Source organism: Clupea harengus, chromosome 15 (genome assembly GCF_900700415.2).
Source record: "Clupea harengus chromosome 15, Ch_v2.0.2, whole genome shotgun sequence".
Classification (NCBI taxonomy): Eukaryota; Metazoa; Chordata; class Actinopteri; order Clupeiformes; family Clupeidae; genus Clupea; species Clupea harengus.
This window is the reverse complement of record NC_045166.1, coordinates 1,774,752-1,846,840: the sequence shown is the minus strand read 5'-3', so window position 1 is coordinate 1,846,840 and position 72,089 is coordinate 1,774,752. Positions and strand designations below refer to the sequence as shown.

The 72,089-nt window shown below is 43.3% G+C and overlaps 2 protein-coding genes across 4 annotated transcripts in view; one reads left to right on the top strand and one right to left on the bottom strand.

The window, feature by feature from the left end:
- Positions 1-20,557: 20,557 nt before the first annotated feature.
- On the bottom strand, positions 20,558-60,173 carry mei4 (meiosis-specific, MEI4 homolog (S. cerevisiae)). 3 transcript variants are annotated; one of them, XM_012823852.3, is made up of 5 exons: positions 59,969-60,173; positions 59,021-59,263; positions 57,222-57,781; positions 50,692-50,823; positions 20,558-21,546 (listed from the first exon to the last, which is right to left on the bottom strand). In XM_012823852.3, exons 1-5 carry the CDS (start codon positions 60,024-60,026, stop codon positions 21,295-21,297), a joined length of 1,245 nt encoding a protein of 414 aa, XP_012679306.2. In that variant the 5' UTR covers positions 60,027-60,173; the 3' UTR covers positions 20,558-21,294. The 3 variants fall into 3 exon arrangements, with proteins under 3 accessions (XP_012679306.2, XP_031437935.1, XP_031437934.1); XM_031582075.2 differs by lacking the exons at positions 59,021-59,263; positions 59,969-60,173 and adding an exon at positions 58,485-58,555 and having other exon boundaries at positions 20,560-21,546; XM_031582074.2 differs by lacking the exons at positions 59,021-59,263; positions 59,969-60,173 and adding an exon at positions 57,915-58,041 and having other exon boundaries at positions 20,560-21,546.
- A 9,346-nt stretch (positions 60,174-69,519) lies between these two features.
- Positions 69,520-72,089, top strand: part of LOC105897009 (5-hydroxytryptamine receptor 1B) — a 4,745-nt gene continuing 2,175 nt past the window's right edge. Inside the window, exon 1 of the mRNA XM_031581920.2 lies at positions 69,520-72,089. This exon is cut by the window's right edge and continues 2,175 nt beyond it. Coding sequence (XP_031437780.1) covers positions 70,048-71,199 — 1,152 coding nt within the window. The 5' untranslated portion in view covers positions 69,520-70,047 and the 3' untranslated portion in view covers positions 71,200-72,089.

The window sequence follows — 72,089 nt, the reverse complement described above, 5'->3', positions numbered from 1 at the left end:
CACTAGCAAGAGTGGTAAAAGCACTTACTTATTTACAGTGTGAATCCTACATAACAGAAAATAGTGTCTTCACTTCTGCCAAAGGAGGTCATGTCACGTTTTCATAAAACTTTCAGAATGTTGGCTGAGAAAATTATATAAGACTACAAAAACGTACTTACGTAATTTGTGTGCCTGTTATGTGTGTGCTGACACAGGCATTCAAACAACATAAGAACAAGGCTAAATACATGGAAGTCAGGAAACCCAGAAAATGTAATTATTTATGTAAATGACATGGTAGTATGTTGGGTCTTGGCGGACTAGATCTACTTAAGCTGCTGCTGTTGCCAACCTTGTGACGGGCGCTGCAGAATTGTGTCTGCTACTGCTGTTTGGGCTGTTTGGGCTGTTTGGGCTGCTGATACAGAACACAATGAGAAGACATGCATAATCAGCCATTAGTGTGAAGACCCTCCTCATAGACAGATGGACCTGGGGAGGACGGAGCATGAAAACGTTCATAACACAGAACAGCTGCGTGGCGTCTACCTAGCAGGGCTTCATTTAACAAATTGCATTTGCTGGGGTGGAGAAGCTGATTGGCTCAAAAGCCAAAAGTAGACTGAAATGATTTAAAGGACAAGCACATTTCCACTGTCTAGTCAAAGTTCATCCCATACCATCTAGCGACTTAAAGTCCTTGATTAAAAATTCTACATTAAGGTCTGTCTTAATTTAAACCCTGCCTAGCAAACCACTCTCACGTTATTTTAGTCTTCACATAACCTTCACTGTGTTGAACAAATGTGCACTTCAGAGGTTCCGAGTTCCAAACAGGGCGACCTTGTAGGGAATAAGGAGGGAAAGTGAGTTGCTCAAGCCTTTTTGCCAATGGTCTGTTTTGGTTCAAGCTGCCTGCTCAAAGAGCACCTCTGGCGTTCTTGAGGAAGGGCATGTGAGGCGGCCACATGGCATTGACATGGCTCCAGTGTTCTGACACCTGCCCTGGCTTACCAATGCCGGCATGAGCGGGAGTAACCCTACTCAACTCGGAGATTAAGCTGCCAATACTTGAGGAGACAGTCGATAAAAGGAACCTTCTTCAGCACAATGACTTCCACCTCTTGGCCTGTGGATTTGAACATGCCCACTTTACATCTCGTTATAGCCCCTCACAGTGATTGATGGGAGGAAGACAGTCATGTCAGTCCCTTCAAGAGCTATACACTCACGTGTGTCTGTGAACAGGCAAACTCCATCTCACAAACACCAGTGAAATCTAACCACAGTGGCTCTCGTATACAGCTCCTCTTTATAACAGATCGTTATCACTAAATCACCACTAGTTTTCATTTCACCGTCACCTCACAAAAAACACCACATGAACAAAACGCTTTCTTGTGTAATGGCGCCATTAAACACAGACGCCACAGACGTCACTTTCTTTTCCTTCCATTCAACTCTGCAGCAGTGACACCGGCATCATTTTGTGCTCAGTCGGTCAGAATTGATTGGTCCACACTAATGAGGTCTGGGCTGCTCTAATCTACATTAGAGGCTAGATTGGCTGTTGACAGAGTGCTTGACAATACAAATGCAATGCATTTTAACAACGATTATTTCTCCTTAACACCCCTATCCTGGAAAGTGACACAACTGACACAGACAACTCAGATTAATGTTCACAGTACCATTACAGCAGTCAGGAGAGGAAAGGAGTCTGCTGTAAAAATACAGTCAGGAGAGGAAAGGAGTCTGCTGTAAAAAAAAAAAAAGTCAATGTTCTTTCAATTCAAAATATGATTACATATACTATATGCGCATATATAGTGACAAACTAGATGAGGTTCCATTATTAACTGTTGTATAGAATTCTGCCTGGTTGCCCTTCAGTGACGATCTGCTGCTGTGCACCAACAGTGTCTGGAAGCAAGAATTGATCCACCAGTGGAAATGAATTCTGAAGAATAGAAGCTTTAGCGCTTCTCCCTGGTGTCCTTCCTTCAGCACAGTCTCAGATCAAACAAGTGCTCTCTGTGGTGGCAGGGCCTCAAAAGAGCCAGCGGGATGGTATTTTGCCATATCGAATAAACCTCATTAAAGGGCCGGATGGACTGTCGCACATCAAGTGTTCGCAGTGTTCCTCCAATCAAGTGCGGAGTGCTTGCTTTTTCGCCCTGAAACAGCATTATCAACACAGCGCGCCGACATAGGACCGGGCCGGTCTGGGCTCTGACTTTGACAGAAGCATTGGGCATGCAGAGGCAGTTCCCAGGGGCAACAGCGCTGCTTTTGAGAGATGACAAAATCAATAGGCTCAGGCGTTGGGCTCAGACACAGGTGGTGGCGTGCTCAATGCCGCAGCATCCCATTGTCTCCTCTCCTGCCAAGGCTCACCCTGGCGTCTCCATTGGTGTGCTCTATGAGGCCCGGCCTCCTCTTTGCCAGTTTTAAGATGGCGACAGTGGTACAGGAGGTAAAGAAGTCGTTTAGTAAGCAGAAGGTTGCTAGTTAGATTCCCTGTCGAAGCGTCCTTGAGCAAGACACTGAACCCCTAATTGCTCCTGATGTGCAGTGTGCCATCAGTGTAAATGTAAAATGTGTATACATTGTAAGTCTCACATATGTAAGTCGCTTTGGATAAAAGCGTCTGCTAAATGACTAAAATGTAAAAATGTAAAGATCAGGCTTCGTCCACAAGACTGCATCTTACTCCTGTCAGGGTTGTGCCACTAATCAGTTTCCCTTTAGGCAGACACACACAAAATAAAACTTTGTATCTGGGGTTGTGCTCCTTGCATATTTTGTTCAAGTTGCTAAAAGGATCTAATTTCTCAGTGTCTATAGTTTAGCCTTTCACCATCGCCGTGAGCTTCTTGCCAATTTGTCTACGTTTCCTATAGAATTAGGCAGCAAGAGTGCTGATCAATGTGTTACCGTGTTTTCTTTATTATATGGTTTCAGTTTTCATTGATATTTCATATTAATATATATGAAGAGCTATGTGAATAGGAGTTCATTGTGATTTGTAAAATAAAGATGTGTGAGAACTTATTATAAAAAGTCCATCTTATGGTTCATTTAATTTGCATTATCATTTACATCTGCAACTGCAACTTTCAACTTTGACTGTGTTGCAGAACTTCTTCCTTTCCTCCTCTCAAGGTGTATGTTGAGCTTTAATACAGTAGTCGAGTTAAGTTGAATAGAGTTGACTGTGTAGACATGAGTCCAGTCCACCCCAGACCTGTTATCCCTCCCTCCATCTTGCCTCATTAATGCTGCTGCTCCTCACTGACGGACTCCTCCTCTGAAGTCTCACTACTTGTCCACCACTACCGGCCCTACAGACCTCGGCACTCCTCCTCTGAAATCACTACCAGCCCTACAGACCTCTGCTTCCTCCTCTGAAGTCTCACTACTTGTCCATCACTACCAGCCCTACAGACCTCTGCTTCCTCCTTCGCCTTTCCCTTCTAGGTCCCCCGGGTTACTTTTACACTGGGGGATTTCTTTAGCAATTTCTTTCCCTTTCTGTCTTTGTGAATCTGTTTTTCTCTATTATGATGGAGACTGGATGAAGAGCTACAGAGTGACCCTGAATTTCTTGTAGTGAATATAAATACTATTGTGATTTGTCAGCAAACGTGTCTTCTGCATCATTAAAAGCTCATTTAAAGTCTCAAGATGCCCTATAGGTGATGCCACAAATACAAACGTATTTATTCAATTAATTAATTCAAACTAGAGTCAAGAATTGGTGTCATAGTTACGGTGACAGAGAATGCTTGGAAACACAGAAGTTGTATGGTTGGCCACAGTGATCACTGCTGTCACTGACAGTTGAAAGCGTGCTGACGGGGGCTTCTTAAGCCGTGCCAAGATCACAGTGTGCACAGAGACTCCAACCCCCTGTGATACCACTTCACGCTCCTCTGATCAGCATTGTTTCTGAAGTAGCAATCATTAATGAGTGATGAAGAATTCAGATTTGAGGGCAATTGAATGCGAGTCAAATGAATCCCGTCCTGAAGTTCATTGCCACAGATCCACCAGGGACCTCGTCCACTTGATGCAGTGACACACATTCTCTGATTCAAAAGCCACTCTTTCCTCTGTGACAACAAACAGTTTTGATGGCAAAGAGAGATGCTCTTCAGATGAGAGATGCTCTCAACTCACTGTGCCACAGAGCATACCACAAATCAAACTATCTGTTCTAATAGTGCTGGGATGAATCATTCAAAGCACTTCTGCTCCTTGCTTTGTTCTCTGTAGAAAGCAAAGGTTAGAGGCGTGCAGACTTCTTCTGTCTGATTAGTGTGCGCATTATTCAGATCTCCTTCTCTTGCAGTTAGTGTTAGACCTTTACACAAATGAGTGCGGCAGTATTTGCTGTGACGTAAGGCCTTTCTCTTCCCTCCTCAAACACAACCGTACGCCTCGTGAGTGCACTGTGCTCAGAAGCAATCGCAACCACTGCAGCTGACGCACAGAAGACCAAAGAACACACACACACACACACACACACACACACAGTGACTCAGAGACTACGGCTGGCTGTCCCTACCCACAATGGACCATAAGGAGTGAAATGAGGTCTCCTTGCGCTCAAGTGCATTCGAGCTTCATATATATCGATCGCCCCACCTGTGATTGACAGTCTTGTTCATGATGTTTTCGGGAGGCCATCATCCAGGGACTCGAGTGTAGTCATCATCAGGCAGAGCCTCACTGAGAAGGCACACGGCTTTCCTCATACAGCTGCCAACTAACCGAGATAAAGGACTTCAATACACAGAAGCAATATCTTAAGGACAAAATGTACACCGAGTCAGTTAATTAGGTGCCTGTTATGGCAGACCAGGGCACTGACAAATCACAAACCTTGTTCTCATTTTCTAACGTGATGAGGCTTCGCAAAAATAAATGCCATTGCTTCAAGAGCGAACTGATGAAATCTCATCTGAGCACACTGGCTTTGTGTGAGTCAGTAACCCCTGAGCAGAGAGCATCATAATGAGAATGCTGGGAAGAATCAGCATCGCCACTTCCCATGACTCCTCCTATTTGTGTCTGAGTAGTACCTCATTAAGGCTGCTGCTGTCGCCCACTCTACAGGCTACCAGACTGATGGACACACAGGACTGATGGACACACAGGCCCTGCAGGCTTGGTAATGGTGGGTACGCACTACGCTCTGTGCAATTTTGGGGTTGTCCCAGATGAAAGATGACCAAGAAACGCGGGGATATCTTTGGTCGTGACTCCAAAACAGTGGCCCCATGTCGCACTGTGAGAGAGGTTCAAAGATGGCTGTTGTCATGGTCTTGTGACCTCTCAAAGTGTCATACATTTCGGATGACCATCTCACAATTTGACTGCTGCTATGACCTATAGGTAAATTACATACATCATGCTCATTTAAAGTGCTTCAAAGCTCATCAGAAAGAAGTGGGCAGACAGAGAAGGAGAGAGAGAAAGAGAGACAGAAAGAGAAAGAGAGAGAGAAAGAGAGATTGAGAGACAGAAAGAGAGTGAGTGAGAGACAGACAAGGGCAGATAAGTACATCAAAACATTATTAAGCATGTTTAGCCTCACTAAATGATATAAAGCCCTAAGGCTTAGGATGCATTATTATTTCAAAGATCTGTAAGCAAACAGTGAACATTCCCTGACATACCCTACCCTACTCCACAAGGACATCTCTCTCTGTCTCTCTCTGAAAAACACCTTGAGTTAGAAACGCTGAGGAGTGACTTTGATCGTGCTGCTGAGGTTCATTGACAGATTTCATTGATGACACAGATGTGCAACCTTGAAAGAGTGAGAGGGAGAAGAGACGTGCCTCGCCAGGGAGACTAAAGAAAAAGACAGGCGAACCAAAAACTTTGCTTTTAGAACGTAAGAGTGCCTATTTATTTATATTTTTGAATCAATACTTTCAATTTGGGGCTTCAAGTAACACTTTATTCCACCAGCAAAATACATCTCATCATAGAAGACAGTCAAACAGGCCAGAGACAATCAGCCCTCTCCAAGTGCATTCAGCATCATTAGCTTGATCAAACACATTTTCTGCACAAAAGGGAGCAATCTACTGTTATCAGGGGCAATCAGAAGGCTCTTTAAAATGCAAAACGTTCTACAGGTGCCTAAGCAAACTTAAACCTTTTGGCAGAAATGCATTCATCTTTAATGTACTTGCCATCTTTTATATTACCCCGCTCAGATTAATTAAACATTTAAACCATTTGGTTGTCTCTGCAACTTTAGAAATGCCCCCTCTCCTGTTTGCTGACCTACCTGGTAGGGTGAGTATACTTCTTTGACTACCATTTATTTATCTTTCCACAAAACTCTTTGATGGAGATAATTACCAAGCACTGTTAATGACTTAAGAATATAATAATCAAGTGCTTTGTATTGATATATTTCTTGTATGAATCATGTGCTTATGTAAGCAGGAACATGGCTTTTCTGTGTACGTGTGTAACTTAGATTATTAGGTGCCACTTAGTCTGCATATGTACAAGAGCATGTTTAGACCAGAGGTGATAAGAAGGGTCGAACTGTGCTTCTTCCGACCTTGTGCAAAACTGCCATCCTTGCAAGACAGGGAGCCTCGTACGTCAGAAATCCACCACGTGGTTTTCCCTGCTGAACGCTCAACTTCTGTCTATATAAACCTTGTGCAATGTGTTTAATATGGCTTCACTTTCAGCCTTGTGCTGGGAGTGAGCCCGATTGCAATTGTTGTTTGTCTAATAAATATACTTATATGCAGCTACGGAGTCCTGAGGTAACTAGGGTGAATTTCCACCTATCACTCTTGATGTGTGCTTGGTTTAGAAAATCTTATATTACAGTTATTCACTGTATAGAAGAGAATACAGAATGGCCCTGTTGTTTAGGATGAACATCTGAGGTACTTGTTTAAAGGACACACTTACCGGTAATCAAGTTTTTAATGACAACAGCATACCATGATTTAGGGTGTAAAAGACAACATTTTACAGAAGGTGGAAAACACAAGGCTGGAAGGTTTATACGTGTCTGAACATTATGGGAGGGTAGAATGCATCAGAGCGGTAAATATTGGAGAAATACAAATAATCTGTCTCCATTAAATTATTACCAATATTACCAAGCAGTATATAAGCTAGCGGCACAATGTAATGGCACACGAGGAGTTATATGAATGGTTAATGAATGAAGTGTATTAATACAACAACCGGTAAGCTTGACTGTTACAAGTATCAGTTACAACAGAATGTAAGGTAAAACCCAAATGAATAAGTACAACTGGTAATACTAAGAATTGAATAAAGCAGGCCACGGTGTGCCTGATAGCACCCAATGCATGGGGGTTGCACTGATCTGAGATCAGAGCGAAGTCCTCTTTCACATTGACACTTGTCCCTCTGGTCAGACTTCTGGGTGTCCATGTTGTAGTGTCCACCTTACAACCTTTTCTAGCCTTAAACAATAAAGCTTCAACAATATTACAAACCATGGAACCTTCATGTTGTTGTTTGTTGATGGCGGAGAGCATATGCATATCACTTCATATTCAGGCAGGCGTGTACTGCCTCAACAGAAATTAAAAACAGTTAATGGCTCATGTAGCCTAGGACACTGTGGCCTTCACTACCTGGAGTTAAAGGCGATAAAGCACCTCCTATCTGCAGGCTTTACTCAGTTTGTCTTCTCACCCAGTATGTCTAATGCTAACCAATTCACCATGAGAAAGACCTTTATCTTCCTGGAGTGTCCACTTTCCTCTTAGTGCTAAATAAATCTGAAAAGCATCTCTACAGCCACACATCAAGGGCACCCTCAAGTGTCACTTCACAAGACACCCGGCATAACTCCAGCACTGTGGTGACATCCACTGTCAGGCCGTCCCTTTCCCATGACACTAACTTACACACACACACACACACACACACACACACACAGAATAAGAAAGACAGTAAAGTAAAGGACCGAGAACAGGGCAGTAACCCCTCTCTCTTCACCCCACCCCACCCCGCACACATGGACTGGCCTGCGGCTGTCATGACCTCAGACAGAGACAGCGATGCGCCTCTTCCTCGACCCAGACGGCAGTGGTGGACGGGGCCGGCCATCCCTCATGTTTCAGACCCTATCATGGCTGTCCAAACGGAGACTATCCCCTGGAGCTACTGTCAGCACCACTGTGGCAGAGCTACTGTCCTCCTGAAAGCTCCAGAAGAGAGATTGCAGTCTCTGTAAAATGCTGATGAAATGTGAAGCAAGGTGACGGAATTTCTCAGTAAATAAGACATTCCGATACGAATATCCACATGGGCTATGGCGCAGTACAATTCAGGGATGATCACAGAGTGACATGATACGTTTTAATACGGAACGATTTGGTGGGATTTGATTCAGTGCAATTTGATGTGATGATGCAATCTGATAAAGTTCTTAACATTTGTTTGATGTAGACACGATGTTTTTCCATTGCAAATTAAAATAAGCCAATTCTATAAAAGTGGCATTGCTTACCTTCAAATATTTCATAAAAGAAAGTAAAAATATAAAATAAAAGAAGAAGTATGAAATAAAAGAATCCCAAGTATTTTTGTTACTTTATGGCAAGAGAAGAGACAAATGAAGCCTATCATTTCAGAACTACATGCCATCGTGTTTATTACTGTTCCAATAGACACAGTTAGACCAAAATGACTAACTGTATGATCAAGCATTTTGACATAACATAACACCTAGGTGCCTACTTCGGCAGTTAGTTAAGGGGAGAAATTTGAAAGAATATTATAAAAAACACAGAAGTCTTAGCCCTGCAGTACGTTGCATTCTAAGAGCTCCCTTCTAACACTGAAAAACTAAATGAATATTAATATCCAATGACAACAATAGATTAGTGTCGCCTCTCTACTCAGCTGCTGAGCTAAAGCCGATCAAAACAGTCCATAGTTATACGTGGCCACGGCCTCTGCTGTGTGTGCTCACTACACCTGAAGACATTTGGATAGGTTCACAGTGACAAACGATTGACAGGACGAGAGGAATCACAACACCTGAAGACATTTGGATGGGTTCACAGCGTGACAAACGATTGACAGGACCAGAGGAATCACAACACCTGAAGACATTTGGATGGGTTCACAGCGTGACAAACGATTGACAGGACGAGAGGAATCACAACACCTGAAGACATTTGGATGGGTTCACAGCGTGACAAACGATTGACAGGACGAGAGGAATCACAACACCTGAAGACATTTGGATGGGTTCACAGCGTGACAAACGATTGACAGGACGAGAGGAATGCCTGGTGAACACCCCCAGCAACAGGCTAAACACACTGCTGTTGGTTTACCATAAGAGCAGCAGATGTTACACAGCACACACATATAATCTTACTCTGCGGTCTTATGTCTGTACTCAACACAGTACGGACATCACCGTACAACATGTTTGGGTCTCAGGACCAAGCCTGTGATGAAGACCACACATACATTCCACATGAGAGAACACCCACTGGTTCCATCAACTGAAGCAATTACCACTCTACTCAACAGAGATGGCTCAAATGCCAAAAAGGAGAAATATAGCCATGTTGATGGTAAGTATGTCCACTGCCCGTAACTTACTCCCTCTCACCCCACACACGGTGAACGTCACAGCTGAGCTTAAACCCAACCCCTTGTGGAAGTTCTTTTCTAGGACAGTTGCCAGATATCCAACGCCAGTGATGGTTGGCATTAGTCATCTCTGTGTCACCTCCTGTCCTACTTAAGCAGGTGGATGCAGACACACTGAGAGAGAATGTCCTGTTTGAGACGGGCAGGGGGTCTTCACGCACGAGGAAGGGTGCCAGACACGCTCCTGCTGTGTTCGCCTTGACAGCATGATTAATGCCGCATGTAATGTATCACCTCAAATGAGTTTCGGGTTATTGGGTAATACTGGAGTTCACAGCTATGGCTATCAATTTTAGACTGTGAGCGTTGGGATTGCTGTTTGCTGCTGAGATGATACAGCTTGTCTTAATATAGCCCGTAGTCTGCTCGTGTATATCACTGTTTTTATGGCTGCTTTTTGTAGTTTAAAAATGTCCTCACTAATAACTCTGAGAGGCTGACTTGATTTATGGCTTTTTAATAATGGCAGAGGATAAGTTACAGGTTTTATGGTGTGATTTCCAAAGCAGCTGGCAATAGCCGAGTTGTGCTTATCCTAGAGTAATCTGGCATAGTCCATTACTTTCTTCAGGTTCTTGCATGGTATACTGAGACGCAGCCATAGGATTCATCTGTGCTATGACAGCAGAGATAAAGTCTCCATTGCCACTCACAGACAGGACAGGACAGAGGGCCCTCCCTCAGCTCCACAGCATGCACACAAAAGAGAGGCGCTTTGTGTCCGACCTTCACATAAGATCACAGTTTGTGGGGCAACACAATGAGGTGAGGCTGATCGGAGTTGTGGAGAAGGTCAATGTTTGGCCCAAACCTGCTGATCCCTCCAAACCGCTGTGTTGTCGGAGGAATGTCAGCTCATCTATCCTCTGACACCACCAGTCCTTGTGTTGGTAACAGACACGTCAGCAGGGACCAACGGTGTAGGGATCAAAGAAAATGATGTTTTTAAAGAACAAAAATTAGAATCACTTTATTGACCAAGTATTAGGGGTGTGCATCTGTACCTCATAAGATGATCCGATATGGATCTAGATATATGGGCTACGACACGATTCAGGAGCTGTGAATAGGGATGTGACGATGCAATACGATACAGTTCTTAACTTGTGTAGGTATAGATTCTATAAAAGTGGTATTACTTACCTTCAAATAAATACAACGACAGTGGTACAGAAGGTAGAAAAGTCGTTTAGTAATCAGAAGGTTGCTAGTTCGATTCCCTGTCGAAGCGTCCTTGAGCAAGACACTGAACCCCTAATTGCTCCTGATGTGCTGTATGCCATCAGTGTAAAAAATGTGTATACATCCTTGTAAGTCGCTTTGGATAAAAGCGTCTGCTAAATGACGAAATGTAAATATCTTTCATAAAAGATCATGTAATCCCAAGTATTTTTGTTATTTCATGGCACGGAAAAAAAAGAAAGACAAATCTTGTGACAGAGCTACTGAATGCCAGAGAAGAGAGATTGTGGTCTCTGTAAAATGCTGGTGAAATGTGAAGCAAGGTGACTGAATAGAGGTGAGGGCAACAGGTAGTGGTGTGCATTTGTCCAATCCAATACGTATATAGGACACGGGCTACGATACAATTCAGGGGCGACACATTTAAATATGGAACTATTTGGTGCGATTCGAAGTAATGATGCAAACTGGTTAGTTTGGTTAAGCCTTTGTATTCCTCTCGGAACATAGGCCATTGATGAATTGTTTCCACCCTCGTCTGTCCTGAGCCATCCTCTCCAGCTGTTTCCACGTCAGCCCCTTCTTCTTGAATTCCTGCTCTGTGCTCCTTCTTCAGGTGTTCTTGGGTCGTCCTCTACCCCGTTTGCCTTGTGGGTTCCATGTCAGTGCCTGTTTTGTTATTGCTGTTGTGTTTCTTCGTAGTGTGTGTCCAATCCAGCTCCATTTTCTCCTTAACAGCTGTATATCTACTGTTTCTTGTTTTGTGCATTCCCATAGGTTGATGTTGCTTATTGTGTTTGGCCAGAAGACTCCAAGGATGCGTCTTAGACAGTGGTTTATGAAGGTTTGTAGTTTGTTTGTGATGTTAGTGGTAGTTCTCCAGGTTTCGGAGCCATAGAGCAGCACAGTTTTGACGTTGGAGTTGAAGATTTGGAGCTTCGTCTTGAGGGAGATGTTTTTACTTTTCCAAATTTTGTTTAAGATGTTGAATGCTGTTCTTGCTTTCCCAATTCTTGTCTTCACGTCATCCTCTGTCCCACCATCAACAGCTATCACACTTCCCAGGTAGGTGAATTTGTCGACATCTTCCAGCGTCTGGTCCCCGATGGTTATTGGGTCCGTGTTCTTGGTGTTTATCCGCATTACTTTGGTTTTTGGACCATTTATTTTGAGTCCAAGTCCAGCTGCTGTTTTTTCTAGCAGTTCGGATTTGTCCTGCATCTGTTGGTGGCTATGGGAGAGTAGTGCGATGTCATCCGCAAAGTCGAGGTCCTCCAGATGTTCTGTTAGACTCCACTGGATGCCAGTCTTTTTATTGTGGGTTGATTGTACCATGATCCAGTCAATGCACAGAAGGAGGAGGAAAGGGGAAAGCAGGCAGCCCTGTTTCACACCAGTGAGTACTTTGAATTTTTCTTGTGCGCATCCCTGGAAGAGTACGTTGCATTGCATGTCCCAGTACATGTTCTTAATGATGTTGGTTTCCTTTGTGGGGATTCCATAGTGTGCCATGAGTTTCCATAGCATTTCACGGTCTACACTGTCAAATGCCTTTGCAAAGTCTATGAAATTGACATGAACAGGTGTTCGCCATTCTATAGACTGCTCAATGATGATCCTGAGGCTAGCAATTTGGTCGGTGCACGATCTTTTGTTTCTGAAACCAGCTTGGTTTTCTCTCAGTTCATCATCAACCCCCTTACGCAGTCTCTCCAAGATGATGCGGCTGAACACTTTGCCTGGTGTTGATAGCAACATGATCCCTCGGTAGCTGTTGCAATCCCTGAGGTTTCCTTTCTTTGGTATGACAGCAATGAGCCCGTCCTTCCAGTCTGTTGGTATGTTTTCTTCTTCCAACCATATGGTCTTTATTAGCTGGTGGAGCATGGTGGTTGAGGTGTCGAGATCTGCTTGTAGAGCCTCTGATGGGATGTCATCTGGCCCTGCTGCTTTACCACGTCGCAATTCCTTGATGGCCTTCCTCACCTCAGATCTTGTTGGGGGGCCACAGTTGATGTCCAGCGTGTGTGTGGCTGGTGGGATCTCTACCTTTTGGGTAGGGGGCTGTCTGTTGAGCAGCTCCTTAAAGTGTTCTGTCCACCTTCGATGTTGTTCTTCTTTGGTGGTGAGGAGTCGTCCCTGTTTATCCCTGATCTGGGTGTTTGTCTGTCTAAACTTACCAGCTAGTTTCTTGGTGGTCATGTAGAGTTCTTTGATGTTGTTTTTTCCAGCTGCTTCCTCTGCTTCCCGTGCCAAATTCTCAATGTAATTCCGCTTGTCACATTTTGCACTTTTCTTCACTTCTTTATTTGCTGTTTCATATTCTTTGTGAGCTGCTGCCTTTTTTGCTCGGGTTTTGCTTTTGTTTAGTGTGTCTTTTTTTGTCCTCCTTTCTTCAATTTTCTTCAGTGTGTTTGTTGACAACCAGGGTTTATGGTTTGTTGCTTTTCTCCCCACTACTTCTAGGCACGCCTCCTTCCATATGTTTTTCAGGTTGCTCCAGTGCTCTTCCACTGATTTGTGCTGTTCTTCTTGCAGGGCTTGGAACCTTTTCTGTAAGGTGGTTTGGTACAGTTCAGTTGTTCCTATGTCCTGGAAGAGCTGGGTGTTGAACTTTGTTCTTGTGTTGGTGGGGTTGTTGCATCGCTTCAGCTTGAGTTTTGCAGCCAGTAGGTGGTGGTCTGACCCAGCGTCTGCCCCCCTCTTCACACGGACATCTAGGAGAGAGCGCCTGAACTTCTTGTTTATGCATATGTGGTCGATTTGATTTTCGGTAGTGTGATCAGGTGACATCCAGGTGGCTTTGTGGATGGGTTTATGTGGAAAGACTGTCCCTCCTATGACCAGATTGTAGTCAGCACAGGTGTCTGCAAATCTCTCGCCGTTTTCATTCATGCAGCCGATTCCATGTTTCCCCATCACCAGTTGGTATCCACTGTTGTCGTTTCCCACCTTTGCGTTCATGTCGCCCATGAGTATAGTGATGTCTTTTTCTTTCCTGGCCTGGAGTAGCTGTTGTAGTTGGTTATAGAAAATGTCTTTCGTTTCCTCCTCTGTGTTGTTGGTGGGTGCATAACACTGTATGAGTTGTAGGTTGATTCTTTTATGGGTAGTTTTGAATCTTGCTGTAATAAGCCTGGAATTAATGGGTTCCCAGCTGATGAGGGCCCTCTGTGCTTCTTTGGAGATACCTAAATGCTATTGTAAGGGCAAATGTTACACCCAGGATGCTGCGCTCGTCTAGTGAGCATCGTTTGGCACTGCCGTCTGTGCAAGCACGGCAATCCAGACTATTCTCATTTGTAGTTCCACGTTGGTGGAACGAGCTGCCTAGCACTACCAGAGCAGGGGCGTCCCTCTCTACCTTTAAGAAGCTTTTGAAGACCCAACTCTTCAGAAAGCACCTCCCTTCCTAACTGGCACTTCGACTAGTGCTTAACTTGCACTTACAGCAGTTACATTCCTGCACTTCTTTTTTTCTATTTCTTATGTAAAGTAGTATTTATTGTTACACTAGGTCTCTATTGCTCGTAGCTTGACTGTTCTCTCCCTTGTACGTCGCTTTCGACAAAAGTGTCTGCTAAATGACTAAATGTAAATGTAAATGATCAATCTAAGCTATTGTACATAAGGTATATTTCAAAAACAAGTATTTTGGCACATGACTGATATTAGTCTCTATGTTACTCAGTTGGTTTGCTTTGATGTCATCCACTCCAATGGTTAAAGTGAATCATAGGTTTGTATTTTGAATGCAAAATGAAAGTTGAAAATTAAACTAACTTTACCCAGGTGTGAGACAACTCCATGTTGGTAGTGGGTTTCTGTCACATCAACAATGAGAGGTATGTAATATTGTCAAAATAATATAAAAAGGCTACTATAGGTAGAAACCTCTGGGTGCCTGTGCAGCTTCATATTAACACAAGTTCATATTCACTTCATGTTAACATGAGTTCATATTACACACGCTAGCAACTATACCAACTGCTAAATTGGTCCCCTAAGCTAAAGATGGCTGGGGCAGTTCATAGCTAGGTTAAAGGAGCAGTATGTAATCATTTTACAGGACGAAATCATACAGTTAACATGATACGTCATCGGAGATTAAGGAAACATGCTTAACTGGAATACTGGCTTCTCCAACAAAAATGGACTCAAATGTGATTACTACTGAATGAATACTGACATCCAAATTGAGTAACACTACTCATGCCCATCCCTACCTAGCTATTTCATTTTGTGACAATTAATGAATGTGGTGACACTCTCTCCTCTCTCTGTCGTCCCTCCTCGGGATCTTCTTCTCTGTACTCGGAGTCTTGGTCCAAGACCATACCTGTCAAGTCTCGTTTTATCCGTGAGACTCATGAATTTTCAACATTTCTCATGTCTCACCTACATGACACTGAATCTCAAACATTTTCACTCCCAACAGCATAGAATAATAATTACTAGTCCATCAGACTGCTGTGCGGTGCGGGTGAGAGACGGCCATGTGTGCACTGTGTGGCTCACTATGTCTGTTTAGCCGGTTTAGGCCACTAGTCAACATAGCTTGAATATTCAGCACCACTGACCAACAGATCACTTATCTCGAGGCAAACCAGACCTGTTAACAAAATGCCTCTCAAGTGTAACAGTACACATGCACATGTTGTCTTTTGTGTGTATGTGTGGGGGGTGGGGATGGCTCACGAATTTTCACGGATTTCAGTCATCTTAACTTTCTCTTCACCTACTCTTCCTCTAGCTCCTCTGCCTCTTGTACCACTAGGACCTGTACTCCCTTCTCCTCCTCCTTTTCCTCTCTCTAGCTCATTCTCTCCGCCCTCTGCCTCTGACCAGCCCTTACTGGCTTCCCTTGACCCTGCTGAGGGCACTTCATAACGGAGATCTGCATCAGGCTGCAACAAGGAAGATTAGTAGGCTACTACTCCCAAATAGATGTGAAATGATTTATGCATTATCTGTTCAAATGAGCAATGTGTTATCATTATCAGGGGCTTGGAAAGAAGTAACTACAACCCACACTAACGTACATAGCCAGCCATGCATCTAGCTGGTAAAACAATCCATATGAGCTGGTTTATAATTTGTAAATAATAGAAATATTTCCACTGGTACATTAATGGGATTCGTATTCGAAAGAGGAAGCTAGAGACACATTCATGTTTTACCTGGCAGAGTTACTAACGTATGAAAAAATAATTAATAATAAACTGTGGTTAATAGTCTGAAAATTGCGGTATCTGGCCCTTGACAAACTACAAATGATCGATTTGATTTTGCTTCATGTTTATTGTGGATGGATTTAATTTGAGCTTTGAAGTATATATCAGTGACATAACGCTAATGTTAAGGTCAATGCAAGGCGCTGTGCAGATCTACTAGCTAATGAGAGATAGTCATTATTATTTTGAAACATGACTAGTAACATTAGGTCTTCCACAGCATCTTAATTTATATGCTACTCAAGTAAAATTAGCAGCAAAACTTCAGCCAACTTTAGAATAAGGCCATCGACCGGTTCATGGTTCATTTAGATCGATCCATCTGTGCAGCTGCATCTTTAACGTGAAAGATGTTAAATCTTTAAATCTACGGCACTTGGGGGGAAGAGTTCCAATAAGGACAGACTGCACTGAATGCCTTTGAGATTGCTGAAGTGCACTCTGTGTGCCATCTTTGCTATATTACAATCCTGTCTGTCTATTTTCAGAGAAGCAAAAAAAAAAAGGAATACAAATGTTAAAATGGAACTATGATGTATATGGTCTAACTAAAGACAATGTGTGGATGACATTGAGTTAATTGAGCTTAGTTTTCTTCCTAGGTTTTAGCACCATTCTCACAGGCTTATTACTGGAGACCAGAGGTGGACATTAGTTTTCATGTTGTAATATTAATACCAGACATCGCTACTGCAATATACAATATGTCTAAAATATATGTATGTGGGCATGTGTTATGTGCCTAGTGCACTGGCAATTGAAGTTCATCATTCGTCCAAAACATTTTTTTTTCATAAAAAAGTTACAAATATATAAAAAATTAAAAAGTTACTGAACTGCAACTATGCCAAAAAGGCTAATTTGCCCAACTTGTGAGTCATCTTAAAAGCCAGGTGGCACAGTGTGTGCTATTCTGATTACAAATACGCCTTGATTGCATTAACTGGCATTTACCAAGACCTGACCTGCGACGTGCTCAAATCTCCTAGTGAATGGAACTCGTCCTCTTCTCGTACATCTTTTCTTCAACTGAATTGGCATTTCAGAATGATCCCACGGGTGGCAATGTTGTATATTAGACTTAATCAAACATCCACATAAACAGACCCTCGCCCTACACGACTGCCCTCAACAAACAGAACCCATCCTCAGGCACACGAGAGAGAAGACCTGGGGGTCATCCAGCCGTAGCCATACCACTGATGGCGTCTTTGGTGTTAATTAAACTTCACAGAGCTTTCTTTCTAATGAGGTGAACATCAACAACTCAAACTGCTTCCCAAAATCATCTAATGGTGACCATACGGCTTATTTACCCATACAGTCCATTGAAAGTCCTGCAGCATATATTTAATTACCACCCGTCCACGGCGCACAGGGAGCGAGAGCAATGAGTGGACAGACACACATTAGCCCTAATTAGAGTGTCTGATGCAATGATCTGTTAAACAGTGTGAGTGTAATATAAATGCTTGAATTTGGGGAGAGAACAAACCTTTTCACAGAAAAGTGTTTATTTTTACACTCACATAGCCACGGCTCAAAGGCTTTGACCACCTGCGGAAAATCCTTTTATTCCTCCCCTGCCCTCCCAAGCGAGACTTGATTTTTGTTGCCCTTAGAAGAAAAACTCAATAAATGTTAGGAATAATTTTCCACAAGAATGGACCCTGCATGAAACACTCTGAGACTGCTCAACTGTGCCGTCTCCAACATTTGGCTTAAATTCTATCTATTTTTTTATACGTCTAAGCTGAGCTGAGCTGGTGATGATAGAAGTCATTGTAGCATGTAGGCCTATAACACTGTCTAGCCTACAGTACTGTGTCTAATATGCCCATAGCCAAGTCTTTCAATACTTATGGCCCATAAAATAATGCATAGATAGGAAATAAGCGCCCTTCTTCTGTACATTCAGCATACCTTGCTGAGATCTGATATCTAATCCAATCATTTCTTTTCTACCTAAAAATAACTCTTCTGTTGGCTAAGTTGACTCAAAATGAATGTCTGTATTTTTGACCATATTGAAAATCATACGTTCAGGATTTCTAAATACCCCGGCATACTGTAATATTGTCATACCACCCACGTATACTTAAAGGTCATGGACACCATGTAGTCCACATTCAGTCTTTAAGACTCCCACTGTGGAGGCTCTCTCAAGCATGTTAGGGGGACATGTAGTCCACATTCAGTCTTTAAGACTACCACTGTGGAGGCTCTCTCAAGCATGTTAGGGGGACATGTAGTCCACATTCAGTCTTTAAGACTACCACTGTGGAGGCTCTCTCAAGCATGTTAGGGGGACATGTAGTCCACATTCAGTCTTTAAGACTACCACTGTGGAGGCTCTCTCAAGCATGTTAGGGGGACATGTAGTCCACCTTCAGTCTTTAAGACTCCCACTGTGGAGGCTCTCTCAAGCATGTTAGGGGGACATGCATCCCCCTTCGTCTCCCCCCCACACACACACACAACCTCCTTCTCCACACAAAAGAGATCCACAGCGCATCGTGATGTCTGAGCACGCAGCATAATGTCTACCCCCGCCCCACCCCCCCCTTCTGTTTGCTCTCTGCCCTGCCTCTGATTCCCCTTCTGTGGGCTCCTCTCACTCTCCCCCTCGCAGCAACAGGATATGAAAGATGAAAAGATGCCAAAGGAGAGAGGGAGGAGAGGGAGGAGAGGCGGGCTCCCCGGGCTGAGGCGGCACGAGCGCGATGGCTATCAGCGGCGCAGGCGGAACGGAGGAGTGAAAAGAGGTCGGGGGGTGGTGGTGCCGAGGGTGACGGAGGGAGGGAGGGGTGGTGGGACTCGTCAGTAATTCATGACGCACACCCGCACTCAGATCCATGGCCGTCCCGAGGGACCCTCACTCGCTGCTGTTACCATGGCAGAAAAAAGCTTCGGCGCGCTGGACGCCACTCACATCATCACAGCTTGCTTGTTCTATCATTTTTGTGTGGAGTTTTTTCTGAGGAGCTAGGGGGTGGAGAGGGGAGAGAGAGAGGGTGGTATCTCTGTGCTCTGTCTGGTCCCCAACCCCCTCCACCCCCTGGAGGCAGTTGTGAGAGCATGAGCAGCAGGCGGTGCTGAGTGGGGGTGGGGGGGTCGAGGTGATGGTGCAGCTGCACGCCGGACTTGTCCAGGCGACATGGCACCTCAGGAGCTCTTCTGACAGGAGGTGATAAGCGAACATGTCATGACGCGCTAAATAATAGAGAGTGACCTCCCTGCTAAAAGTGAGAAAAGCAGCGAGGGGGAGAACGCGAGCGAGAGCAAACACCTACAGATGAGCTACATATGCTCTACTTTAAATGTGCAAATGTCAGCCCCACATGCCAAAACCTACCACCGGGGGCAAAAGAATGAAGGCAGAAGCTACTGGACCGGGATGCTGCAAAACAAGTTGCTCTATCACTAACTGCTGGCCCATTGGCTTGGCTTGTTGCTCAACTCTGTGCTGGTACACCAACACTGCTACCTGTTTGCCAACTTGGGAGAGAAATAACACTGTTAAGGTACGGATCAAGTGTCTTCTGGTAATGTGTCATATTTATTAACATACTTTGTCAACTCAATTGTAGAGAAGGGCTGTGCGATCTAGGCTATTCATGACAAGGTAGTCTTAAAGTGCATATACATCTTATTTGATTTGGCGTGAATTGGACAGTCAAAGACAGAAACAGTTCCAGATGGTGCATCTCCACACCCTTAATGTTGACAGCTTTTTGAATTTTCAGAGCAGTTGCGGGTGTGACTAAACAATGTAATACATGGTAATCCTATGGGGAAAGCAGCCACCTTAAAGTAAACCTCTTGTTTTTGCAACTGTCAGGCTCATAATGTCATTATAAGTGACTGACGTGGAAAGGATCCCTAAAGAGATGTACAGAGTGCGACCTGTGTTTTTTTATGCCTACGACAAGGAAAAATGAATAGGTTGTAGAAAGGTTCCTTTTTGGGGAAAAAAGATCCATCCCACATGAAATATTCCAATATTCAAAATTAAATATCAATTTTAGTTTTTGTTTCTAAAATACTTCTTTTGTAATCAATAAAGCTCCATAAATACCTGATGTATCAGATATGATACAAAAAAAGTAATATAGGTTCAATAAACCTAGAATTTTCTGGCTAACATTGGATGTTTCAGTCTTTACAGTACTAAATTATAAATGTTTAAACATACATTATTTGTATTTCCTAGTTTTACTTCATTCTTGCTCATTCTCTCACTTCATGTGGCGGTCATATTACACACCGCTATGCAGTACGTCTAGTTTGTCTACAGTTCTGAAATCTGGATGGTTTGCCAAATCTCTACAATAAAGAAATAGACACATTTTTTTTATGACAAAAATTGTGTATGTTTGCCAAGATACAGGTGGTGTGTCAACTTACCCATATTACCGCACTCTTCCTGACCCGGGAGTTATGCTGTGTTTAATATTTCCTGCTGCCACAGATAGGCTAGTCAAGTACAAATTGTATTGTTCCAGTAGCATTTGAAAAATTAGAAATGATATTTGGCCAGGTGATTTTACTGATTGAACCATAATATTACTTTTAATGGATGAAGGCTAGTGCAAATAACAAAGTTAAGTGTGTGTATCTCTGTGGAAAAATATACTTGCAAATGAAGGGTTGATAACACACATTCAGATGAATGACTCAGTAGTGATTTTGACAAAAACTAATACATCTAAAACAAAATATGTAAAAGGGAGAATTTATTCCAAAGGAATTGCCATTTCAAATAAAGATAAAATCTCTGAAAGAGCCCAACATATTTTGTGTGATTTTTGTCTGATTGTCTGGATTACTGATTTGACAAATCAAAAACAAGTATCAGGCCAAAATTGATCTAGGATTACTTACGTATGACAATCACTGCAAATGTATTCTCTGACAAACCAGACTGAGTGCTTAACATTAGTTGACATTAGTTTCCTACATCTGTCTTGACACACAAGCACTGTTAACATACCTGTAGGAAAGCCTGGAATGCTTCAAAGGTCAATACATCCCCAGCTTCCCAATCTGATTGGGTCTCATTAACAAACTGCATCAAAATGTACAGTCTGTCATGCCAATCGGTCCTCTTGCTTGCTTATCTTGTCGTGTCAACAACCCCGGTCCCACACCAGAGTCCTGGAGTTTCTGGAGAGAAATGGAACGTGGGTGGTACCTGAAATCAGTCCACAGCGTTTGGCGACACAGCGGTGGAGACATCTGGCTTCAGCAGGGCTCCGATCCTCCACAAGTAGAGGCTGAAGAGCGGGTACTCGTCCGCCAGACGCACAACCTGCCTCTCCAGCTGCCCCTGGGCCTCGCTGAGCTCTGAGGCGCCCCCATCTCGCAGGACCTGCTCTAGGACCCAGAAGAGGTAGAAGGAGTTCTCGTAGCGTTCCACCTCCAACGGTGCCACACTCGTGCTGGCCGTCTCCTGAAAGAGAGAGACCACACACACACACACACACACACACACACACACACACACACACACACGGCGTGAGGGGAGGCTCTCTTGGTTACTACCGACCCTGCTGAGGGCACCTGGTGGCTCTTTCTTTAATATTTGATCAGTCAGCCTGTGCTGGGAAACAACAGAGAGGCGTCTAACAGTGGCGGTGATCTATTTTACAAGCACCTTCAGAGATAATTAATAACCTGGTGAGCGACAGGTAGAAGCTACATCCTCTGCATTTTTAATAAGCCCTAGACACACAGGCCTGCTGTGCTGTACACTGTACCTGCAGCAATAGCTCTGTCCTTAAACAAGTACACATCAATTTACAGCACGACACCTTCATTTTGTAGGAAAGGGTAATGAATGTCAGGTATAAATCTTAAATCCCTGGTGAGGTTGTCTAGAGACAAGTCCAAATAGGGAGGTCTGAGAGACCATTGAGATGTAGCTCACTAAAAGTACTTTTTTGGGTGATTTCATTTTGGGTGTGTGGTTTACAGTTTGTGTATATGTGTGTATTTGTGTGTGTGTGTGTGTGTGTGTGTGTGTTTGTGAGTGTGTGGACAAGCAGGTGGCTGTCAGATGTGCATCTCCCTCCCACAGTGCTCTACAGAGCGGAGTGACATGATGTGACATATCCGTCGCCCCACTCCGCTCCCGTCTGTGGGAGATCACTCATACTCTCTCCGGGGTGCAGCCATGTCCCCCGTATCGACTGCCACGACTCGCTGCTAGCAGATGCTAGAAAAGGTGCTTTATGCTGAGCATGTTATTTTTAGCACATATTTCAAGCATGTTCTAGATGCTGTATCAAATAAAGTAACACAGCGATAACTTGTGTTGCAATGCAGACTGTGCTTGACTGCTAATCTAACCATGAGAAGAGCAATGTTTTCTGAGGAAAGATCCAGATGCTTGGCATTAAGGGTCTATTGAGGTTGATAAGGGATGAAGCCAGAGCGACACTACTATAAGGTCCAGTGTACAACTGTGCTTTGGTGAGATCTTAGATATTGATCAATGGCGGGGCTCTGTACCTTTACAAACATTTATCTTAATTTTTAAAGATGATAGCATGGTCATCTCACGGAATTAGTCTGTGTAACATGGCCATCGATTTCAATGAGCCTGAGGAGACGGTTCCACCACAGCAACACAGTTCCAGAGCAGTTTCACTACAGCAATACAGAGCCACTGAACCATGAAAATCTCACAATTATGGGAAAAATCTGAATGAATCCTGATGGAAGTGGATTTAATAAAAAAAAAAACATTGGGGGCCTGATGATTTACAATCTGCTGAAACATATTTCAATGCGTACCAGGCTGATTTTATATCATGCAGATACTTGCCCGGCTTCCTTAGTTCTGGCCAGGGGATCCCTAGTTACATTTAAAATTCAAAGTGGGGGGGGCGGGCAGGTCAATATTTCCGCGTATTTGTTAATTCCTATGACTGGTGTGATACATTTTACCGGGGTGATAAATTATTGGGTGTTTCTGCTCAGCAGCTTGTCTCTGACGGTAGAAGGATCGTGCTCGCACACGCCTACTGTTGTTTGTTCCTGAGAGCTACCATCTAGCAGCTGAAAAAAAATCCAGTGAGAAGCCTGTGTGAATCGCCTACCCTAATATCAAGCTTTCGACTCTAAATTATTAATAACAGAGAGGAAGTAAAACAAATGTCAAAGCTAAGATGCTGCATGGACAGCAGATCCCCTCTTCAGCCTGGTTTTCTGGCAGTCATGTCAACACATTGTTTCCTTTATGTTCAACACTAATAGTGATAGTAATCTTTCTATGCTTATTGTTTGTGGTTATGGTGGGTGGCATGTTTGTTCAATAGATGTGGCTAACAGTGAGACGTTTACTGCTGTTGAAGATGCAGTGCGCGATTCGGTTTCGCTAAAGGCTGTTAGATATTTGTGCTGAACAGCCAATCAAATGACACCCCTCTTCCATGTTCCTGAAGCACTGTGTTGATTGGCTGGGATTATTTAAGGCTCATTGCAAACCACTATGTTTGTTTCCTATTTAAAAGGCCAGGACTGTGAACGAACAATTTTTTTTATGGCAAACACTGAACATACAGGACTGTGAGGAGCAATTTGCTGAATTTGACAAAAAGTGTATGGGTATAGGGCTACACAAAAGATAGGGCCAATGATTTTCCGCGATAACGGAAAACGGACGGAATTCGCGGAATGTACCCTTTGAAACGGAATTGCAACTTTCAGACGGAAACATCATTTTGTGCATCAAAATCGCCCAAATTCCCCTGTATTTTGCCCTGCAAGACTGTATTTATTTCAAATAAGCACAACAACGATCGCAAGGATGAACAAACATTCATTAAAAAACAAAACCACTGAGAAAATGTCACGTCTTCTGTTCTGTTGCTGGCTGGCAAACAACAATCTTAAACGGAATATCATTGGCGCTAAAAAGACACTTAGCCTATGGCAGTTTAATGGGCTGCTCCAGCCATTGGCTCTCATTTTGCCGCAGTTTTGAGTTAGTAAACTCAGCCTTCAGTTTTCTTAGGTCTAACGTATAACATTCGTATTTCTATTTTGGATCACTCAGATTCCAGCTAGCTAACTTGTTAGCACTTGCTAGCCTCCACAGATTTTAAACGCAGTTTGAAAGAAAGAATAAATATTCATCAGATAAACATGTAAGCCTACCTTACAATGACATCTACACCACAGATGGCGTTACCTGAGTTTACTATCAATGCGCTTGCAGCAATTTCACTATTCAATTCGAAATTGTCCCATACAGGACACATCTGACTTGATTTATTTTTGTCTTTTCTTATTTCATTTTTATTAGTTTTTAGCAAAAAATCATTAGCTCTGTTTAGTTTTATTTTTCCATTTTATTTGGGTAAATTATTTTATTTCAGTTTACAAAAATGTCTCAAAACCATTCATTTTTGTCTTTAGTTTTAGTTGAAGATAATAACTCTGCAACACACTGATTTTCAAGGGCCTCATTAAAATCACTCAACTTGGCTCAGTCCACTGTCAGGACCATCCTGAACTTATCTTGGTAGTCAACTAGCTTACAATCCAGTAAGTGTCCTTACAGTAGGAGTGTATGACTCAGTCATTCAGTATACGGTGTAATGGTTTGGTGATTATTTGCAAAGCATTTAATGTTGATCCTTTGAAACAGATCCTTTGATAAAAATATCAACAGTAACATGCTTGCTTGCTAACATGCTTGATGGCAGGTGATCCTTCGGAAAACCTCTTTTTTGAAAGTCCTCTGAAAGCAGTGACTGCCAAAAGCCAAATCCTTCAGCTGCTCTCCTACTGCGCACAGTTCCTCTGCGGTCCTGCAGAAAGACCCTCTTCTCTTCCTCACCCATCCCCACATCCCACCAGGCTGTCACCACCCAAGAGCTCTGATAATCAACTGCACTCTGAATGAGATTTAATCATCTGCTAGATTGGGCCTGCCTGGGCTTCCAGACTGTCAAGGGACTTCAGGGCAGAAGAGGCCGAGGAAGAAGGAGTGAGTGATAGAGTGAGTGATAGAGTGTGATAGTGAGAGTATTTAATGAAGATCTGACTTTGGCTCAATGCATTCCAGAAGGGCTATGAAAGGCTGGGAATAGTGAAAGGACTGAAAGGAAGGGAGGACTGAGGCCTGTGGCTGTGTGAGGGGGCCGCTGGAGGACTGAGGCCTGTGGCTGTGTGAGGGGGCCGCTGGAGGCTCTAGTGCTGCTGCTCTGCCACACACCGCCCCATGATTACTGACCAGCAAAAACCCGCAGCCCTTCACAGAACAGCTTCATGTGTTCTGTCCCACCATTGCCTCATCCCACATCATTATGAGATTAGGGTATTTATTGCATAGTAGAAGAGAATGCCTTATGAAAACACCCGAATCAAAATGAATTGAACTATATGAATACTATTTGAAGTATTCTTTCTCTTAAAATGACCATAGGGTCCTTCAGCACAGTGTGAATGTTCTCTCTAAAGTTCACAATCCCACTCTGCACATGTTGGAAGAGGAATATGTATCCTCCAGCTTCTATACCAGCTAAATACTCCCTCCTTCCATACAGCCACCATCTTGAACACCTGACCGGACTATGCATTTCACTGCACTACTGACAGCTATGGTACGGGTCCATTCAAAGTAGCATTATTTCATGTAATGAACAGTATGGCCCTAATGTCCCCAGGATTACTTTGTGGGGGTGAAGTCTACAGTTGTTTTGGTTTTCCCCCCCTGTACATGTCACACTCTGGACGGGACTGCATTAATGGAGGGGAACATTTCTTTGGTGAAAATTCTCCATTTTAGAAAAAATTGTCTAATACAAACACACTAAACATTTCTCTATGTGGGAAATATGACACGGAAAGCACTTGATCAATTGCCAATGGCATCAATGTCATCTGCATGTAATGGTTTGCCAAAAGTGTCTCTCATTGCCCAGAGTCACAACAGACCATGAGCAGCACAGACTACCCCCGACGTATTTGGTATTTTCTACAAGTCTCGGCGCTCAGGCTGTTACTCCCAAACCATTCACTTGCATCTGTTCCTCAGTGAGGGGAATGATGTGACCTCTTACGGTGCAAACCCATGACAGCGACGCGATACGCTTCCATCGCTTTGAGTGGGCGTGTTGTAGCGTGTGGAAATATCATTTTCAAACCGTCAGAGACGACACCAAACAATCTGATTGGCCGCTGCCGGGAAAAATCGCTCCTCATTTGCATAGGATTCAACATTTTCCAACTTTTATCGGTTGCGTCGCCCAAAACGGTGGTTTACGTCACAATGGATTGGCTCCCGTTGAAATGCATGGGATTAGAATATCGCTTGTAACGGTGTCATAGGTTTGCACCGTTACACATTACCATTGTCGTACTTGCTTATTATTTTTTCTTTATATTTGATGAGGTCATTTCGACCTGCTCCAAGCATCTTACTGAAATGCGAAAAGCAACAGAGATGATGATGCTAAAACTCTGGCCAACAACGAAATAAAGTCTTGTGATTGCCCCCCTATGGTGGAAGGCTTGATAACCTTGACCTCTTGTGCTCTTGGGGGCATCCTAATGTATTTATCACTTGTTCTATTGCCCTGGAGGTCAATACAAATGCAGTAATTTGTGGAGCTGTGGGTACAGTGAGCTGGAGAGGAATGGGGGAAGGAAAGGCCTGACTCGCATATACAGGGCCAGAGCTCATTATTATTGAACAACACAACACACCTCCAACATATGCTGGCTGTGTTGAGATATATTTATAGGAATAGCAGATGAATTATTTAAACCAACCAGTGGGGAGGTGAAGGTTACATTTAAATGGCATACTGAGCTCCTGCAGCAGAGTCTTTGGCTGAGGCAAACAACCACTGCAACTTCAAACAGTGGATGTATTGACAGAGCTCCTGTCAGCACTTCGAAATGGAGATAAATGTCTTCCGGCTGTTTGTTTGCTTTTATTCCAACAGCTCTGGGCTTATAGCCTGAGTAGAGGAGCAGAGGAGCAGAGGAGAGAGAAAGGACAGGGTGAAAGAGACATATGGAGAGAGAGAGAGAGAGAGAGATATTCACAAAGCCATCCACCAATCAGCACACGGGACTATGTGACAATGTGACCAGCAGAATTGAGCATACCGTCGGGTAAAGACAGAGAAGACAGATAAGGGAAAGAAAAGGAGAAGACAAGAGACATACACAGTGAGGAAGACAAAGAGATTTCAAGACTGATTAAGTAACTCTGGGACTGAAGTGAGAACAGACAGATAAGAGGGTGGTAGGAAAAAAAAGAAGTAGAAAATGTGTGGGTGTGTGAACAGATGCCACAGACTGACTGTAGAGCGCCTGGCTTTTTGGCGAAGGAGGTCAGGATGAATGGCTATTACCCTGGAGATCGTATTTCATATAGAAAGCGATTGAAGTGAGGCAACAGGCTATATCTGTAGGCCGAGAACGGAGACTGTGGCAGAGGTTGCGTAACTGATTTCACCAGATCTCTTTGTAGCGAGCTCCACTTGTAGCCAACGCTGGTCGTCTGTCATAGCTGACCTCTTCACACCTCTCACCACGAGCAGACACACCAGGCTGTTTTCTGCCCCACGCGCTCCTATGGCACTCCCTGCCATTCCACATCCATCTCTGGCCGTGGTGCGGTGCCACGGAGCTCCGGGCCTGCCGCATCCCCCATGTCCCAGCGCACAGGAGGGACGGTCTCCCCCTCAAGCAACTGCGACCCCAACACCCCACCTCCTCTCCTATAGGTCAGCATCAGCGGTGGCACAGGGACTGCAGCTGTGACGCCATTGCGTAAAAGTAAAGCTCACGCTAAAGCTACAGCAAAGCTTTTTGCCTTCCCACTGAAGCCGCCTGTTGCCCACGGCCCACCTCCAAACTGTTTACAAAGACACCTTTACAGCTTCCGCAGGAGATTGGAGGGGGACTTATTTCTGATCTCTGTGGTGGAGGTATTCATTTCCCAACTGAGGCACAATCTCCGCTCCCTGACCGCAACCAGTCACGAAATATCTAATGTTATAACTCCACGTCTAGACAGACACAATCAATAAATATGAGTCTTGGGAGGTTATCTTACACGTTATATATGCAGCCATATTCTTTTCTTTCTTTGCAAGCAGGATGCCGCAAAGAAACAACTGGAGGTATGGACCTTACAAAGGAGAGTCTTAAATCTTTTACCTCACATCAGACTTAAAGGTGCAGTCTGCAACTCTAATCCCATACACTTTTTGTCAAATTCAGTGAATTGCTCCTCACTGTCCTCTGGATGTCAGCGGTTGTGTTCAAAAAACCTCCTGGCTCTGTAAATGGGAAAAAAACATAGACACTCGGACCGGGCCATAAACAATCCCAGCCAATCAACATGGTGCTTCAGGAGCACGGAAGGGAGGGGTGTCATTTGATTGGCTGTTGAGCTTAACTATAAACAACCTTTCGCAAAGTCAAAACCGAATATCAGACAGCATCTTTAACTTCAATGGTGAACCAAGGCCATGTCAGAGAAAAAAAAGCAACACTACTGGCTGGTTTTTGGAGTCAGGTGGTGGAAATGGAAGATTGTAATCCTGAGCAACTTTAGTAAACAGTACAATTGCAGGAAATATAGTCAATCTCACCACTATTCTTGAAAGGAACATTGAAGTTGAAAAAGTTCTGTATGATAGAATGCATATGGCTGCATTTCTATCAGTGTGTCAGGTCAGGACACTATTTACAATGTAGGTGCTGGTACAACAGAAGAGGGATGTCTACACATGCAGGACACATCATTTACATGAGTACATACAGTAGCTGTGTGTGAGAGTGTGTTTGTGTGCGGAGCAAACTCAAATAGGCCACATCAAAATAAAATGTTATGCTATCCTAGCGACTGACATGACATAGAAGCAAAGATTCATGCAGTCCAGATATAAAGAATTAAGGTTATTATATATACATAATATATATATATTAAGGATTATTTGATCTTACATTTAGAGTTTTTATTTAAAACCAGCAAGCTAAATAGTAACCTTCTGACCTCTTTCACCAAAAAGCCAGGTGCTCTCAAGTAACAGTATACAGATTGCCCTTGAAAACACCAACAGTAACACCGTTGGCACCGATTTATTGCAGCCGGTGGGAACAACTACTGTGTGCATCTGTCGTTTACCTGACCATATATCGTCAAAACGAATTTGAGGATGTTACTTAAAAGCTCATCAAAGATAAACACTGCAAACTTGACATGGCTGCAGCTACATAACAGCCCTGAGCTTCATGAGTGTCTTCTCTTCAGCGTGCCTCACCCCCTTCCCCCCTCACCCAGCACCCCCTCACCCCTCTCCCATCACCCCCCTCCCCCCTCACCCCATCACCCCCATCACCCCCTCACCCAGCACAGGGACACGACACAGGATGAAGCAATGGCTTCTCCACTCCACTTTAATACAGGCTTTATTAGCATCTTCCATTCGATTTTTGTTAAACAATCTTCTGTGATAAACCTGTTGGTTTGCCTGGAAGCAAACACAACCCAATTAAAATGTATTCCTTAGATGTGAGATTCGAGCTAAAGGTATTGAATGAGGCACAGTGGGCCCCTCTGCAGGGGGTTCAAGCACAGGCACAGAGGAAAGTTTGGTGAGAAAGCCGACTCACACATAGCAGCAAACCCCTGATCTCATCATTTAACCCGTCCTGTTCTTGTCCCTCAGTCAAGTCAGCCTTGGATGTATGACTCAAAATGACACGACCAAATTGACTGGTTAACGATGCCACCAGTTCCAAATGAAACACTGCTGTTCACTATAGCCCATTCCAAATCAATCCCTTTAGAACTGATTAATCTATACAATTAAAATTGCATTGGTTGTAATATACACATTATTGTGATGTGCATCAGAGTCACTCTACAGATCAAAACTCTACGGGTCAAAACGAGTGATTTTATAATCCAGCACGATTGTGAAACATTGTCATGTAAGCCTTGAGGAGAGGGCCTCTTCTTGGCCTCTGCAAATCAGCTCTGCACCAAACAAAAGAGAACAAAAGATGTCATGCCACGGAGGATGGAGGTTTGATCAGATGAAACGCCTCATCTGGTGGTGCATTAATAAGTCATTGTGCCAGTGCAGAGAGCCCACGGCAGCTGCTGCTGCTTCTACCCATCTCATCTCCAGATACGGAAACACCTAGACTCTCTGGACCTGCTAGTCAGACAGGCTTGGAATGCAGATGCTTTTTAGTGTGTAGGGAATATAATTACAAATGGGGGGTGTGGGAGACGAGTGATTCACCCACCAATCAAGGACTGTTTGTACTGCTCCCCTCCCTGCAGTGCTGTCTCTCTCTCATCCCTCAAGTGGCTGGACTTCTTCCAGCACAATATCATATATATTTTTCAACCCAAGCTTGATTAAACATATCTTGGAAACGGTCATCCCTTCTCCGTCAAATGTCGCTAGGTGCTGTTCCGCTGGACTGCAATGTGATATTTGATGTCAAACCTGATGGAAAGATACTGGATCGGGCAGATACCACAATCCCCTGTGGTAGCGCTGATAGCATCTCTGTCTCTGTGTTAGGACACAAAGTCCATAGCCCAGGACCAGGTGCAAAATGAGAGTCATTGAAGTCTGAAAGCAGGATTTGAGGGATAGCAGGCTATTACTGGAAGTTAGTTGGGTGGTGTGGTGACTCCTGGTGATTTTCCTAGAAGCTCATTCTTAGCACAGAAGTGGGGGTTCTTTGGCCTTTTTGGGATGGGGCATAGTATTTTAGGTACTGGAGTGATATCTTTAATCTGCTAGGGGAAGCCATCCATAACATACACAAATGGGTCTGTTTTAAGTTGGCTCACGTAGACCCTGCAGTCTCGTGCTATCGTGAGATGATCTGTGTGTTGGGTGGTGGACTACAGCTACTGAGCTGATAATGCATACATTCAACGCGATAACCATCTGACTGAAGTGCAGGTTGTTGTCTGGTACCTGGGCCTTTACTTTACTGGCTCAACAGCAAAGATGAAAATAGGCATGGGAACGTTTTTGTTAGAACAAACGATTTAAAAGGATCATTTTCCACAACAAGATGTCTTTTAAACCTCTTTAACGACTTTAAGAGATTTACCTTTCACATCAAAGAGATTTGAAACACATCAAATCAATGCCTCTAAGGCTGCATGACAAGTTTAAGTGGAACAAAGTCTGCAATCAATACATCTTATTCACATTTTAGAGACAGATAGCAACCCTAAAAGAATGGAAACCATGAATGTTGCAGAATGTTTTAATAGGAGAGGGCACAACATTCATAGGCCTTCACCATAACATGGCCAGGAGACTGAATGTTTGGTGAGGTGATTAAATCTTCTTGCTGTATGTGTATCTGTATGTTTATATCTATATCTATATGTACCGTAATTTCCGGACTATTGAGCGCACCTGAATATAAGCCTCACCCACTGAATTTAAAAAAAATATATTATTTTTAACATAAATAAGCCGCACATGTCTATAAGCCGCAGGTGCCTACCGGTACATTGAAACAAATTAACTTTACACAGGCTAAAAGTAATACAATAGTGATGCATATTATTAGTTTTGCCAGTTACGTTAAGTGCACTGTTGCTTTAAGAGAGCACAGTTGCAAGAGTCAATCAGAAGCTAGAACGTTAGATTGAAGACAGCGAGATAGAAGAAAGACGCTAGTTTGAAACCAGTGAGCTAAACAACTTGAAAAGACTGGATTTGTATTGTTGTAAACTTTTTATTTTATTTTCTAACGTGTTTTGAGTTGTGTTCTGTCTACGCCGGTAGACTGTGGTTATATTGACATTAGTTAAGTTATTGAGAGATACTGAGAAATCAAGTGGAGCTAAGCATCCATGCGGCTGCATCCATGCTAGCATCCTAGCTCCACAAAGCCACCGTAAATACAAAGACACCGTATACAGTCACAGGTATCATAATCCATAAATTAGCCGCGTCATTGTTTAAGCCGCGAGGTTCAAAGCGTGGGGAAAAAGTAGCGGCTTATAGTCCGGAAATTACGGTATATCTATATGTAGGACATGTCTTGTCTTATCTGTTGTTGTGCGTGTGCACTTTATATGTTTCACCGTGGGAGAGTGGGAAACGTTTTTTCGATTCCTTTGTATGTCTTAACATGCAAAGTAATTGACAATAAAGCTACTTTGACTTTCACTTTGACTTTGAAGCTCACTAAGATGATACTAGTTGGGATTTCAGATCCACAGATCCACTGTGGCAGTGCGTTTATAAGACTGCATTGTCTTATGTGGCTGTTCGATGATCATGGCCAAACATGGTTAGTTTAGCTTTCACTCACTGTGATTTAGGCTACTTCAGTTTTCTTCTGTAAAACGAATCATTCCCTTAATGATGTCAAACTGTGCCCGACCCGAGGGAGCAAAGCGCCCCCACACCAAGATGCTTATTTAACAGTTAGCAGAGTGATATATTGATAACAACAGCCTGGGGAAATATTATTGGCTAACATAAGTGATCCATGATTCATATTGTTTTTCCTGCAGTCCAAAAACAGTGGTTCTAACTGCCATAGGGCATGGGAGAAATGTACTGGCTGCTCGCATTTAAATTACCTTTTGCATTTCCATATTATTTAATAAAGTAAAACAAACAGCACTGTGTCGTTTCTATTCTCCTCCTCGGTATTGCATTCCAGTGCGGTGATAACCCCCATTAGTCCCTCTGGAGATGATGTTTGTGATGGATAGCACTGAGTGTCAGACAGAGATGTGCTGTGCTTGGTGAGTGCACTTAACAGGCTTCATTTTCAATATAACAGGGAATGTTTTATATTAAGGTCTCCATAACTGGTTATTGATTTAATGCAGTAGTTAACACCAATAAAGTACAGCGATGATGAATGTTATTTGATGTTAAAGCCGAGGTTTAAACAAACCATTAGCAGCAACATTTCTACAAAACATTTTGAAAAGTCTCCTTTTTCCCCATAGCTCATGTTATTTCAGATCAATTATGTGACAGACAATAATACTAATACACCAATGTTAGACTAAAATGACAAAACCATATCTGTTAAAGAGATACAGGTGTTTGCAGACTATTGAGGTTTACGTGTCCATTGCCTCAGTATAAGCCTGTGTGAGTGCTGTAATGCCCTCCAGCAGCTCTGGGATCCAGCAATAGTCCTTTCTCATCTCTTTCCATTGATTGTGATTGCATGTTCTCTCATTGCCATTCACCGTGTATTCTGTCTACCTACAAAACCTGGTGAAGACTCCCCAATAAAGGAGCCCTCCCAGAATGATTGGCACCCTGGTTAAATATAAGTGATAAGGGCTGATGAAAATTCCCCTTACTCTCTATGAAATGTTGTCTTTTCTCAACAAATAAAGAAAATACATAAATTGCACAAGAAAAAAGTCACAAGTAAGTAGACTGTAATTGGGTCATACGGTAAGGACAGTTATTTGTAAAGGGAGGCGTGTAATTATGTCCGATAAATTCTGGCTAAGTATTTTGCATCTTTTAAAATATTGCTAATTGAAGTGTGCATTTTTGATAGCCTTTTGATTTGCAGTCCCAGCGAAAATGTACCATATTCTGGCTCCAATCAGATTATGGGGCTCTAAAGCTTTTTCCATTTGTTCAGATGACCTACACGACTGAAGGTGTGCGGGACAAACACTGATGTGACAGTATACACATTCACACGTCAGGGCTGATTACTTTACATCCCGACGAGTAAAGGTGAAACGGTGTGTGTACCAGCCGTTTATACATGGGGGTCTTGGGGCAAAACTAGGTTGGTCAATGTCATGTTTGACCTCTACTATAATGGTTTAGAGTCTTTTTATTGATTCATTAATTTAACCTCCATTTCATGTTAAACCTCATTTTGCCCATGACTATTTGAATCCGTCCAAATGTACCCTATGTAGTTGAACACCTTTAAATTGAACATCAGGTGCTTGGACAGTCACACAAGAACAACACAGTGCCTTCTCAGCAGGAACAGGAGCGTGACAGGAAGGGGTCACGTCACGGACTGCTACCGACATGGAAGTCAGAGAAGTTGACGCTAAAGAGCCAGCACTCATGAGACATGGTGTGGTGAAGTGAGCCGTGCTCGTAACCGTCACCTTACCGTGTCTTAGGCTGACATCTTCCAAAAACACCAGGAGCCTAGTTTTGGCCCAGGTGTTTGTTCAAGCTAGCAGAAGTAATCGTAGACTGACATATGGAGGTGTTAATCGGCTGTGCTGTGCTGGGGGACACATAGGACTGAGAAAAGGCCACGCTCTGTTTCAGCCTTTATCGAGCAAGTCGCCTGTTACCACGAGGCATCACTTAACATTTACACTCAGAATCGAGGGAGAATGGGGAGTGAGCACTGTGAGCTAATGAGGATGTTGGTATCCCTCAGTATCCCTCAGATAGCAAGGGAGAGGGTTAGAAAGGAAAGGGAAAAAATACATTGACATGCTGCTTTAACTTTAGCAGACAGATAGCCAGCCTGTAAGATTCAGATGTTAGGCCACCTTTAAAATAAAGGATAAGACATTTGTATGAAAAAAAACAACGCCAACCATGTCAAGGTCAAATCAAACACAATACTAAGGGCCAAATATATCAATCTTTGTGTTGGACCATGTGTATGCACAATCCCATGATTTGAGTTACCAAACAAATAAACAGGCCCCCCTTTCACAATGAAAATGACCTACAATTTAACTTTTATTATATAGGCTAAACTGTAGGCCCTGATCATATTATATAAGGACAGAGTAGGCTATAAACTCATCACCAAATACATTACTTAGAAGATACTATGCTATAAAAACACTGGTGTACAGAATACACAAAGAGTTTATGAGACTCTTTCATCACCTATCACTTGAAAATCACTGATAGATATGAACTTGTGCAAGACTTTAAAAATAAAAGACTGGAAGTCTGAGGTCTGAGGAAGAAAAGATTCAAATCATGGATACATTCATGTGAAAAGAGGCTTTGCATGGGCAATGATAACAAGCATGGAATTACACGATTTGATTCTCTTTTTGTAAAAGTTACTGTGTGCTAAGAAATGATCCATGTTGGCTCAACCGACTGTTCTCTGGCAATAGAATACAGTACGTGGTTTGTGGGAGATTCCTTAAGGGCTCGGCTCTTGAAAGAGTGGAGGCAGGTCAGCAGACTGTGCTGAGGCAGTTGTGCATTCATTTCCTTTGTGTTTTGTTTGAAGACATCGGTATTGATGCAATTACGCTTCAACCCAACATCTGGCTCTTTGAAATACTGTTTTTTTTTTTTAATGTTAAGGGGCATATGCCTGTCTGATGCATACCTAATTAGTTCCATCAAGAGCCTTTTATAAATGGTTCTTTCTAGTACACCTTGAGGGGCTCTGAACAGGGTAAGGTCTAGAATATAAATGCAGTCTAGATGGCAATCTAAAGTAAACTGACAGGTGCAATATGTGTTTTTACAACAAACAAAAAAAAGCAAGAAATGTGTCTTGACTTATATAAAAGGGATTTCATTGAAATTATGGTAAAAACATAGGGCTTACTCCCATGGATTGTGTTGTCTTTCAGGACATTTGTATTGTTTTTGTTTACAATCTGACAAGCCTGAAAAATGTCAAATGTATTCAAATGTATAGAAACATTTAATGATAATAAGATGACATCAGCTCAGAGGGAAGTAAAGGAAGGGGTGACAGTGAACTCTGATGACAGAGCTCAGACGCCACCGCTGCCACCACTGCTAATGGGATCACTCCTCAAGCATGTGTGCATGTGTCAGTGAGCACAACGGTGGGGGTGGGAGAAAAAGGGGTCGCATCCTCAGGGCATCCTCCCACATTATGGAGTCCCAGCACAGCACAGCATTAGTGTATGCCACATGGGGCACATCCCCAGGACGGCATCAACCATGGGTGGACACGCTGTGTAACCCACAGGCATCCATGTGGAGAAAAGCCCTAATGATAATGCAGCTTCGGTGTCAATATTTCCACACGACTGAGTGCCAAGCTAATGCCAATCCAATACATCTCAGCACACTGAACCAATGAAGAGATTTACAGCTGCAGCAGTAACACTAGCTTCAGTAATGATCAACATAGATGATAGTTAGCATAATCGATGGGCGCATTGGCGGTTGTTTGTCTCGTACGGGGATAACGAAGGTGGAAGCGATGCTGACATCTCGTCTCCGAGCCCGGTGGAATTGAAGTCTGAGGCGGGGCCTGCCGTAATGAGGGCCTTCAGAGAGCACCGTGAGCCATTATGGACCCTGAATCCTGCATGACTCAGGCCACTGCTTCCCTCTACGGACACTCATTCCCACACACACACACACACACACACACACACACACACACAGACACACACACACACCAGACAAACACACAGACAAACACACACACACACACACACACACACACAACACAGACACACACACACACAGACACACACACACACACCCACACACACACAAGCCCTTAAGCAGCTGATGGGAGTATAAAATGCCAGAGGGGTGTGCCTTTAATGTTTCTCTGCCCCGGTCTCACACAAGCTGTCTAAGCACAGCCACAAGACACTGTTGGCCAGGCCAGAGAGGCAAAGCTGCAAAAGCATAAAGTTATCGTTCTAAGGCTAAAGTCAACTTTGCTGCCTGTAGAGAACCTTCTGGACTTGGACATCCATCCCATTAGCTATGACTTGTCACTTCACTCCACCTCCCTCTCTCTCCCTCTCTCTTCTCCTCTTCTCCCTCTCTCTTCTCCTCTTCTCTCTCTCTCTCTCTCTCTCTTCTCCTCTTCTCTCTATTCCCTGCCATACTGACAGAAGCACCCCTCCTTGCAGGGTGAAAAAAAAGACTCGCTCTGTTGAATTATTCTCTCTCAAACTGACTGTGCTGTTCACCAGATTCTATTGCGAGTGGTGCCCAGAAAGGCAACCCTCCCCCATGCCCACCCCAAAGGAGGCTTTCAGGACAGATGACCAGCCTCCACACACCAAACAGATGGGAAAAGGCAGTTTTTCCCAATGCCAACACAGAGAGAGTAGTCAACTCTCTCCAGTAAAATATGCCAGTGGTTTTCTTTTGGGAGCCATCAGTACGCAGCAGTAGCAGAAGGGCTATACTTAAAGTTAACTTCTCTGCTGAGCCACACAGTCTGACATTTACGCTTCTGTGTGATGAATGCTGCAGCTCGGAAAAACAAACAAAATAAGGACTTTCTCGTTGTGTAGCATCATAAAGGCTTGCTTGTTTGTGTTGACGTGAAGAGATATTGTCTCACCGTGGGGGGAAGACAATAGTGTCCTCTGTGTGACAGCTCAGGGACTACACTGTGTGTAGGTGAGTATACAGCAACTGTGTGAAGGGATTGGTGTGTGTGTGGTTGTGTGTCTGTGTGTGCCTGTAGGCATAGGCACTGACATGTGTGTGAATAGGTGTGTGTGTGGCATACGAGAGTGAGGGAGGGAAGCATTCAAGTGTGTGTATATAGCTCCTTTTGTACGTGTATGTGTGTGCGGGTTTGTTCTGTAGTGGAACTTTAAAAAGATGAACTGGTTGTGGCGGGTCTTCTCTTAGGGGCTGTTCAAATGCTCCAGTGCGCCGAGGTGTTCACACTGAAACTCCACTCACACGCCTAGGGTTCACACTGAAACCCAACTCACACGCCTAGGGTTCACACTGAAACCCAACACACACGCCTAGGGTTCACACTGAAACCCAACTCACACGCCTAGGGTTCACACTGAAACCCAACTCACACGCCTAGGGTTCACACTGAAACCCAACTCACACGCCTAGGGTTCACACTGAAACTCCATTCACACGCCTAGGGTTCACACTGAAACTCCACTCACACGCCTAGGGTTCACACTGAAACCCAACTCACACGCCTAGGGTTCACACTGAAACCCAACTCACACGCCTAGGGTTCACACTGAAACCCAACACACACGCCTAGGGTTCACACTGAAACCCAACTCACACGCCTAGGGTTCACACTGAAACTCCACTCACACGCCTAGGGTTCACACTGAAACTCCACTCACACGCCTAGGGTTCACACTGAAACCCAACACACACGCCTAGGGTTCACACTGAAACCCAACTCACACGCCTAGGGTTCACACTGAAACTCCACTCACACGCCTAGGGTTCACACTGAAACTCCACTCACACGGCAAGTCTCAGAGCAAAACCTCTTTTGTGAGCAAAACCTCTTTTTTGAGCGCACACATGCAAACAAACCCACATGCATGAGTCAAAAGGGACCATCACAGACATACATACATGAATCATGACCAACCAGCTGTTTAGCGCACTCCAAAGGACCAGCTGCCTGCCTGCCCCGCCCACACTTTCTCTGTGAACACCAAGAGAAAATCAGAAATGTCAGTATTTTCCTTTTTCATCCTTTCTCTCTCTCTTTTTTTTTTTTTAGCTCTCAGGGTCAGCGTGGCGTGTCAATCCAGTAGATTACATTTTCTGAGCCAGATAAAAGTACTGCCACTGGCTCAACAGAGAGACAGGATGGCCAAAGGGAAGAAGAAAAATAAAAAAACACCCCCAGAATTCCAGAAAATTGCCAAGCTCACCATCATCAGCTTTTGGCCAGAGGCCTTTCAAGACATCATGCTCTCATAATCATTTCTCCACTGGTCTGTGGTCGCCGGCGTTCTCTGCATATTGGATCTGCGTCATCCATCACCCAGCGGACCACACATTTAACATCATTAAGGACGATCATCTCTGACATTCAAGACTCAGGCATAACCGGTTCCTTCTTATATTCATTAAGACCACAATTGAAGCCTCTTCTTTATTAGCTACTAAAATCCTCACAATGAGACTACAGGATAAACGGGAAACAGCTCCTTTCAACAAAAAATTACCATTTTTTTTTCTTTTCTTATAGGGCCTACACTTGCTTTTTGCCAGGGAACATGCAAGCTTACCATGAATAAAACATAAATAACTGAACTTGAAAGGTTATTTCTGTTCTACTTTTGTCTGTCTCCCAAACAGATGTTCAAATGTCAGATGCAGGCCCTATTTTGTGCCTGTGTGTGTGCTGTACTGTGTGTGAGTGTGTGTGCTGTACTGTGTGTGCTGTGCTATTGGCAGGTCAGCAGAGACCAATCTGGATAAAAGGTTGGGCTTTTGACAGCTCTCTAAAAGCACTTGGAAATGGAAATGGCGAATGGAGGAAGCATATTTTTCCAATACAGCCTTTTGCTACTCCATTTTCTCCCCATTCCACACCTGCGTGTTGAGCGTTTTCAGGAACCCTTGAGTGAACTTCCCCGAGAGTTGTAATTGGATGTCTCCGGGCGAGTCCTGTTAATGTGCACGTCTGCCAGGAACTCCTTAAATGCTCAGTGACCTTATGATGAATCTATTATAGTTGCACTCATCACTTTAACGCACTGGAAATAATAATAAGCAGGGTGCTTGTCCTGCCAAAGGACCCCCCTCTTCTGTGGAGAATCATAAATGCTCTATCCCGCCTGACTGTCTGTGTGTGCGTGCGTGCGTGCGTGCGTGCGTGCGTGCGTGCGTGCGTGCGTGCGTGCGTGCGTGCGTGCGTGCGTGCGTGCGTGCGTGCGTGCGTGCGTGCGTGCACGCGCGAGAGAAGGCTTTTGAGGTGTCTAGGCGAGAGGCTTCCATCATCTCAGTTGGTTGGTTAACCAAGAACTACTTCAGAGCCTCCATCTCATTCTATGACAATGGCATGAAAAGTGGGGTGCCAAAACGCATTTGGTTACCTCTGCAATCACCCTGTCAAGTCCTCATTTAATAAGGTGAGGGAAACACAAAAGAGACTGTCTGTAGGAAAGACATCTCCAAGGACACTAATAGGTTCATTGGGGTGCGATATGAAAGGCAGAGAACAAAAGTTTAATCTGTGCATGACAGTCCTACTCATCAAGTCAACTCAGATGCAATTATATGGAATGTGGACCCTGTCACTTTCTTTTAGTTTGCATTTTTCCTCCAATTTTCCTTCAGGTCAGGTGATGAGCATAGTGCAACATAATTTAGCATCTCAAAACCCAGGCTAATGAAAGTACAGACTAAAACACACTAGGCTTCTAATCTTAGCTAAGTTTAAGGCATGCTTTAAAGCAGAGGTTACTAATAGGCGGACTGCGGTCCATGTGCGGACCCAGAAGCCATCCTATCCGGACCCGGACCTGGACCTATAACCGATAAATGATTGAGAATTATTACATTTTGACGGAGCGTTTCTATTTAAACCAGCACCGGTTTAGCGGCCCAGAAAACTCAGACAAATAATGATTGTAAATAATCTCACGTGATCATGGACGGATTAAGAAACCACGGGCCCCTGGGCCTGGATATTTTGGATATATTACCCAGCAATCATCATTGCATATCTGTATATGACAAAAATAACAAAGAAAAATATAGCTGCAAGCAGCGATGCGGATTCCTCCTAAGATTGCGAAACCAGGGGAAAATGTATATTCTTTACAATTTTGGAAAGAAGAGTAAAAGAAGGAAAGAAGAGTGGAAGAAGGAAAGAATAGAGGAAAGAAGAGTGAAGAAAGAAGTGTCTTGCTAAAGGACGCTTTGACAGGGAATTGAACTAACAACCTTCTGAATACTAAACGACTTCTCTACCCCTGTACCAATGTCACCCAGGTTTATATCTCAAAGTTTTGCTTACATATTACTTCACTTCCTTGTTGGCGGTATTTCTGCTGAATTTGAGTGGCTATACCGGACAAACGGTTGTGAGGATCAAAATTCTATTCTTTGTTTCTTGTGAGGCTTGGTCTGAAGATCATCTCTGGTGATTTTGAAGAAGATTTGACCAAAATTGTAGGAGGAGTAGGCTTTCAAAGGTTTTTTGATAAAACCGGGAATAACAGAAAATCTATACAACCGGAAATTGGCGCCATTGAACGTCGAATTCGTCTTGATCCAATGAATCCAATGGTACCTCATTTTTGAAAATCGGTCAAACGGTTCAAAAGTTACAGTGTTAACAAAAGTCCAACTTTGACCCGTTGGTGGCGCTAGTGTGGTCTAGTGGGAGACATGAAACTTGGTGTGAGTGAAGAAGGGACTGTCCTTAATGAGTGTGCCAAATTTCAGAAAAAGTTACCATATGGGATTTGAGAAAAATTGTAGGAAGAGTAGGCTTTCAAAGCAGTTTGATAAAACCGGTAATAGCAGAAAATCTATACAACCGAAAATTGGCGCCATTGAACGTCGAATTCGTCTTGATCCAAGGAATCCAATGGTACCTCATTTTTGAAAATCGGTCAAACGGTTCAAAAGTTGTGTGTGTTAACAAAAGTCCAACTTTGACCCGTTGGTGGCGCTAGTGTGGTCTAGTGGGAGACATGAAACTTGGTGTGAGTGACGAAGGGACTGTCCTTAATGAGTGTGCCAAATTTCAGAAAAAGTTACCATACGGTTCTAGGGGCTGCCATTGACTCCCATGGTACAAGAATAATAAAGCCTACAATAACAATAGGTTTCCTCCTGACGGAGGAATCCTAATAAGAAATGATTAATTTAATTTAATTTAATCGTTTTTTAATAGTTTCTATAGTGTATGTAAGATAAGCATACAGTATAATTTTGTTATAGATTGCTACTGACGATTTCCCCTAAAAATGATGAAAACCATGACAGAGACAGGTTTGACATTTTGAGGGGATATATAGCATAAGGTATCCTGAGCAGTCCCAAAAAGTTAGGCTTGATCACTGTCGCAGTAATCTAGCTTTTTTTAACACAGCACAGGTACACTCAATTAAAGCCATTAGCAAATGAATAAAATACACCTTTTTCAACCACAAATAAGCGATACATAACAGCGACTTCACGCAGAGGCTCTGGCCTAGGGGCCCCCTGAGCTCATGGGCCCCTGGGCCTGGGCCCGGTAGGCCCGTTCATTAATCCATCCCTGCACGTGATGCTATTCAGTGCATTCCGATAAGTATTGCGACTCGAGTCAGTGAGTGAGATAAACACTCACTGGAGAGACGAGACGAGAGACAGTAGTCGTAGAAATAATTGAGAGAGAAAAGTAATTTCACATGGCGTGCTCTAAAAAGAGAAAAGTAGACAGCGAAAACAGAGCTTTCAATCAAGAATGGACAGACTATTACATGTTCATTCTTCCCACTGAAAGTTCTAAACCAGTATGTCTCATATATTCCGAGACCGTGGCGATTATTAAAAGCGGCAATGTAAAGCGCCACTACGAGACGAAGCACAAATCTTTCGAGCAAACATACCCACTCAAATCCGAACTGAGGGCACAGAAAATAAATGATCCAAGAGCCCAATATGATCGATCCACCAGAATCCTAACACATTCATTCACTGCCCAACAACGTACTAATGAATGTTCCCTTAGAGTTGCTTGGATTTTGGGTCAACATAAAAAAAAACATTTACTGAAGGAGGGGTTGTCAAGGAGTGCATGATGAGTAGCTGAAACCTTACTTAAGGGAAAACAAAATGAAGAGTTGTGAAAAAAATCAAGCAAATACCTATGTCAGCAATATCAGCCACAAAGAAAACTGAAATATTAACCCAGGATGTGCTAGCACAGCTGGATGAAGCAATTCATAAGGCACCATGTGTAGGCTTAGCTGTAGATGAGTCCACTGATGTGTGTGACAATGCTCAGCTGTTAGTTTATGTAAGGTTCCTCAACAAGGAGAAGAAAGAGTTCTGTGAAGACTTGTTAGGTGTTACACCCCTTCAGAGCAGTACAACAGGAGAGGACATCTGCCTGGCCATAAAGGTGATGTTAACATACAGAAGTTGATACATACTAGGCTACCTTAATATATATGGCACTGAATCATAACGCAAGTTAGACATTATGATGTTCCGGACCTCTGCTTGAGGACATTTTCTCTAACTGGACTTCTTTGAATTTGAATTGAATACCCCTGCTTTAAAGTAACACTATGCAACAATTTGACACTTTTTGAGGTATGGTTTTATAGGCAACTAGTTTTGGTACCATCCTCAAATTCATTTTGATAGCATATGGTCATGTGAAAGACAGATAAACACCTGTGTTTTTCCCACTAGCCCTCCAGGATATGCCCTATGGAGTTCTGTGTACCAGGCTGGAATACCCTGCAAAAATGGAAGAAAAGCTTTCACAGCATGGCATTGCCAGCTATACTGCCAAAAGACACCAGTTAGTGTGCTGAAAAGCTTCAGCATCAGCGTCAACTGGGCTGTTGGTGGTGTTTGCAAGGTTTTTGCATGCCTCTTAGGTAATTAGCTTGCTAGTTTTGGAACAGAACTCCTTATTAGTGCTTTAAGTTTCTCACATAAGAGGACGATTTTCTATTCCTACTACTGTTGCCTTTACATTTCACAGGTTTTGGCAATAGTTTCTGTAGATAATACCTCCTGTAAAACAACAAACAAAAATAAGCTTCATGAGAGTAGAGCTAGCTGCTCTGTCCAGTGCTTATTAGTAGCAGATTGATGTTCTGATGACATTTCCCATCAGCACCCTGTGCCTGCCGTGCTGTGACCCCTAGCAGGATGTCTGTGTGGGTCAGTGGTGACGAGCTGAAGAGCATATGGATACCAGAGGCCTGTGGTGAGAGGGGTTAACACGCTGTAACTGCGCACATACATCACTGCCAAGCAAACACTAAAAATAACCCCCCACCTGACCAGTCTGTCCTTACCGCTGTCACCATTATGAAGAAAAACAGGCGATGGGGAGATGGGGAGAGCAGGAGGAGGCGAGAAACAAACACCGCAATAATCTCCTTCATCCAGTACCTCCGTCCTTCACTTGGACAGAGTCACCGGAGCCAACACATCAGAAGGGTGTGACAACAGCCCTGAGATAATGACCAGACTGCAACTCTCTCATACATTCTGGGTTACACAAGCATACTGTGGATCAGAAATGTGCTCAAATGGTAGCATTGGACTGGACCACATCCACACCAGACCAGAGATGTTTCGTCTGCTTGCTGGGATAACTCCAGAGAATTCCATTTCCCGTATGAATGCTCCATATTTTCACGTGGCCCAGGCTGCAGTCTGTTCTAACTCTGTAAACTAAACACAGACTGTAGGGCTCTACATCAAGTGTTAAAAAATTCCTCCATCACATAAATACCGGAATTCTCCAAATCCACCTCCCCTGACAGACAACAGAGCCGTGCTCCTCTGTCGACACATGGCTGTAGATTTGAGCGGACAGTCTGTTTTGACAAGCACTGAGAGGGTCGATCATCTGCTGCTTTGAAGCACATAGCCATAGCAATAAAAACGCATACCAGTCAGTTATAATTCACATGCACGTTAGAGAGTCAAAGTTACACCTTTCAATCATAATTAAAGGGGTAGAATTAATAGGTCATGAGGTAGAATTATCTTTTGGTGGGATGGGGGGGGGGGGGATTTAGGTCGACAAGAGCTGAAGTGTCGGAGTGTGAACAGAGAAAATAACACTTACATTTTTCTAAAAAGGCAAGTAAAAAAACAATAGTAGGATACTTCACTTCAGTAAATTTCGATCTCTGAGTCAAATGGCACAAAAGGCAGTGGCTCCTGTTAGGCTAGCCTTCCAGACCCTGGACATTCAGACATTAGTAGATGTTTTTGGGGCAGATCCACCACCATCTCCAAAACAGTTTACACAAAGAACCACCAGAACCATTGATTCACCCCAGGATGTCAAGATGGAGAATCTTTGCAATTTTTTTGCGCATTTGAGTGGGTAGGAAATGTGAAACTGAAGTTTTATTTTTCACTTTCACTTTTTAAATACAACTGGTCAGGAGTGGCACATCACACACAAAACCCCCACTGTTCACCACCAAACACATACCTACATTTCCCCAGTGTTTAGAAAAAAAGAGTTTCTTCAAAGTTTAGAGCATACCCTCTCAAACTGTGAAGTCCGTATGAGCGCTGTTTGTCACTCAACCGAAAACAAAGCATCTACTCAATAATTTATTCAATTCATCTACCTACGCAGCCTTGCACCAACCTTTTCAACTTGGCCAGAACTCTGCAAGAACAAGTTTCTATTGAAGTTTTGTAGATCACGTTATATCACTGATATCAGAAACACCCTTGAAGGTATCTTGAGGCATCACAGAATTATGAAATCATCTTCACAGATGATGTATTGGTAATGTATGTGTGTGTATATTAATTAACTATGATGTTTTGTAGACAACATTTGGTCAGAGATATACAACTCACATCAGTCCTCTGACTGATAAGCAACTTCTGTGGTAGTGAAAGAGTGAATACAAGTTCATGACAAACCACAATGTCTTTAACGTGAAAGAAATAGGACACACCTCAGATCCGGCCCAAGTTCTTGCTGTGGAGACAAACTTCAAACAGCGGGTACCATAAGGAATTCAGTACCGAGGGCAAGACCCAATACTGTTCCCCACATCACTTTCTGTGAGCATATCTGGATACAGATGTCACAGATGTGTGTGTGTGTGTGTATGTGTTTGCTTGTGTGTAAAAGAGTGACAGAGTGTGTGTGTATCTCTCTCTGTGTGTATATCTCTTTGAGTGTGTGAATATGCATCTGTGTGTGTTTGTATGTGTGTGTATGAATTAAATAACAGATACACGAGTGGGAGATGAAGGCACAAGGAAGTAGTGTTAAATGTCCTTGAGTTTAACGTTGCAGCCAGACACTGTTTTGCAACTGCTTTAGCCAAACTTCCACTTTTCTACTAATCGTATAGCCTAATAATTGTGGGAGCCAAGTAATTGGGCCTTTCTCAGATATGTCTGTTGGCTATTCAGGACTAGAGTAGACCAATTGTCACAGTTAGAAAACATACGCCCAATGACTATACGATTAGTAGGAAAGTGGAAGTTTGTCTAAAGCAGTTGCAAAACAGTGTCAGACTGCAACATTAAACCTTTGACCTCCCTCTGTATTTAAAAAATCCTGCCTACCTTTCATGCAAAATGCAGTACAACTGCCAAAACACTTCATACTTCACCCAAAAGTGACTCGTGTAGCCATAACCATAGCAAATGCTGTCACCCAGCAAGACTTTCATGCTACAATTTACAAAAGATGCCTTTCAGTTCAGTAACAGCATGCTGATAATGCCCTAAAGCTGATCCATGCTGTACTCTGGATTTGGAATCACATTTTTATGTACTTCACATTTACAGCAATATTCTTCCTTGACTTACAGTAAATCTCTAGAGAAACATCTTTAGCATATCTTATTCACTCCCACAATCCCCAACGATCCCACAATCCCCAACGCCCCACAAATATTTCAAGACAAGCGGCCATCATGACACCAAGAACAAACTTTTTGATCTGTTGGTTTGCCTTTTACAATACTGTGGATGCCAATATTGAGTCTGGTGAAATTTGCCATGTGTGATAAATGGTGTCAGTGGTACAGTGGTTAGTGTTCATACCAAGAAGCTAACCTGGGTTCACTTCCCGGGTCATGCTAAATACCGTTGTAAGTGACTTTGGGTAAAAGTGTCTGATAAGTAGCAGACCGTTATTGTAGTTGCATTTTTGGGTCTCACTGATAGCCCATGACTTACACATACAGCAGTTATAGTGAACACACCTCTTCAGCGACAACTACACCTATAGTTTCCCTACATACGTGCACATTTCAATGTAAATGCTGTATTACCACTTTTGTATAGTTGGTAACAAGGCTGCAAACATGCAAACCAAAGCAAAAATGCAATACATTTTCCACCAAAATGAGAATAATCGGTTTTATTTGTCATATAGCCCATTTCCATCTACAGTGATCTAAAAGACATGAAACATCATCCAAAGACATGAAACCTCCGTCCATACAACTGTGGGAGGTAAGGATTGTGGATTGTGAGGATTGATCAAAATATCCAGTATACCTTTTCTCTTAAGGTTGACTATTTAGATGAAAAGACTTTATATACTATAAATACACTTTATAATGTCTTCAAACCTAACTGTCAAATTTTTTTGTCAAATGATGTTTTTATATGTGAGCAATGTGTCACACATTTCTGATGGAGATCATTTCCAAGCACTGTAAATGACTTAAGAATATATGAATCAAATGCCTTGTATTAATATATTCCTTGTATGAATCATGTGCTTATGAAAGCAGGAACATGGCTTTTCTGTGTTTCTGTGTGAGTGTGTGTAACTTAGAATATTAGGTGCCACTTAGTCTGCATATGTACAAGAGCATGTTTAGACCAGAGGTGATAAGAAGGGTCGAACTGTGCTTCTTCCGACCTTGCAAAACTTCCATCCTTGCCTCGGACGTCAGAAATCCACCACGTGGTTATCCCTGCTGAACGCTAAACTTCTGTCTATATAAACCTTATGCAATGTGTTTGTCATGGCTTCACTTTCAGCCTTGTGCTGGGAGTGAGCCCGATTGCAATTGTTGTTTGTCTAATAAATACACTTATATGCAGCTCTGGAGTCCTGAGGTAACTAGGGTGAATTTTCACCTCTCAATTTCAACAAATATATTTCTGTAATTGTCTTCTTCCTTTATGCAATTCATTTGAATGTTATTTTATGTCGTCTCTTGCTTTGGCCAACAACATGATAAAAAAAGCCAGCCTCCTTCTCATCGCTGCTCTCCTCAGACACAGGTATGACACAGGTATGACACAGGTATGACACAGGTATGACACAGGTATGACACAGGTATGCAGCCTCTGAGTGCTCTCTTCATGTAATCCTATGCATTGGTTGGGGAAAGTGTAATTTCAGGAGAAATGATTGTAAAGGTGTAGCTCCGACTCTCTCACGTTGCTGGGACTCAGGACGTGCTTGTAAATGATGAAATGATTTCAGCTTGTTACTCCACTAATGAGAGCCCCTTCACAAAGCCTGACTTCTCTCCCAAACCCATAATGACGGACAGGTACTCCCACTCTTTCCTCTGCATTCGTGTATCATTTATCAAGGCTAGTCTTATCCGTTTGAGAAGATCATGTCCCTCCCACCATGCCCAGAAGGAAAGATTCAACCACACTGATCTCCAAACAGTGTTACAACTATCACAAGGAGGGGGGGGGGAGACGATGCAGTGATGCAACAATCACAAAAAATTGTGAAATTCTTGGTTAGCTATGTGAGATCCAACTCCCATAGCAAGTGCTCATTCTGTTTAACAGCTGATGTAGTGCAGGCTCCCAATAGGCTCTCGTGTAGTATCACAAAAAGGGTTTGCTTAGCGGCCATCAGTCATTTGTTCCACCTGGGGGGGGGGGGGATTTCAGTACTCCTTCTGACAGTAGCTGGATCCCTGAGAGGGACTATGGGAAGCCTCAGAGTTAGAAAAACAAGGGATGGCAAAGTACTGCATGGGACTGCAAAAGTAAATGCGTGGAAGATCTGATGCACACACTTAATTACTTCCTTACCACTGGAGCTTTTATCTTTGTCTTTTGTCATTGTCTTTCCTCTCTTTCGTTTTTTCTCCACCCATCATCAGTATTGGTCGTGCACCCCCCCTCTCCCATCCTTTGGCTCCTGTGACTGCATCACTCTCACAGCAGGCGTGCTTGTCACAAATCAAAACCCTTTAAGCCTGTGGTCTTTCATCAAGGAAAAAGCACAGTAAAGTTAATTGGGCCCTTTATTGGCACAATAGCGGTGGGACACTAAAACAGCCCCTTTGGCAAAAAAAATAAATAGTTAATAAATAAACAAATGTATACAAGTGAATAAATGAGGCTCTGATCTTGGCAACATAGGATATGCGGTGGAGTTGTGACACATGTTTTCCCTTCTAATAGTTCATTCCCATTTAAGTATCGTGTTTACTGTCTCCATTAGCTTGGGCCCCATGGCGACGGCTAAGTGAGAGCGTGTGTGTGTGCAACAACGGCGAGGCTCAAAAGTGTTGTTGCATAAGCATCTCAGCCCTAGCAAGCTTAGAGGCAACAACCCAGAAACTAAATGCTTAACCTAATTACACTTCATGTGAATACATTAAGTCCAATGTTTTTTTATTTTTATTTGTTTGCCCATTACAATTTTCTCATGAGTCATATGGTCATTCGGCTGTGGCCTGAAGCGCTGAATATTCATGGGCTTTAAAAAATCAAACAGCGTGGATTCAGAAAGCTTCACGTTTTAAAATGTGATGCCGAAGAGGAAGAGGAAGAGGAAGAGGAAGAGGAAGAGGACATCCAGACATGTTCATGCATGGTAAAGGGTGAATTTAGTCTGCCTGGCCCTGGCCTCAGCTGGAAGGAAATGATACGGGCACACATATATGCATGACTGCATGATAAAACCCTTTTCCCCCAGGGGCTGAAAAGAACCCTACAGGAGATAAAGAGAAAGAGAGGAATAATTTCTCCTTTTTTCTTCTCACATTCACACCATTTGAATTTCACACTGTCTGCTGCCGTCTTGGCTTTTCAGAGCCCGCTTTCCTCAGAATGCCACCAATGTTGGGATAATTAAGCCTTTTTATGCATTTGAACTACGTGAGCACCCTACCTCCACTGTATGTCTCTGAGAGAGGTTTTTTGTATCCTCTGGCAGCATGCCAATTTGTCTGCGAAGCAGTAACACCTCCACGCTGCCTGACACTGACAGCACTCAGTGGGTTCATGAAACAGGCCAAAGAGGAGCTGATTAAAACTTGACACATCAGGACAAAACAGTGTGAGGGCACCGAGGTTCTCCCTTTCAACCAACACAAATTGGAGCGTGTTCTATTTATAGGTTCCAACTCTTCCTTCTCCTCTTAAGGTTTAGTCTGGGAAAGCCCCCATGCTGTATGACAGACTCATTTCATTTAGTTTGAAAAATGTCAGAGGCTGACGGACTGCAGCACGATGTCCTCCCACGTCAGGGTTCGCAAAATATATTATATTCTGACATATTGTTTCATATTTTGACTTTTTACCATGATGATAAATGGGAGGACCATTTTTTGCTGTGTAATGGTTGGGACCAGGTTGAAGTGATAGGCTTCTACAAAAGAATGTGCAGTAAATGTTGCACTGTGCACTGGAGTTCAGGAGTGCTACACATCATACTGTATACTTTGAGGAATGAGATCAGATGGGACGCTTAAGTAACATCTGAAGCTGGAGAGACTGGTGTAGGCTAGCCTTTCAACAGACCGTATGTGTTAATCAGTTTCAAAAGAAACCACACAGTGACGAACTTTAAAGCTGGCTAGCGTTAGCTTTTTGCCTTTTAGACTAAGCTTGCAACATTAAATCTAGCCTATAAGATCTTTAGCTTTCTAACAACTTAAACTGGATTTCTTGACTGGTATTGGCATTGTGTAGGTTAATGTTCCAGAGTATTTGAAAACTCTGACACGTTCAAACCTACAAGATAAAGAGATATAAGAGCATCAACCTGCAGTTTTTTTCTTTTTCCCCTTCTGCTACGGACTGGTTGCCTTTCCACAATGTCTTTGGTAAACTTGTGCCCATAGCCCGTAGCCCATAGGGTACCAGTAGGTGTAGTTACATTTTGGTAGCCCGACGGGGAAAGAAACGTGACTGGGCTAGCAAGCCCTGCAGGTGCCCCGAACTCTTACCTGGCAGGTGTGCCACAGGTGATCGGCCAGGTGGTTGATGTGGGCGAGGAGCAGGCGTAGGAGGGCAGGTCTGAGCGTGGCGCTGCCCCCGAGTCTGATCAGGCAGTCTGACAGACACTCCTGCCATGGGAACTGGGAGGGGTCAAGAAAAAAAAGATCAGAGAACATGGAGGAGAGTTGGGCATGGGCACACACACACACACACACACACAGACTGGTGTAGCTAAAAATGCACAGCACACACACTTTCAAACGCATGACGCAAATGTAAGGGAAGCTGACATTGGGACAAAATGTCTCCGACAGTCATCCACGCAAACACACACACGCACACACACACACGCATGGAAGACAGGCACACCAAGACTCCACAACTGACTTCCCACAAAAGCATGAGTGCTCTTTGCGGTCAAGAGCGCACGTTTGTTTTCAGTAAACAAAAGCGTGGGCATGATGCCACACATGGCAAGGCCTTATAAAACGAGGTTGGCATCGCCATAACAACACCATGCCATGGGTGAGCTGTTACTAATACAGCATTAGCCTTGCCACACGTAATCATTTGTGCTACGGATGAAAAATTCATTAGCTAGCTTGGAGCAGAGCAAAGATGAGGAGCTGTTCTTCAGCCTGTAAGCGGGCCACACAATGACTAAGAGAAAGGAAAAGGAAAGGTACAGAAACAGAAAGAGAGGTGACTAAGAGAGCAAATAAAACAGACCTGGCTTTGAGTGATTTATTTATTTACATAACCATTCTATGACTGAGGGAATGACCTGAATCTTTAGACAGTGCAGATCGTTCTAGAAACTCTTTCTCTCTCTCTCTTTCTCTCTCTCATCATGATGTTGATGACAAGAGAGACGCATGTATGACTTTCTGTACACTATTCGCAAAGGTTATTCCTTAGAAATGAGTTTTTTCCCCCACCTTTACTCAATGTGCCATTTGAGTAATGTGCCACCTGAGCATTTGGACCTGCTACTCATTCTGTGTGTGTGTGTGTGTGTGTGTGTGTGTGTGTGTGTGTGTGTGTCAAAGTGGTGTCCTGGATGGATAACTAGCTGTCTGTGGTATGTATGAAGTGGGGGGAGGGGCAGCCACTTCTCGGAGAAGCAGTGGCCGGTTTGTCTCACCCACTCGCTCTCTGTAAGGCCAGCACATAACAGCCCCGTCATTAGCGGTGACTGAACTGTAAAGAGGTCTATCAGAACACCTCACAGCTGAGATGGGGACAGAAAGCGAGGGAGGGAGGGAGGAGGGCGAGTGAGAGAGACTGTCAGGGAGAAAAAGAGAGAGAGAGAGAGAGAGAGAGAGGCTGTTCTAAGACCGTCCGAGATGGAGCAGCCTGTTTCATTTACAGCTGCCACTTCATCATGGTGCATGGCTCCCATGCCAACGAGATGCCGCCCCACAGGGGCAGTGAGATGGAGGCTGGCCCTGGGGGAAGGCGGGCGGTGGCTCCCTGGGGCAAACAATTTCCGACCTCTACAAAGTTGGATCAAAACCAATATGTACTTATTTACTTCTTACACGAATCGTACGTTACGTCATGTTTTCATGTGTAAGAGTATTCGAAAAGGAAAGACAAAAACAATAATACAATTAACCAAGGATGAATAAAAAAGGGGAAATCAGTGTATTTTTCTGGTAATGATTTTGGTAATGATGATGATTCAATTTGGCTTTATCAATCTATGTTGATAATGTCTTTATCAATCTATGCTCAGGAGGGAATAACTGCTACTTTTTCATCCAAACCAACTTCAAAACAATGCATTTGGCCCGTCCGTAGGCGGAAGCGCTCTGTGAGAGAACGGGAATAATCAGGAGATTCCCATTAGTTCAGCCTCCATACACAAACCGGGAGCCCGAGACACTCCAATCCTCCACGGAGATTATTTCAAAAACACAGTGTCTTATTAAAGAATGGGCTTTGGGAGGAGAACAGAAACTACGAGGAGAGGAAAGACACCACAAAGAAATAAAAGAGAGATAAGCAGCTCCCCCGCCAACGTCAGCAATCTCGACACGCTCCCTCCGAGCATGCCTGATTTAGGGCTCAAAGCGGATCAAATGGGAAAAAACAAGCATTCAATCCCCTGATTATGACAACGCTGTGTGCAGCCCCTCCCAACAGGAAGCCACAGACACCGCAGCCCCACAACACCATCTGATCAGGATGCTGCCTGCTTCCTCTCGCCGAGCAGCTACTATCTGTGCTCCTGCTCTAGCTCTGCTCAGAGGAACTCCAAGCGTTGGATTTCAACTAAGCTCACACAGACACACGCCTTTACACAGACACTACGCCTTTACACAGACGCATGCCTTCACAGCCCTGCTAGTCACATTACGTGATGTGAACGCAATAGTTGCTCAGACGTCAGAGGGGATGTCGAACTTAACACTAACTAATGACAGTGACAGCTAGGCTTAAATGGATGGCATTGTTACAGGAGCATCTCTCTCCAGCCTCCGGGGGGGGGGGTACCCTGAGGGGGCTGTCGTGGTGGGTGACCTCTGACCTCTGACCGGACTCATGGGAGTGCTGAGCTCATGGGTCATGGGATGAGAGCGGTCTCATCATCTACCAAATCAACAACACAACACAACCTTAGGGGCTGACATAATGACCAAGGAGGAGGATTGTCAAAATATCAAATATCCGCCAGCCATGAAACTCCACACACTGTGCCTCTGAAAGCAGAGGAACAAGGCCCTCGGGCTATCCTCGGGGTGCTGCTGGCATATGTCAACTGATGGCTGAGATCAGCACAACCTGGGGCTGGTCCCACCCGTCTGGATGAGAGACCAAAGCTAATGTGTAAAGTAGAGATAGCTTATCACCTGCCAGCTCTGGCTGCAGTTACAGTCCTGAGAACAGTTTGTCAATTAAACAGGTCAGCCATGCAGGAGTGTCTCATTGTCGCCAATGTTTGGGTGATGATTTATGCAAGTTGAAAATTTGATGTTTTGACCTTGGCTTCAAGTTCAAGTGCTATCTGTAAGTATACACGAAGACACACTCTATTTTGCTGTCCTTGCCCTTCTTTCACTCAACTAACAGATTTTGATAACGGTTTTGAAATGGACGGCCCTGGATCTCAAACATTACTCTACGGGTCGAGGCAGACTCGTGAAAGGGCGAACGATTGAACGGCGATAGACTAGCGATGATTGGCCATAAAAAACTTTGTATCTCAATCTCCAGTCCTGAGCCTATAGTCCAATTTCTGTAGTCATCATAAATACATGTTGTGGTCCCGGAGCAAAGCTCACCCGTGTCCATTTAAGGGGGGAAATGGCACGTCACGATCGGAAGAGTTACAGTGTTATTGCACGTGTGCTCCTCTCTTCTAGCGGACAATGCGCCCCATATTTTATAGCCGCGACCTCTCTTTCCTCGAGCCAAAGACTGAGCACCTGCTTCTTGTAAGAGAGGCAGCACGGCGAGAGTACGTCTTTGAAATTGCTTTCCAGAAGTGACTTTGTGTTCTTTGACTAAATATTGGACTCAATGATTAATTTTGTTGTCGTTGACCTAAGCAGTTGGAAAGTACAACGTCTATACTTGGAGCCTGAGCACACTTTCTCACATGTGTTTTCCTCTTCTACCTTCCACTACACATTTAATTAAAAACGATTTTAAATATATGACCTTCTGTGCAGCTTCATAACCAGTGTCAAAACTACACACATTCACACACACCCTGAAAACTCTTACAATTACAATAATGCAGAAGACACAAAACATTTTTGGCTCCGTACAGTGTATCTGAACTTACGCCACTTACACCGTCATTCAGGAGGCAGTAGAGGATATCAGATAAATGGAGATATTAATGATGTTCTTCGTGATGGGGGTTAAGCAACTAGGACGAATCTTACTGCTAAAGTTGATGTGATTCACTACCTGCTTGCGATATTAAAAGCAGTGATCCATTGGATTTTAACAAAGTCCTTATAGGCAAGTCTCGCCACTCGGCCGCCATGTTGGCAACGCCTCTGGGCAGCTATTTCAGGCAAACAAGATCAGGGTCTTATCTAAATTAAAGGGGAGAGATCCATACTCCACAGAGGATGGTCAAACAGACATTAAAAGTACATAATGTGAATGTGCATTTACATCTGACATAAACAGTGTGAATATTGTTTCACTGCTCAAATAAGGCTTAAAAAAAAGACTTCATTCTTCACGTTGACTTGTTCACTGCTCATGCACCAAATTTCGTGACGTGGCTATAACTATGGCAACAATGGAAATAAACAGAACGTACAGGGGAAGCGAAAGGTTAGTTATGCCATTTACAAATCTGCCATGTTTAGCGTTACAGATTCCCTCCTAGTTCCCCCCTTCATTTTCCAGTCGGTGATTTGTCTTTAAAACATCGTTGGTTTCACTGAGGTTCAGGGTTAGCACTGGGGAAGTGAGAAGAGGAGTCGGACGATCAATAGTGTTGTTTGGCAAATGCTACAGCAAGGTTTCATTGCTCCGGAGTATCAACGTACATGAATACAGACTACTTCCAATGGGCTCTAAAGATTAAATAAGTAATTCAATTTTTCAGCCATAAACCCAGAGATTTGCACCAATTCTGCAATTATCACAAGTCTTGGGACATTTCCCAGGAAACCTTCAAAAACTGGAATGAGATATAGAGAGGATTACAGCACTGCACATTGTTCAAGTGCTTTTTGTGTTCGAGTTTTCAAGCTGCCTATGATGTCCAATGAAATAATCACGGGGAGTGTGTGTCTGATCCTGGCCCATCAGAGGCTCTCATGGAAGGCCCAGATTTTTGGAATGAATCCACCTGATGATGTGTCAGCCCACTCCCATTAATCTCCAGCAACGGCACAAGCCTCCACCAACCACTCACCACAGCTTTTACGCAGCCATTCTGACCCGACAGTGATTCTTTTCAATCTCAAAAAAAAAAGAAAAAGAAACAGAAGGATTTTGCACACCACTCCTGATTGAACTTGAAAAAGAAAAATAGTTTATCAAGAAAATAGTTTGTCAAGATAAGAAAAAATGTGTGCACAATCCCTTAGTTATGTTTCTACTTCTGTGGGACACAAATTAGAACTAGAAACGAGAGTGTCCACGGAGGGTGTTGAGATGCCAGTTCTCTCTGATCACGACCATTCTGTTGCATGACGAGCAAATCTGTTATGGCAGACCTCTGGCGTGAAGTTAAGAAGATAATGGCAGAATATGCACTGGAAAACTATCCATTTAAATGACTAGAATAGCAGAAATTATATGCTGATTCAAAGGGGCGCACAAATCCCTTCGTGTCTCCTACGAGCTCAGTTATAGGCTGTTACACAGCATGCCTCACAACTCTATCAAAACAACTACCTAGTGGAGCGACTAATAGAACATCTGGTGAGCGAACAACAATGCACACAGATGTGCCACCTACATTAGCTTTGCATAATGCATTAATCCCTTCCTAAAAGCATGGCAATCATCTGTTGTATAATCCTGCTTGAACTGCATCTCAAAGTGAACTACAACTACCAGTAATCCTGTGTGTGTGGTTATTTTTTGTTGATTTACACGTTGACAAACATAGTTTAGCGTGCTATAACCACACCTAAACTCATTTTGTGAATAGTATCTGGCCATGCTCCATTAGACTCCAGTCGTTGCATCCTAATAGGCATAGACTTCAGGCTGAAACCATTGGACCATCCTTGAACCCAATCGGCATTGACCACTATGGGACTGCTGTAATTCCTACAACCCCACTAACAGTGCAAGCTAATATGTAAGCCTTTTCCAAATCCCCATTGGCAGTAAGGAAACAATGTCTTTGCCTGTGATTAAAAGATTTGCACATTCTTCTTTCTCTAGCATCTTCAATGTTTTCTAGTGTTGCTGCTACTGTTTGTATCACTTCGCCTAGCACTGGCACTGCCGCCATTGTGCCAATAGGATTTCCAGACTATAGTGTCAGTGAAAACTGAGGCTGAGAGTAATAGGCGGGCAGAACCAGGCTAAACAAAGTTCCCCAAGCAATACAATTATGCAGCCTGTGGTTGTTTAATTATTGCACTTTTGGACTTGCAGACACCTTTTGGTTGCTGAAAGCACAGTAATGGGAAAACAGCAGGTAGTTTAAACACTTTGATAGCACCATCTTCATTATGCACACAGGACAAGTAATTACAAACTAATGGGAACTGTGGGACAATAAATGTCTGAAGTATGCATATTCTGAAGTTCAGTCTCCAGTTCCAGCATAGCATTATTACAGCTAAATGAGGACAAAGGAAATAAGTTTTGAGGTCAGTTCAGATTACACGTTTACTTTAACCAGGTGACGATGAGCCCTGCTTTAGCCTGTAGGAACTAAACCTAAACCATAACTTAAAAAATACACCAAAGGCAACATATTGTATTTAACATGTTACACACTCAATATGCCTTGTGCCTCTGTTAACTAACTCTCACTCTCTCTCTCTCTCTCTCTCTCTTTAGTGTTACCCACACATAGAAATGGTACATGAAGTTGACTTACCCTATTGAGTTTACTATTACTCAACAGGTGGTCGGTCAGTTTCTTCAGACAGTCCTCTGCTTGGCTGAGGAATGGCCCAGGCGGTTTACAGTGGGCCCGCCACTCCTCCACAGCCTGCACCACCACCTGTGAAGCCTGAAGAAGCAAAGCCTGCTGGACGTGGCACGGGTCGTCCCTGGAGGCTGGCGCCAGGGAGCCGAGCAGCTGGCACACAGAGTCCCAGACCACGGAGCCGTGGCCATCCAGAGAGAGCCCACGGGCATCCACGTTACGCAGGCCACAGAGGTTCTGCAGAAATTGCATGTGGGAGAGCAGGGCACTCTCCCGTGGGTCTGTGCTCAGCTGGGGGAAATGGGGCTGCCTGGGGTGGGTGGGGATGGATGAGGATGAGGATGTCTCCGTCTGGCCCTTCTCCACACTCCAGGTTTGCAGGAGTGACTCAGTGTTATTCTCTGTGCCACAGCCTGAGTCAGGCTCCGTGCTCATTTGTTCAGTCCCTGACAACTGGGGTCCCGAGGAGGGAATGAGATCCTGGGAGAGTACCTCCATTAAACCATCACCTGAGGGGAACATCAAGCACACGTGTAAGCATTTAGACCACAGAGAAACACAGGCTTAAATCCACTGGCTGGCCATAGGGTTACAGATCTCCACTCTCAGTAGTCTTGACTCAGTTTTTTTTGCATACTCAACATAAGAAATGCATCCCTCTCCCTCATCTGCTGTTGGAGATCCACGTGGACACACCAAGCTTAAAGGTGCAGTCCGCAATTCTAATCCCATGGACTTTTTGTCAAATTCAGCAAATTGCTCCTCATGGCCCTCTAGCTGTTCTTTCAGTGTTTGTGCTAAAAGAAACATGAAGCCCTGGCTCTGTAAATGGGAAACATGGTGGCTCAGACCGAGCCATAAACAATCATAGCCAATCAACACGGTGCTTCAGGGGCACAGAAGGAAGGCCCATTTGATTGGCTGTTGAGCACAAATATCAACAACCTTTTGCAAAACCGAAACCTAATCGCAGACAGCATCTTTAATTCTGCTTATGCAAAACATACAATTCCCAAAACGAATTACTTCTTTGACTTTGATATAAAAAATGCGAATGACAAATTCTAAATCAACAGTCAAGACATGCAAAGCTCAGCTTTACTGACACACAACACATTTGTCAGTTATGGTCTGCAATAGGGACACAATGTGTGTTGAAAGCTTACGGACATGATTAGCCAACATCCTGACTTGACAAACAGAAAGACCTACCAGCCTAAGTTAAGTCATGTGTTTGCCTAGTTCCTTCTCTAATGCTCAGATGCAATTACTCATCACAGTGATATGAAACACCCACACCTGGGGAAAATTAGCTTGATTATTAAGTCTCCATTGCTGTCTCCTTCCCAAAATGAGTGAATGCCCTACACCTGCAATTTAAATAAAAAATGCTTGGTTCCCCACAGTGTCCCTTTTTTGCTGATGTTCACTGAAAAATAACACAAGTTTGTTAACACACAATGGCAACCTAGAAAATATGGACACACAATTTCCTTTATAAATACAATATTTCAATAATAGACCACCAGGCTGATTCTGGCTAAAAAACCCAAACTCAGTCTATGACTACATCCATTAAAATCCACTCATATTGTGTGGCACTCAAAGCTATTGAAACTCAGTTCGTCTGCCCACTTTTAATAAGCTTGAATGCCTGCTGTTGAACAGTTAAACAGGAAAATGTATGCTATTTCATTTGAACACATACTGCCTGTGAGAAAGATCACATGTCAATCAACAAAACCCACCATGTCCATTGTTCTTGCTGGGCTTCGATAGCATCTTGGATAGGAGAAGTTCCTGACGAAGTCGCAAAACCTCCTCTTGTAGGCCCTCTGCATTGGTTTTCCAAGACTGCTCAAGATGGTTGAACCTGGCAGCCAATTGCTCAGCATACTGTCTACCACTTCTCCCTGGTGGTTTGCTTTTAATGATGGCAACTGCCACGGCTAGTTTAGCTGATTTTGTGTACCATGTTTTGAGAGCATTCCCTGAGGACGGCAAAAAAATATAACGGTAAAACCTACATACTGTCCCTTTGCGAGTAGTGTTTGAACTTGGATGCTTCTCAGATTACCTTTAGATTAGGGGGCTAGAGAGACAGTTCAGGTCTTCATATTTTTAGGTTGCATCATAAAAAAACCTTGCCAGAACTTTACTCACTTTACTCAGTATTTGATTGTAATGTTATGTATAATACATATAAGCAATTCCCTGGCAAAAATAAAATATTAACAGCGATTCATGGATGTTCTGTGCACTGTTATTTATGTATTGCAAGTCACAAGCATTTGTGCTTAGCAATAAGCTTACAGTACTATGATGTATCTGATTGCATCTTGGAGTTAGCCAAGACAGTTCTATGTATACGTAGCCATGACTAGCTAGCAATCATGCTACATCAATGTAATTGAAGCCTGATCGGGACCACCACAAAATGTAAACATCAGGTTGTAACATTTCAACATAAGCTGCGCTTGTTGTTTTTATGATTTACAAATTGTATGTAATTAGTTATCGCTCTCTACCCAACGTAATCGCTGGTCAAACTGTCATTTTTAAAGAAGCTTTCTTAGCTGTGCTAGCTAGCGATAAGTGGCTAATTTGCTGACGCTATAATGTCTGTCTACTGGTGAGTTAGCTATCGATACCAGAGCTAGGTAAGTAGGAAAACGTAAAAAATGTACAGGACTTACAAGGCAAAGATTGTTTCCCACTGGCATTGTCCATCTCTGATGAAACATTCGTTTTCATTAGCTGAAGTTAAAAATACGCTGATTGTGTAGTGTCATTACAGCAGATTTACAGCAGTTTCATGACAGGCTGACTTGTTAGGTGTGACAGGAACGAGCAGAGAAACGTAACTTGGGAAACACAGAACGTTCAATCATCATCCCTGTATGGACGTGACTGCGCATGCAGTCATTGTCTGTTTGGATGAACTGCTAACAGATCAAGTAATCTTTTTCCTCTTTTGTTAATTTATTGGCGGTTGACATTCCACAGGTCAAGGAAAGAAAACTATTTGCTTAGACATATTGACATGGTGTGCTAAATTCCTCGACCATTAATTTAGCTAACTCAGAGAGACTGGCTTGCAGTGTTGCCAACTTTTCTGTAAGGAAAGTAGCTGTTAGCTCTCGGAAAAGTCGCCAGAAGTCGCTAGATGACGTAATCAACTAATACTATATAGGTACAATTTGCCCGCGAATACAAAGTTCTAATATTTTTCCCGCGAATACAAAGTTCTAATATTTTTCCCGCGAATACAAAGTTCTAATATTTTGCTGCTAGTCAGACTGGACGCGCATGCGCTGTGTGAGTGGAGAGGAGACATTGGGTTGACTCAAAAACGATCCGCATACGGATGTAATTCTAGAATGTTGATTGGTTAACATTAGTTACCAGGCAGGAACTGGCTAATACCAGGACCTCTATTTTTTCGCTGAGCTACAACGTAGTTTGCCTGACATTTTTTTTTTTTTTTTTTTAATTCTGTGAAGTTATACGTTTTAATACTCAAGTCATACGGCTAAACACACAACCGACTTGTTCACCGAACTTTTCAACCGTGGAAAATACATAGCAACAAGCTAACGTAGCTAAACGATGCGTTAGCTTAGCCTGGTAGTCAACCTTGGTCGCATCGGGTTTAATTCATTTTGACAACACGTCTCTTACCTTGAACCTCTACTCCTCATGTCACGAAGTTGCTACACTAACTGTCTGTAACACTATGCGCAAATGCTATATATATACACAAAACAATATAGCACATCAATGCAGCAACCTAGAAATGCTAAGCCCCCTGAACTCCTATTTACATTTACATTTAGTCATTTAGCAGACGCTTTTGTCCAAAGCGACGTACAAGGGAGAGAACAGTCAAGCTAAGAGCAATAAAAAAGCATGGTGTAACAATAAATACTACTTTACATGAGAATTAGAAAAACAACAACCTAGAAAAGAGGAAAAAGAAGTGCAGGAATGTAACTGCTGAAGTGCAAGTTAAGCGCTAGTCAGGTGCCAGTTAGGAGGGGAGGTGCTCTCTGAAGAGTTGGGTCTTCAAAAGCTTCTTGAAGGTAGAGAGGGACGCCCCTGCTCTGGTAGTACTAGGCAGTTCGTTCCACCAACGTGGAACTACAAATGAAAATAGTCTGGATTGCCGTGCTTGCACGGACGGCAGTGCCAAACGACGCTCACTAGACGAGCGCAGCGTCCTGGGTGTAACATTTGCCCTTACAAGAGCATTTAGGTAGGTGGGAGCAGAACCAGTAAGCACTCTGTAGGCAAGCATAAGTGACTTGAACTTAATGCGAGCAGCTACTGGCAGCCAGTGGAGCTCGATGAGTAGCGGGGTGACGTGTGCCCTTTTCGGTTGGTTGAACACCAGACGCGCCGCCGCGTTCTGGATCATCTGTAGTGGTTTCACCACGCAAGCCGGCAGGCCCGTTAGGAGGGCGTTGCAGTAGTCAAGGCGGGAGCTCACCAAGGTTTGCACCAGCAGCTGGGTGGCATACTGGGTTAGGTACGGCCTGATTTTGCGGATGTTGTATAGCGCAAAGCGGCACGACCTGGAGACAGAGGCGATGTGGGCCGTGAAGGTCAGTTGGTCATCAATAATGACCCCGAGGTTTCTTGCTGTTTTGGATGGAGCAAGAGATAAAGAGTCAGTATTGATCTTGATGTTGTGGTGGATGACCTGTTTGGCTGGGAAGACCATCAGTTCCGTTTTGGCCAGGTTCAGCTGAAGGTGGTGATTTTTCATCCATGTGGATATATCAGCGAGACAGTCCGAAATCCGCGCCGAGACCGTGGTGTCCTCAGGAGGGAAAGACAGAAACAGTTGAGTATCATCGGCATAACAGTGGTAGGAAAAACCATGCGAGCGGATGATAGGGCCCAACGAGGTGGTGTAAATGGCAAAGAGAAGTGGTCCCATCACCGAGCCTTGGGGCACCCCAGTGGTGAGGCGGTGAGGTACAGACAGCTGACCTTGCCATGACACGTTGAACGAGCGCCCAGTGAGGTAGGATTCAAACCAGGAGTGCGCATTGCCAGAAATGCCCATACTTGACAGTATGGACAGAAGGATGCGGTGGTTGACTGTATCAAACGCAGCTGATAAGTCAAGCAGGACGAGAGCCGAGGATTGAGCTGCTGCTCTAGCTGTTTTTAAGGCCTCCATTACAGACAACAGGGCTGTTTCGGTGGAGTGACCGCTTTTGAATCCAGACTGGTTCGGATCGAGGAGATTGTTCTTTGACAGGAACTCGGTGACCTGTTTGGAAGCTGCCCTCTCAATGGTTTTAGATAGGAGCGTGAGAAGTGAGACCGGTCGATAGTTTTCCACCTGAGTGGGATCGAGAGACGGCTTCTTGAGCAGCGGCGTTACCCGAGCCACTTTGAAAAGAGAAGGAAATGTTCCAGAATTAAATGAAGCATTAATCACCTGTGTTATTGCCGGTAAGACGGCAGGCGATATGGCTTGAAGGATGTTGGATGGGATGGGGTCCAGCGGGCATGTAGTTGGACGGCTACCTGTTAGGATTTTGGAGACCTCACTCTCGCTGAGAGGGATGAAAGGAAAAGATGAGCTATTGACGGTTGCGCCCTTAGGGGAGGGGGACAGTTGGTCGAACTGTTGCCCGATGGCTGCCACTTTCTCTGTGAAAAAGGAAGCAAAGTTATCAGCAGTGAGGTTAGTAGCTGGGGGGGAGGAGGAGGGTAGAGCAGAGTTTTGAAGGTGGAGAATAGTTTCCGAGCGTCAGTTGCACCGTTGATTTTGTCATTGAAAAAAGTCTTCTTAGCAGCAGTGATGCTGGATGAGAAGGAGGCCAGCAGTGTCTGGTAGCTTGCAAGATCGTCCAGCGCGGCAGATTTGTGCCACTTTCTCTCAGCCGCTCTGAGATTGGAGCGCTGCGTTCGGAGGGTATCACTCAGCCACGAATGAGACTGGGTAGATCGAGCAGGTCTGGTGAAAAGTGGACACAAGCTGTCCAAGCATGAGCTCAGAGTGGAGCAGAGAGCTTCTGTGGCATCATTGACACCTAGTGAGGAGAAAGTGGATAAAGGTGGAAGAGCAGAAGAAACCAGAGAGGAAAAGTGGGTGGGAGAGAGGTTGCGGAGGTTGCGCCGGAACGAGACCATCGGAGGGGGGACAGAGGGTTGCTCAATGAGCCGAACATCGAAGCGAATGAAGAAGTGGTCCGAGCAATGCAGAGGGGTTACCGTTAGGTTGTCCGTGGTGCAGTTCCGAGCAAGGATGAGGTCAAGCTCTTTTCCTGCTTTGTGAGTTGGAGGAGTGGGGACCTGTTGTAGGTCGAACGAGTGCACCAGGGTTCGAAAGTCAGCTGAGTTGGGATTGTCTAGGTGGATGTTCATGTCGCCAAGGATGAGTGTTGGACACTCCTGCTCAGGGATGGATGACAGCAGGGTGTCCAGCTCATGGACGAAATCACCCTGTTGTCCTGGTGGACGGTAGATAACAATCACATAAGTTTTAACAGGAGCAGTTACCATAATTGCATGATATTCAAAGGAGGCATACCTGTTTGAAGGCAGCAGTGGAGTGCATTTCCAGTTGTCTGAAATCAGCAGCCCCGTCCCACCTCCACGACCAGATGGCCGGGGAGTATGGGAGAAGGCATAGTTGGTGGAGAGTGCTGCCGGGGTAGCATTGTCTTCAGGTGTGATCCATGTCTCCGTGAGAGCTAAGAGCCCTAGGGAGAGGTGGTTGGCATAACCTGAGATGAAATCAGCTTTCTTGACTGCAGACTGACAGTTCCACAACAGAGAAAGAGGTTACAGTAGATGAGGTTTGTTGAAGTGAGCGGAGGTTACCCAGGTTGCGCTGCCGTCTGCTGCGCTGTGATCTTTTTTGACAACCAGTGACAACAGAGATGCTACTATGACACATGGCTATGGCAGAGTCAAAATGGAAAAAAGTTTACCTTGTTTGTGAACCTTGTTTCGGTGGACTTGTACAGGTAGACTTGTACGTCTTTACCCAAAAAGGTCTTCACACGAAAAGGGCTGAGCACGAGGGCTGACACTTCAGCAGCAGCCCTATGGAAGTAGCATGCTCACTGATTGCACCTGGCTGAAGGCCCTCCCAGATCTTGATTACACAAAAGTGGCTGATTGTTGGAGGTGTGGCTTGACAAACCAGCCAGTGAGTGAAACTAACTTGGCAAACAGGGTAATTGCCAAGATAGTGCAAATTCAGAGTAATCCAAGTAATCTAAGTACAATTTAACTAGCAAAGCAGTACATAACTACACACACACAGTCCTTAAAGCCCTCTAGCTTTCTCCTATGCATACTACAGGTTATTGAAATCAGTTTTCGAGAATGGCAAACAAAAAATATGTACACCGTATATAGCTAGTTAGTTATCTTGCATAAATGACTGTCATTTAAGCTAACCAATTAAATCATTTTTACAAAAACCTATAGATTGTGTATGTATGTGTGTTTGTTAGAGTGCTAGCTTGAGCTAACCAAACACAGTACAGTAGCTAGCTAGCTAGCATAGCTATGGCAGTTATCAGACAGTGTCAAACATCGGCCGTTCAGTTAAACCATAAAAATGATTCTTTTAATAATGGATTATCAATCTATATGCTCAGTTTACTAATGGATTAACATGACAACGTGAACTTTGCCGATAACACACGCCGTCCGATAATTAACACAGTTACAATAGGTAGTTAGCTCACGTGAGCTATTGTAATTTAAGCTAACCAATTAAATAACTTTCACACAAAAAAAAACATCGATTATGTGTGTTTTTGATGTGTAACATACAGTATATCCTTTATCAATCACTCTCAGTTTATGTTATTTAACGCTACAGATTACACCTAACACACGTGTAATTCAGTTGCTATTAATGTTGAACAGCAGCGTTAAACGTGACACCACATAGAGTTCCTGGTAGTAGCCAATCAAATAAATGGTGTTTTCCGTTCCTGCCTGGTAACTAATCTTAACCAATCAACATTCTAGAATTACATCCGTATGCGGATCGCTTTTGAGTCAAGCCTTCGTCTACTAGACAACCACAGCCCTCGCTGTACTCAGTTCTCGTGAGATCGGTTGTAACGTGAACTGCAGAACGCGATATGTGAGATGCTTTTTCATTGCTTTGTCAACACAATAATCCACCAAATGACAAAAAAAAGTCGCTAGATTTGTCGCTAGTCGTTTTTTGCTAATTAAGTCGCCAACGGGGTCTGGAAAGTCGCCAGATATAGCGACAAAGTCGCTAAGTTGGCAACACTAAAGCCAACTAAGAGAGTCACTCCCACTCTCTCAATTAGCAAGTGCAGAGTATTGCTAGCAAGAGACACAGGAAGGTCTTCGGCCACAAACTGCAAGGACTCTTTCAGGATAAAGCGTGGGTCATATAACTTGGAAAATAGTAATGTTTAGTAAAATGAATAGTTAAATAATTGTTCACTTTACAGTTACAAAGTAGCCTATGGTGAAGACACTCCTGTCTAGAATTCCAGTCATGGAATCATCTCCCCAACTCCACCTTCTCCAAGGGGAATTTTCAATGAGTACCCACTTGCAGGCACTAGGCAGAGACAATTTTTGTCTAGATTCTAGGTAGCCTATTTTGTTCTTAATTCATTGTTTCTTTTCTTTTTTTATGGGCAGAAAAAATGCATGTCATGAAGCACAGCTAAATGAAAGAGGGATATTTTTGGGCAAGGTCAGTAGATTTGTCCTGATTTATCCAGCCCATGACCCTAAAGCAGCTTCCACACTGCCCCGACAAACGCCAACATTCTCCAACTAACGCCAACATTCTCCAACAGTCGGGTCAGTGTGGGCCGGCAGTTGGTGTTAGTTGGAGAATGTTGGCGTTAGTCGGGTATTCATAGTTTTCAGTCACGTGACTACAATAGGTAGCTGACAGGCAAAAAGAACAGCGAAACAGCGTTAAACAGTGGACAACTTCGAGCAGTGCCGCCTACTCAACTACGATCGCCATCAACCACAGACCATACCACTATAGCCAGACAGAGATATTTAGAAAAAAAATAAAATGTTTGATCCATGTACTGCACCCGCTGACATTTGTATTTCTTTAACCTCGACGAAGTCCCTGCCAGAGCTCCAGTGTGGAGATATTTACATCTATCTAATAGAAAATCCATCCCCCTACACATCTCAAAAACTGAAAGCCTACAAAAGCACAGATAGTTATTTAATTTTCAGAAGTGGATGGGTTCACAACGCTGTCGTCTGGAAGGTGAAAACAAAAAACATCTTCATAATCAGAGCAAAGATGAGTGCCATTTAATAGCTAGCTACCAGCTAGCGAGCTACCTGCTGTTAGCTAGCAGCCTTTAGCCTACCCAACGCTGTTCTTTATCATTTGACACAATTTTCTGGTTTAAACAAGTACGAACACCTCGTCTGGCGAATGACAACTTAAATTATCTTCCCATATATTTTCTACTGGCATTGTAGTATTACCAGTTGGATGACAAAATACACTAGCCTAGCCTACTTGCTTAGGTTGCTCAGAGAAGAAACCGGGTAATCCAATTTGAATTGAAAGATGACCATTGACCGCAACCCAAGGGCTCCCCCTCCTCACAAAAGCCAATTTAACCACTGAGTGTAGCAGTGTTTAGTTGTGTGAAATGAAATCAAATGTGAAAAATAGGCTGTGCAAATATTTAGGCACCCTAATCAAATGACTTGTTTTCCAAATATGTTTTGACAAGCAAACGTTAATCTAGGTATCAACCTCATCCATCTTAAAATAATTTAACACACAATTGAAAAAATAAGTAGCTAGTTGGAAAAAGTCTGAGCAGTGTGGAGCTGGCAGTTGGTTTACTGGACATTCTAAAGACAGGTACCAACTACTGCCAACAACTGCCAACTTTAGAATGTTGGCGTTAGTTGGAGAATGTTGGCGTTTGTCGGGGCAGTGTGGAAGCTGCTTTAAATGAAAGTGTAAGACCTCTGAGCCCACTGCATACTTTTGAAAAATGTTAAGTGGGCAAGGGGCTGAGAGTTTACTAGACAGAGAGTCCGTGGCCCAATCCCAATGTCCCCCTATGGCCTAAGCCACTTGGAAGTTTGCGGCCTTAAAAACCTAACTAAGCTAACTTGTAATAAATTACACTGTCCGATGTATATTAAGCATGTGGCCAACAACATTTTATTAGATTACACATACTTCACATTCAGACGCTTAACATTTTTTATATGGGCTGAAAAACTTGAGCAGTATTTTAGCTAAATTTGTCATTCTTTTTTTATATATATTCTTTGGTTATGTTAGTGCTCATCTCCAATGTCACAATAAATACAACTATGCAGAGTCATATTTGTGTAAAATCTTGTGATATTACTCTACCTTGTCAGTCTACATGCTTCTTTGGCTTCTGCCGTTGTCTTTGCCAGTTCCATATCCTTCAGCTTGTCAACATATACATGTGTACATTGTCCATTATGGGGTGTTGAAGCGCGATTTGTATTTATGACAGTGGTGTAAAAGTGAGCTACACTCCGCAACTTTATGGGGAGCTCAGTAGCAAAAAATACAAATTCTTGTGTAATTGGGCCGAGTCCTAATTAAACACAGTCCTTTTTACTGGCCAGGTTTTGAGAAATAAACGCAGGTCTCAATTAGTCTCAATTAGACCTCGGGCCTCTTATTATTTTTCACCCGTTCCTTTTGTGTATGCCCAATAGGCTCGTTATCGTTGATATAACATATTCCAATGATTTAAGTGTCAATGTGGTCTTCCTGACTTTTTTACATGCAGAACTGATTCTTTTTCACACTGATGTGCAAATAAAGATTGAAATAACTATGGCCTTCATCCCTTCTAAGGTAGGCTACCGGTATTTTGAAACGGGGCTCTCTCTCTCTCTCTGTGCATGAGGTTGGCTTAGAGCTAGATGAAATGAATGATTCATAATTGATATCTTATTCAATAGCCTAATTTTTATACAAGTAATATTCATACCGGTTTAAATAATTCATTTGATAGTATTTCCATCTTTGCTGAGCAAGAGTTTAGTTTCTCGTGAACTCGACAATTTGTCAGTGGGACAGCCTAAGCCCTTGGATTTAGTGGGAATGCGTCTGAGTTCATGAGTGTGGACATTGGAATTGGTCCTGTGACTTTCATTATCCACATAATGTAGAAAAGTCCCAAACGGTTGGCTCTACATCAGCATCGGCCTTGCGAGGTTCAGGAGGATTTAAAACAGTAGATGGTGTGATGGGCCATTTTCAACCCATAAAATGCAGATTTTTATTAATTGTTTTATTTTATTTTAATCAAAATCGGTTGGTATTTTACTGCAGTAGGACATGACCACCCATTCTTAGTTTAAACAGTACCAAAGTCATACAGACAGACCTGGAAATTACATTAAATGAATAAATGTCTCAATACAGTTTGCTTGTTGTAAGCTACCAATGTAAATGTCTCTCAATTTTCCAGATAGTTGTAGTACATAAGTGCTTTGACCGCTGTCAGTAAACTTGGAGAGACTGTGGGCTACATAAACAAGGCCATGATCTACAAATTTCATGATAATAGCTACGAAATCCATGGCAACGCACTTAACCTGTAAGATATTCTGATTATCATTTAAAATCTTAAGTAAGTGTAACTACAAAGTAACTTCAAGAGCAGGACTGAGTTTTGGATCAGAAGTGTCACTCACTATTGAAAAATGAGTGGCACTGAGTCCTTAGTGAGTGGTATCATCTAGTTAGATAATACAATTTAGACAGAGCAGGTTGTTTTTAAACTTATTATCATTTATAAATTATTTTAATCTGGTTTAAATTATTTATTTGTAATGCCCCTAACCAGGTCCATAATAGCTATGATAGGCCTATAAATTAGACAACAATAGGGACAGTCAACACATGTGGGGTGACATTAGTAGTTATCTTCAAAATTGCAATCATATTATACACAAGGGTGTCACTAGCCTGTTCATTGCCCATACCCAATATACCATGTTAACATATTAGGTAGTACAGGCTACGTTCTCTCTCTCTATCTATCTATTATGTATATGCATATGTGTGCGCGCGCGTTTTCAGTCCAATAGCCTATTAATTGGACATTCTCCCACCGCTTCTCTGTGATCAATCTAGCGTGGCAAATGAAGCCCTTACCATGACTGCGATGGTCTACATGAGAAGGCGTTATGACCCAGTGGGAAACACGCACATGACCAGAGAAGAACCTGTGCCATCCCCACGCGTCGCCGGTATTTGCGCGCAGCCAGAGCGAACCTAATAAAGCCGAGTGAGAAGCCTGGTTCGCATCATTTCCAAGAACTTCTGAAGTGCAAGAGGATCGCCATCTACCCACAGAGAATGGATAAATACCGCAAGAAACAAGAAAGGCGATACATAGAGTAAATACAGTTTTGTCTGATGGTACTCGATTTCTTTTATGCAGACTTTTGGGTATGGGATGTATCCGTTTTCTTCTTCAATCGACGATGAATGGAGTCTTATCAATAATGTCCTAAATGAAGATGGAACGAAGTGAGCCAAGCTAAAGTTTTCTACACATTTCAAGCATAACCTACATGGTGAGATGCAGCAAAACGTTGGACACAAATTACACGCTTCTTCAATGTGGTCAAGATGACAAGAAAGTCTGTTTTACCTTGTAAAAATATATTACGTGGAACCTTTCGGAGAGGAGATGTTTTAATACATTTGCAAAGCGTATAAACGCTATCTCAAACATCTGTCAAGCGGAGGATGGAGCGTTCCAGTCAGTTCAAGCCAACGCCTGTCATTGGAGAGTTATTAAACATATCAACCAACGATACAAATTCAAATTATACTCCGAAGGCAGTAGAAAAAGATGCTAATCTTGCGTTTCAAGCAAGTGTTGGCATTATATTAGCGTTATTAACTTTTGCCACAACATTATCAAATGCTTTTGTTATTGCTACAATTTATCAATCAAGGAAGCTTCACACGCCAGCAAATTTGTTGATAGCATCCTTAGCAGTGACAGATTTGTTGGTCTCAATTTTAGTGATGCCAGTAAGTGCTCTGTACACTGTGAGTCAAACATGGACGTTGGGGCAAGTTATGTGCGACATTTGGTTATCCTCAGATATAACATGTTGTACAGCATCTATACTACACCTGTGCGTTATTGCTTTGGACCGTTACTGGGCGATAACTGATGCGGTCGAGTATTCCAAAAAACGCACCTCCGGGCGCGCAGCGGGGATGATTGCCACTGCCTGGGTGATCTCCATCTCCATCTCTTTACCTCCATTCTTCTGGCGTCAGGTCAAAGCCGATGAGGTTACAAGTTGCACCGTCAACAGTGATCATATTTTCTATACTATTTACTCTACTTTTGGTGCATTCTACATACCTACACTTCTTCTCATAGCTCTCTATGGCCGAATATATGTAGAGGCTCGGAAGAGAATCTTGAAACAGTCACCTAAAAAAACTGGGAAGCGACTCACTTCGGCACATTTGATCTCTAATTCGCCGGGATCAGTGGCGTCCAATACATCTCTGAATTATGGAACGCACGAAACATCTTCTTGCGATACAATGTCATCAGCCAACGCTAACCAGGTGAAAGTCACTGTGTCGGACGCTCTTTTGGAAAAGAAAAGGATTTCAGCTGCCAGAGAAAGAAAGGCAACCAAAACTTTAGGCATCATTTTGGGGGCCTATATAATATGCTGGCTCCCATTCTTCATTTACACATTACTAATAGGAATGTGTACAACTTGCACTTTTCACGCTGAGTTATTTGACGTTTTCACTTGGCTGGGCTACCTTAACTCGTTAATAAACCCCATCATTTACACCATGTCCAATGAGGATTTCAAGAAAGCATTTCATAAACTCATACGCTTCAAGTGCTGCAGAGCGTGACCTTGCAGCCGAAAAGGATGCTGGTTATACGTGGTTTGTTTTTGTTTTTTTCAATGTTGTTGTGAGGGATTTCAGCTCCATTAGGGGCATCTCAGTTGCATATGAAGCTCCATCACCTGCCACTGAAACAAATACAATTGTTAACAATAAAAAGGTAAATAAGAATACCTATGTATAGTCACTATTGATACATGATACATGTAAGGATATTTTGGATATTCACTTAAGATTTCATTTGAACATCTAGGCTATACAGTAGATAATTTATCTAAAATGACAGGCATGGATGTTTTGCACAGGTAAAGTAAACCCTGGTCGAACTGAAATGTCTTCATTTGTGCCACTGAACAACCGCATTGTGCTTGTGAGAGTGTTTTTCACAAAAAGAGATAATCAATACGAATCCAACAAGCCGGATAAATGATTACAACTTTCAGCTGTCATAATACATTTGTGTCTGTGTTTGCGAGAGAGAGAGAGGTTTTAAACCCCAATCATTCAGTGTAAAACTAATTTCATAATTATGTCTTCATCCTAAAATATAGGACCTCAGCTTTGTGGTATCTGTCACATCTGCTCATTTGGTAGACTACGATCCCCCTATTTTAACCCTGTCACCGGAGAATGTTTGCCTACATACCCTCAGCTCTTGTTTATAAGTGATTTGGATATGTCTGTGTTTAAGCAATATTTGTGTGTTTGTATGAATTTCATCCATTACATTCATCTGTTGTGTGTGTAATATTACTTTTAAATCAGGTCTCAGTTGAACTGGCCTACCTACAGAATGTAGTCAGTTGTAAGAGCCAAACTTGTTTTTGAAACAAAAAAATCCTGTTATCATTTGACAATGTAGGCATGTGCACAGATAGACCCCAGGTGGTGCTCAG

Bases quoted from the DNA above. Each gene is read 5' to 3' on its own strand.
- mei4 (XM_012823852.3), bottom strand. From the start codon at position 60,026: ATGAAAACGAATGTTTCATCAGAGATGGACAATGCCAGTGGGAAACAA. The intron at 59,264-59,968 runs GTAAGTCCTGTA...TGCCGTCCTCAG, and splicing joins TGGGAAACAATCTTTGCCTT to GGAATGCTCTCAAAACATGG. The intron at 50,824-57,221 runs GTAAGTCAACTT...GACCCCTCCCAG, and splicing joins GTAATAGTAAACTCAATAGG to TTCCCATGGCAGGAGTGTCT.